This window comes from Haemaphysalis longicornis, unplaced genomic scaffold (genome assembly GCF_048455015.1).
Source record: "Haemaphysalis longicornis isolate Haplotype H1 unplaced genomic scaffold, Haemaphysalis longicornis Haplotype H1 scaffold_4, whole genome shotgun sequence".
Lineage (NCBI taxonomy): Eukaryota > Metazoa > Arthropoda > Arachnida > Ixodida > Ixodidae > Haemaphysalis > Haemaphysalis longicornis.
The window spans coordinates 209,293,275-209,365,363 of record NW_027526361.1 but is presented as its reverse complement, the minus strand read 5'-3'; the positions used below and the strand labels follow the sequence as shown (position 1 = coordinate 209,365,363).

Genomic DNA, 72,089 nt, shown 5'->3' with positions numbered 1-72,089 from the left:
CGCTTCCGGCCAGTCTGGTTGCAACAGGTTTATTGATATTGGAAAACCGGTCCGCAACCACCGCCGCATAAACAGCTGCTCTGCGTTGAAGCCTGTGGATCCGGGAGTGTCACGATACATCAGCAGGGCCATGTGACGGTTTGCCTTCTTTCGCCACAGCGTCACCGTACGCACCGCACGTTCCAAATCACCGTTCGACCTCGGGAAACCCGGGCTGCTTGTGCGATGCGTAAAGCCATAGCTTTCAGCAAACTCCGCAAAATTACGAGACGGAAATTGTGGCCCGTTATCACTTCGTACCACTTCGGGCACCTCGAAATGAGCCATGCCGCTCTTCCTGGCGGTGATAACTGCGCTACTTGAAGTTCCACGCAAGGACAATACTTCAAGCTAGCGGGAATAACGGTCAACCACACACAGTAAAGGTTTACGTTCGAAATTAAATAAGTTGGCACCCGTTTGCTGCCAAGCAAGCTGTGGGATAGGTGATTGAATAATAGGCTCAGCCCTTTGCTGCGTCACCATCGCGCACTGTTGATAGTTTTCCATCAGGTCTTTAATTCTGTGGCGGTTCCTGGCCACTACACGGACTCTGTAGTTCTTCCCTTGCAACGAGCTACCCCGAAGTGCGCCTGGTGTATATAAACTTCAATACTTCCTCCTGTAGCGCAGCTGTGACCACCGCTTGGGTACCTCAAGAGAACGGATTCAGCGACTGAAAACACTCCACGGAATTTACAGTAAGGCGCTAGGTATGAAGGTAGCCTCGCTTTAGCAGGCCAGCTGTACTCGCAGAACCTGACTAGAAGGGAACCCAGGCTATCCGATGCTTGATGGCACTGCATTACTTCAAAGCTAATAGGCAAGCTAGCGCTGACTGTGCTTACAACAGCTCGGGAGTAATATTCCACGGAATGGACCCCCACTCTTGCGGGACGGCGTAATGGGTTTTTGCACAACGTGTCAGCAGTTGCCAAAACTTGCCGGCTACATACAAAATCTTGAACTGATACCGCATCAGCTAAAGTCGTAGACGCTGTAATCTTGGTGGCAACAGGTCGACCTTCATTTCCTCTACCAAAGCCGTAAGTGGTTGATGATCTGTTTTTAAAAGAAACTGAATCCCCCTGACAAACTCCTGTAATCTTTGCCCCGCCCATGATACGGCCAACGCCTCCTTCTTGGTCTTTATGTATCTTTGCTCGGTCGCTGTAAGCGAAAGCGACGCAAAAGCTCTTCGTTCTCCGTTGGGTGTATCCTGATATAGAACTGCCCCAAGCGCAAAGGAGCTGGAATCTGCCGAAACAATCGTTTTCGCCCCGGGTGATAGCGAGCCATGCAGACTTCGGGTGCGAGCATCTCTTCGACTTTTTGGAAAGTAGCTTGTTGAGGTGACCCCAGATCCAAGCAGACTTTTGCACAACAGCTCCCTGATTGGAGGCACGACATTCGACAAACTGGGGAAGAACCTTGCGACATAATTCACCATGCCTAGAAACCTCGGGATAGCACTAACATTCACAGGCGGCAGCATTTTCAGCCCAGCCTTGCCTTGGCCGGATCCGGTGCGATACCTTCCGCTGAAACTACAACTCCAACCTAGGGTACGCTTTCCACCTCAAAGTGACACTTTCAGTTGATCAAGGTCAGACCCGCTTCCTTCATGCGACCTCCGCCAACCTCCGCAAACATTTTGTCGGGTTCCGGTTCCGGCTTAACACAAGCACATTGTCAGTCATGTTCACCACACCTTTCTGACCTACGAGGATGTAAGACATCTGGCGGTGGAGTACTCTGGCACGGAGCTTAAACCAAATGCGAGGGGAGACGGCAAAAACAGAACCGCTAAAACGGCGTGATAAGTTTTGTCACTCCTGTCTACTACAGCCAGTCGCACTAGGTGAAAACTGCTGTCGCGTAGAGCTATGAAGATACCTTGGCGTCAACGAGAACACCTAGTACTTGCTCACCTAAAGGGAGCCTATGCCGTTCCCTAAGAACCGCTTTCTTCAGTCGTGTCAGATCAACGCACACTCAGTAGTCTCCCGAAGACTTTTCCACAACCAGCAGATCTGCACACCACACTGTGGGCTTTGTGACGTTCTGTATAACTAGTCGTGCATCAATTTATTCAGCTCAGCCTAAGCAGCGTCAAGAAGAGGGATTGGAATGCGTCTAGGAACGTTCACGCAATATGGAATGGCTCCAACCTGCAAGCGGACGCCGTACGCCGCTCTGAGTTCACCCTGCCCGATAAATATTGGTTGTGCGACGGTGTTGTCCATTAACTGTTTCGCTTGATTTTCGTCAGCTGATTTGCCGACACCACCCGCAAATTGGACGACACAAAGCTTCTGAATAGCTGGAAACTCGAAAACGGTAGAGGCTGTCAGCGTCGCACGCAGAGGTTCTCTATGACATAGCTGTCCTTCCACTTCCATGTTCCCTGAAGATCCCCAAAGCAACAAGTGGCTGCCCCCCTGCGCCCATCAGCTTACATTCAGGTAGATGAATACGTGAAGAAATGCCGGAGAACGTGCTTCGTATCTTGTATACTTCCGCCCCGCTGTCCACCTTGATTCTGACGGGTGTCCCTTTCACCTCAATGTCGACAAACTTCACCTTCAGCTAGCGAAGCAAGCCTATTTCATTCAGCTCAACCGAAGCAACTGACGAACGGCACGTCGTTGCCGAATGGCCCATGTTGTGGCACTTGTTGCACGAAGCGCGTCTCGACGTGCAGTCGGTACGTGGATGCGCTGCCCACCCACAGAAGTGCCATATCCCGCCTGATGTCATAGCAGCAGAACCGCCTTTGGTGGCCGCAGATGCCGCTCAAGGTGGGCGGTTCCTCTTCCCCGACAGCATTTTCGCCGCGTCAGCACATACCGGCATAGACGGCGCACCGATTTCTGCCTCACGCACAATGCGTTCTCTTTCGGCATCCTTGTTTTGCCACACTTGTAATAGCGCTTCCTGTAGTGATAGCTTCCAGTTTTTACTAAGTTATCTGACAGCTTGCTATCCTGAAGACCAACAACGAACAGATCACGCACCAGGCTCTCTTTTATCTCTCGTGACGTATAGTTGCATCGCCGAAACATGCCCCAAAGAGCAGGGAGCAGTGTAAGACGCTTCTGCGGACTCGCCCGGCCGCTGCGATCGCCGGTGAAATCTCCCGCTCGCATACAGCTCGTTCGTCGCGTGGACGAAATATGAGTCCAACTTGCTGGTCACCCCTGGAAACCCTTCAACTTGTCTTAGTACAGGAAACAAGGAAGGGGTTTTCCGAGCTCTTAAGCCCATACAATACAGCAGGGTCAAAGATGTGCAAAGACGTTTGGCAAAGATGTGCTTTGTTTTTAGTTTTTTTTCGTTTTTTTCGTACCTGTTGCTTCTCCCACAGCTGCTGCTTATTCTGTGATTGCTGTTGTTAAATTCCCATTTAGCCTGTCCACCTTCGTGCTCTTTGTCCAGAAGCGCAGATTTATTTTGAAGAAGTATTTGAAACTTGTGAGGCCTATATAATCAATTGGATAAAGCAGTACTTGTCCAACCCAACTCAGTTTGTGGATGTAAATGGGCACTTCTTCGGGCGTTTACCAGTTACGTCTGGCGTGCCCCAGGGAAGCGTCTTAGGACCAATACTTTTTCTCATGTACGTAAACGATATCACTGCTGCTATATGTCCTGATGTTGAGATTAGATTGTTTGCAGATGATTGTTTGATTTTTAAAAAGGTGACATGCCAGGCCGATCAAATTTCTTTAAACTCCAGTCTAGCGAGAATACACGAATGGTGCACAACGTGGTCAATGTCTCTGAACTCTGAGAAAACTGTGCTTCTGCGCGTAACAAATAAAATGCAACCATTTTCCTTCACGTACAAAATTAATAACGATATCGTAACAGAAGCCACAGAATACAAATATTTAGGTGTAACAATCACGAACCAACTTACATGGTCTACGCACATTGAAAACATTTGTACAGCAGCCACTCGGAAACTTGGACTTCTCAGACATAAACTGCGTAATGCGCCATCCAATGCAAAACTTCTGGCCTATAGATCCTTTGTTTTTCCTAAAATTGAATACGCGAGCGTCGTGTGGGACCCCTACTATCAAAAAGATAAGCATAGACTCGATATAGTACAGAGACGGGCGGTTCGTTTTATATTTAACAAATGTAAGAGAAAAGATTCCCCGTCATCCCTTACGCTGGTAAATAAGATTCCTTCTCTGGAGCAGCGTAGGAAAATAGCCCGACCTAAATTTTTGTTTTTACTTTATCGCAACAAACTGAACGTAAATGCGCGCGCATATATTCAGCCTTTCTTGAGTCGCACATCCAGAAATCGGCATGCGCATAACATCCTTCCTTATCAAACTCGCACGAACCTTTTTAAATATTCATTTTTTCCTAGAACTATTGTTGATTGGAATTCGTTGTCTGAAAAAATTGTTTCATCGGAATCTGTAAGTGTTTTTGAGAGTGCACAGCTGACTGATCTGGAAACGCAGTCAACCAGTTAACGACCTTGTCACATTTCCTTTGTATTTTGTCTTTTTTGAAATGCTGATGTTTTATTGATGCCCTGTTATCTGTTGTTAGCAGTAAAGTATTCTGCACACCTTTCATTGTTTTCGGAGACCTCTATGGTGTCTTCTTCACGGGATGTGTATTGAACCCTTCTGTAAGGTGTGTTATTTTGTTCCTTGGCTGGGTTAAACCGTTTTCCATGTTTCTAGTTATGCCGATACGTCTATTCCTTCACTATTTGTTACTTAGGGTGCTTGTGCGCCATGTGGATACTGCCGTGCCACATATATTGTATATGTGCATCACCATGTTCCCACCTGCATGGTCCTCCGTGACCGCAGTATACTGTAAATAAATAAATAAATAAATCTCAGAATGAATTCTTGCACGATTTTTAGATTTGACGAGTTTCCTTCTTTCTTTTTTGAGATTCTACCTTAGCTTGCACCTAAAAATTCTAAGATGTTGCTGCAAATGTTAATCTAGCAGACAATCTGGGTTGTCACTTCACATGAAGTCAATTTCAATCTTTGTTTTATTATTGGGTCATTTCAATGTTACTTTTCTATTATTTCGTTTTTGGAAGAATTTTTTAATCAACATGAGGGCATTTCCCTCTGCAATATATACCACTTTATATCCTTGAGTCTTGCTATTGTCTATTCCAAAGGTTTTCTCTGACCTTTCGCCCATTAGCTTGTTACTGTCCATTTGTTGCAGTCTCTTTTGACAATCGTGAATTATGTTTTTGCCATCGTCATTGCTTATTTGACGATTTCGTAGAAGCTGTCTACGGCTGCATATTCAGAGCTTCATTTTCAGTACAGCGCGTAGGACTGTACTGACAACCTGTATCGCTTCTTTTGCTTGATCACAACAAGGGCGAATCTCACGCTAGTGATGAGAAACCTTTCCATGTTCCCTGCGATATGTCTGTGGAACAAAATTACTATCCTGTGTTTTTTCTACACGTGGGGCCTTTTGTTGCACAGATTGTGCCCACTAGTGAGCGTCATGAAGCATTATCCTCTTCTTTTAAACTCGGTTAGCCCTAGGCTACCTGAACCAATGTCGGAGAGGTCCTCTATAGTACCTTTAAGCTTCCCTCGCCAGATAAGCCACATGCGCTGATTGTTTCCAGGGTCAACTGGGTAGTTTATGATGCGCTAAATTCTCTACAGAAGGTGTATTTTGCTATACTTATAAATCCAACAAACAGCTACAACTTCTGGGAATGTAATGACGTAGTTTCGCTCACCAGGATGACGGCTTAAGGTGTTGCGCCACTTTTGCGGGTACAGGGGTTAGCCGGCTCGAATCCCCATATCAGACCTAACAGGTTTTTTCCAACAAAGGTTTGGTTGCAACCAATCCAGTCAACGTCAATTGTGGGCCAATTACAAGGGTTATTCTTCACTCATTCTTTATTACACCCGGAGATTTACTAGAAGAAAGGCAACGGTAGGCAGCCTCTACTGCAGATGTTTTATATTGCTACGTGCCACAATACGGAAACCGACGCAAGCCATCGAATGAGAATGGGCTGTTTGCAATAATAAAAAGACCCACTTGGGTAATTTTAAATGAGATGGGTCCGCACATCTTTTTCAGTTGCAGGAACTATAAAGCGTTGTCCTGTCGTTTGCTGCTTCATCTTGTGTTATTGTCCTCCGTTTAAGCGGACCGTCCTGGTCGGCGTCACAGCAAACTTACAGATGTGTTGAACATGCGTGATGAAAGGGTAATAATGAATGATAGGTTTTGGCGTGATGATATTGGTGATGATGAATAAGTTTTGGATATTGGTGTGCACGGACTCGCAATCCCCCCACATTGCCTGCGTACCGTAGACGGTGCAAATCTAGCGCCAGTGTGAGCACCCACTTCCACAGTTGACAAAGTGCGTTTCATCATAGCAGGATAAAGGCGAAACGAAACACGATAGAAGAGAAGGGTGTTTTTATAACATCAAAAAGGCTTCTGTTAGAAGCCTGTCTAGCATGCGATCAAAGACATTTTCTTTGAGGGGATGAAACCACATGCCCACATTCCAGTCAGCTCTGGTTTGGCAACTGCTACAATGGCTTCAGAAAGTCATGAGCTCAGACAAACAGTAAACATGGTGTACGAGTGAATATGGCGCGCCTAGGTTTCCGGGTTACGGAACGTTGCTTTTAAATCGCGAATGCAAACGTGGCGGCGGGGTTGTACACTTGATAAAAAAACGTTTCGGTAAACCCAATGCCAAAATTTCCCGCAGGAGCTGAATATTACAAGGTACTATCAGCCACCTGTGGTAGCAATCTGTTCACAGTGATATACCGACCACCGACAGGCAGCGCAAAAACGTTTCTTGCCTTTTGCGAAAATGTTATGTGTTTTGCCAATGATAACAAGCTGGAACTTGTAATTGGTGGGGATTTAAACATAAACATGCCAGAAGGAAATTGCGCATCCTATGAACTAGTGTTATTACTGGTACAATTTTACAAATGTAGTTACTCAACCTACCTGCATTACTCTAAAATCTGAAACACTGTTAGATATGTTCAACAAGGTAAATATAAATGGTAGCGAAGGTTCGGGCAAAAAGCGGTTCAGAACCTATTGCCAGCGACATCAGCATGGGGGCTTATGGGAGTGGCGATTGAAGCGCGACTAGGTGAGGAGGGAACAAACACTAGTAACAAAAAACCAAGTTTTGTCCAACAACAAAACAACAATTATATTTTACGAACTATATTTATTTCTGAATCACATTTATTTAGGCACAGTGTATAAATAATTTATGGAAATGCCGTTCATTCTCAAAAACCTTTTTTGTAGCGCCCTCTGAAGAATGGCACATGTCATTGCTTTGTGATGCAGTCCTTGTAGTGATCGGAAAGGCGCTCCTAAAGTTCGTCTGCTAGGAAACGCCCCTCGCGTGTTTTGGTGGTGCGCATTTGCATTCGTTTTTCCTTGTTAATTTGGTGTGAACTTAATTTTTGCTGTGCGTGGAGTTGCGAGGTGCGTTGTATCGTCGGTGAACACGTGTAGTACCGCGCCCGGCAGGCACGGTGAACTACGGGACGATGCTGCCAACGGTTGGAGCGGAGTGCTTCCGTCGGTACCTACGGAAACGATGTGCTGTACAAGTTGCAACAGCAACTCCCGTACACCTGGCGTTTTACTGCACCATTTTCCTCTCATTTCCACAGGTAACGCGAAACTATTGTACTGTTAATATGTGCACGGGGGTTGTGTAAGGGGACGTGGTGGTGCTTCGAAAAAAATGGGTCTAAAGCTTTGTTATGTCACAGTTATCTCTTGATTTCACCTCAGGCTGGCTCAGAGCAAGTTGTGTCAATTACTCTAGTACTTCTCGGCGTAGTACCACTCGAATTTAAACGAGTCGCTTTAATTGTCTATCTCAGTGTCTTCTCTATTGCATTACAACGCTTGTAGTGCTCGTTGCTTCCCGCACTTGTATGCGCAAGCATTATTTCCATCGCAGTACTGTGTTGTGCTGCTCCGTGCTGCGCTGCTGCCAGACCTTTCCTGCTATGTGCTTTTACATACTGCCGTCGCTTTCGTTTGCATTGATCCATTTTTCCTCTTTTTACTTATCTGTTGCGACACTTGCCTAATAATGCAACCAGGAAATTGCAGGCGTGAATGCTGAGTAAACTTCTGTAGAAACTCATGTCTACTTGATATGACGCCGGGACAGCTGCGGTGTGCTCGCTGCACTTTCGTGAAGCGGCATTACTGCGGACCGGTTTTCTGCGTCAAGATGCAGTGCCTAGTTCTTTTCTCTTCTTTCTAAGTAGTTCTGCTGTTGACGCTTTCATTGTTCATAACGCTATGTATTACGGGTAAAGTAAATTTTTCGGCGCGTAAGGAAAATTATAATGCATGTAGTGCCCACGAACATTTTGTACTTATTGTGCTCATTTTGTGCAGTGTGGTAAATTTGTTTTATGTTTATCCTGGTATAAAATTCAAATGTCTTGATTATAGCATGACTTTGCGTTATTGGTTCTCTTAGAACAGAAGTACACAAACTGAGCAAGCATTATATAACCTTGATCTATACTTAAGGCACGCACGCCTACCTGCGTATGTGCGACGCAATTAAACTTAGCAGTGGCGTTGGTAGAAATTGGTATCGGGGTAAGGAGTGGGCACGTTTTTTATATAAAAGGGGGGCCGGGGAGAGTGGTCAAGTGTCATTTTGGGCTCTGTATCCCAAGGCAGAAAAAAATTCCGGTCGAAGGGGGGGGGGTGTACGTTTGCCACCTGCTGCAATCAAAATAAACAACTGATTGCTTTGATGCAGCAGTGGAAGGCATGAATACAGAATAAAGGTTCAGAGAAGATGCAAGATGCTTTTATAAACACCGAGGCGAATCATACGACAGTATGCTAAAGTGCGTTTCTCTAGTCACGAGTATAAGCTGGCGTTGACTTGAAGCACGCACGCCAAGGGCTCGCCAACTTGCGTCAGATGGCAATGACATGAGCCCTCAGCGATCAGAGTCCTGCTAAGGCTATTTTGAAGTCAAATTTTCCCGCTAATGCCACCAAAATGACGTCACTTTCTGACCGGATCTTGCGTCACATCCTGTTTATTTTTTGTTCCGCCGGAAGTGTTCCCTCCTCACACAGATGGCGCTAAGCCCCATGAGCAGCTTAAGAGCCGCCATTTTCTGAACGTATGGGCTTCTATGGAAGCTTCGCTACCAGTTATATTTACCTTGTGTTCAATGCGCAAACTGACAAACATAATGTAAAAGCTGGAGTTGTTTCAACTAGTATAAGTGACCATTTCCCAATATACATGCTTAAGAAAACTAATTCCACATACAATAAAAAGCGCTCCCGGATACTGCCTTGGTTGACGACGTGAGTGTTACTGCCCTTCAGCAATTTAGGCAACAAATATCTTCGGCAAATTGGGCGGCAGTTCTGAATGCGCTAATGAGGCATTCGACATCTTTACTGCCATTTTTATACGAATCTGCAAAGGATGTTTTAAATTCAAAAAGTTTGAAAGGTCAAGAACGGCGGGTCTCAAGGGAGTGTCTGGCCATGATTCGTAATAATCTTCCTTCTACGCATAGTTTCTTAATAGCAGGAACCTTAATGACCTTGCGAATTTTGAAAGGTACAGAAATGGGTTAAATCGACAGCTCCATAAAGTTAAGCACACCTATTTTAATAACGTAATCAATGAATCGGGTAAAAGCCACCCAGAGGAAGTCTGGCGCATGTTAAACACCGTTCGGAACCGCCATAACGCTGTAAATGACGTAAAAGAAATCGCAAATATTAACACCGTCCTTCCAGGCTTAAAACTTGCTGAAGCCTTCAACACGTACTTTATATACCTTATAAATAGCTCACACAACAAGTCTATTTCTGATTTTTTAACTGTGGCGAATAAAAATACTGTTTTTCTAATTCCAACAACGCCGCACGAAATACACATACTTGTATCAACTATAAACAACATCAGTGCGCGGGATACTGGTGGTCTTATGATTAAAACACTCAACATTGTTCTAGATTGCCTTTTACCTGTCATGAACCATATCCTTAACCTCTCTTTGATCTCCGATGTGTTCCCAGAACAGATAAAAAGAGCCAAAGTAATAGTTATACACAAATCTGGCGACAAAAATAATTTTTCGAATTTTAGACCGACTTATACAATCCCAATATTTTCAAAAGCGTTAGAAAAGGTCATAACTTCAAGACTAATATCTTTCTGCGAAAAGCATTCTATATTATCCCCAAGTCACTTAGGCTTCCGTAAGAGAATGTCTACAGAGCTTGCCCTATTAACCCAAAAAGATATGATTAATAAATCATTTGAAAGCAAGAAACTAATTATGGGCATTTTTGTCGACTTCTCAAAAGCATTCGACTCGATGAACCACCACACCCTCTGGGAAAAATTGGAGTAATATGGATTTCCTGGTGTTGGACTTAAACTTTTCAATTTGTATCTAATGATAGAAGACAGTGTGTCAAAATTGCTACTTTCTTCTCTAGTTTCAAAAATTAGACTGCTGCAGTCTCTCAAGGGAGCACAGTTGGACAAATAGTATTTATTTTTACATTAACGCTATTATAAACATAACCGATCAGACTTCCTTTATAATTTACGCCGATGACACAAGCCTTTTTTACAAGCTTATAACCCCAAAGAAGCTGTGTTTTAGTGCAAATAATACACTACAAAACTAAACCGCTGGAGTACTGGTATTTTTCTTGCAAATTAATGCTATGAAAACAAAAGCTGGTGTATTTACGCCTTATCATAAACATGTTGACTATAATTTTATCCTGGATATGGGTAATAATAGAATTGAAGTAGCTTCGGAAGTCCAAACTTTAGGCGTTATTTTTAACCAGCACCTTACTATAGAAACCGCATGTAAAGCGGGTACTGAGAAGTCTGGCAAAGGTTTCTGGTATTGTGTGCAAATTTCGTCCTATTTTACTCATAAACATAAAACTGATCGTTTAGATGCTCTTTTCTCTTCCGATATCAATTTCTGTCATTTGGTTTGGGGCACAACATCGAATTATACTACAGACAGGATATTCTCTATTGAAACGAAAGCGCTTAGAATTGTTGCAAACGTGTCTTACCTTATATCATTACCCGATTATTTTAACTCCCTTAATATCGCACCTGTCCCACAATTATACAATTTAATTTGGCTGGCTAGTTATAAAAGAAAATTAAAAAGTAATAATACCGCATTTCTGTCAATATGCAACCTGAGAAAGGTTGCTAATACAGGATATACATTTCGAAATGACGCCACTTGATCGGTTCCTTTCTCTAGAACCAATCATGGGCGAGAAAACATTGATAACCGTATATCGCGACTACTAAATGACATCATTTTGGAAGGTTTTAACTTAGACAGAATGTTTCTATACGAATGAAAGCGTTATTTTATAAATTGCCATTCTTGAATGGTACATAAACATTGTGGTTAAAAGCGTAGGGACACGTTATAAATGCGTGTGCTCTAATTTTGGTGTGTTTTTGCTCTGTTTTTATTTCCAATTCATAGATTTATTTCACTGAGTAGTAGGCTTCTGTCACATTATTTCTCGTTGAACGTGATACGGTTCATATTTCGTACGTTATAGTGTTGTCTTATGTTTCAATTTTTGGGCTACTTGATTTTTCTTTTTTTGCATACTTGATTTCTTTCTTTCTCTGCTAAATTCTGTCAGTGCAATTTTTTTTTCGAAATATGTAAGTTAGCAGAGTTTTTTATTCCTGTGGTTGATGTTTTCTATCATTGCTGTATTCAGTTACCTTACACAGTCTGTTACTCTATTGTACAAGGTGTTTTTCATTCCATTAAGAGCTGCACTCTGCATAGCTCATGCCTTGTAAGAAGGGATGGAACCCCGTCAATCTGCATTAGCTTTCTGTCCCCTGTCCCGGCATATTTTTTGTGTTATATAAGAAACGCACTGAAACTGAAACTGAAACTGAAACTTTCAATCGGCGGTATTCGCAGCTAGTGGACGACGTGGGACTTGAAGCGGCCACGGCGCGGCTGCGTGCTCTGCAGCAACACCTTTGCGTTCTTTTCAAGTCCGTTCGCAAGTGCGTACGGTCGCTTCCCCTTTGACGTGCAGTGTTCGGGCTCTAACCGAACGACATACTCAAGCGTTTTAACTCGTTAAAAGTTATAATTGATGATTATGGTGATAGCGCCCTGATGTATCGATTACGTTACTTGTAAAAAACGCACCCGGAATAAGGAGGAACCGAACAGTTGTGAAAGATACGTCAGCGGTGGACAGGGGAGCAAGTGAGCGGTGCCGTAACAAGGAGGCTTTATGAGAATGAAAATGCGGGGAAGCCACGCACACTTTCGCTGAAACAGTGACGTTTACACACATTCTTTTACGATGAATGCAATCATTGCATCTTTCTAAGGTTGACTTTATTTGCTACGTCGCTGACCAGGTGTGTGAATGTTAGTAACAAAATTTTCTTCAACCAATTCATTGTTTATTATCTGCCAGACCATGGGTAACTGACTATCGTGTCTCAGACACTTTATTGGCATGACGTGATCTGCTCTTGCTCTCTGGTTGGACTGCTATCTGGTGTCATCGCCTATAACTGTTACCACCATTCTTTGCCTCGCGTCATGTCTTCAATCCCTATTACATCACGGATCAAACCCTTGGCACCACGCTATGGCACTGATATTTGCCAGTTCTCTTTTTTGGTTCCAGAAACATGCGAACAGCACGTGATGGATGCATTAACGCTTTTATTTGTACGTTCTAACTTTGACTCGAAGCTCGATACGAGGAAAGCAGCGCGCATTCTTGTTCCAAGACAGAAAGATAACAGTGCACCTGGGTGCACACTGCAGCCACGGAGAAACAGGGCGTACAGCAACAATTTTGCTTGAAGCGCCACGTGCAGGACTTATTCCGACTTCTACAGAGTGTCGCATATTCTTTATATTTTGTCCAAGCACAAACGCCCATTAGCCCTTGAAGAAAGAATATTTTCCTGCGCAAGCGGATTCGCACGTTTTTTGTTAAGTCAACCCATACAAGTGCCAAGGTTCCAAAGACGACAACACAATTTAAATTATTCTAACCGGTAAAACAAAAGAAAGCCCAAGAAAACCATTCTTAGTAGTCGGTAACACCCCTCTCCTAGTGATTTTGCTCAAAATTTCGACCTTCATTGCCAGGTAAAGTGTACAAGAAGGGTTGCCAGAATAGTTGGAAATTATCGCTAAAATCAAAGTTTGAAGCGACGCCGAAAAATTCGCTCACACAGAGTTGTACGGAATAAGAAAGCTTAGGCCCGACGTGAGTACTTTGGCAGGAGTATGAACAGGAATTCCGCTTCACCAACTGGAGGGTATCTCCGGTTCGATTGTGCGGATATAGGTACAAAACACGCGATTCGTTTAGCACTTACAATTTCAAACTATATGAAAAAGTAACGGTTTCTTCAATGCCTTTGCTTCGCAACAAGTAAAAAGTATGCACGCAAATTTTTTTTCTAAATTACCTAATCTAAATGCACCTCGTCACACAATGAAATCTGCAGAAATCCGCGCTGGTGTGTATACAACAACTCGTAAAGCCTATAATTTGTTGAAAACCATTGCGAAATAATTGTTTAAGGGATCCAGCTGTGGCGAAAAATGCGGCAGCTGAGACCTGAACTTACACTGCGTTCCGCCTTTTATTGGATTATAGAGTATTTCCCTGTCTACAGCGTGGAACGGGAAACAGAAAATTTGAGTATTCTATACGCCGTCCATAGCTTCCAAGTGAATCGCGCAACCTATTCTCAAACCAAACGATGCCTTATCCCGGAGTTTTACGTCGGTATCCGTAAAATAAACCAGTGTATTCCTCCACAAGCTGCTGCTACCACAACACAGAGAAAGACTGTTGAGCTATGCTGCGCACAGTGGGTGCTACCATAACCTGTTAACTCCTTTGGTCGGTCTAGAGCCCAGACTCCTAGGATGCCACCAGGCCATGAAATACTGCTATGCAAAGACCTCCATCCTGGGCGCCTTCAAAAATCTATTTAAACGGGTTTCATCACGGATTTAAAGCTCCGTACTTGTACATGTAAATTGCTGCAGATATGATATGTGCAAATACTGCAATCATCGTATGTCATCTGTACCGCATCGCATCTGTAATCACATCTGTACCACTCTATCTAGTACGCACTCCACATGTTCTTGTTTTTTGTACGCAAAATTTGAGACTTCTACAAGTTTACTGGATTCCAGACGATGAAATGAACCATAACTCTCTGATTTTACCAGATGTGTCCTTCGTACATGCCATAACAAAATCGCAGCGACCTTGCGGATTCACGGCTTACCGAGGGTCAGTGATTTCGTCACAAGTGAGGAACTCGCCGTTAAATTGCTAAAAGGAATGGACCATAATAAGCGCGTTCTCGATAACTCAAGTTTTAACGCTACCCAGTTTCTATTTACCCCATTCCTTTGGGTTCTTATAACCTCCTTTAAATAGATGTGAATTCCATTCGTGAATTGATTTGCACCAGTATTTACAACAGTGTCGAAAAAACTGGACGAAGAGTGTACCTAGCATAGCGGCAGGCCTTTAGGTATGAAAAAATAACCTTACTATCCTCAACAATAGAATCAGTCAGAGCGGCGCAGGTCCCCCAAATGCACAAGAAGCATACCCGTAATGCAGACGCCGTAGCTGAAATGCAATTGAACGCCGATACCATCTCTTGAAGCTGCGTCCTAAGGGTTCAAAGGCTTATTGCAAGGTGAAGGAGCGGTAACAGTACCAGTGGCTGGGATACTCGGAATTGCACACGCTTCAGGGCTGCGATAGTGGTGACTGTCCTATCCATTCTTTCTTCAAAAGGGAATCCATTGCTACCCCACAAAGATCTGAACTTTTTCTTATCGTTCTGGTGGTGGTGGTTTATTTCAGAGTACTGTGATAAGAAATCTTTTTGCGGTATTGTAGGGGCTTGATGTTCCAAAAGCCCAAAGAGAGGTAGTTGAAAAGGTGCATACCTATTCCCTCACATAAAAACCACACAAAGTTTGCTTTGGAATGTATGTTAAACAAGTTACGTTAGTAGCTGTATTCAATAGCGCTACTAGGCCAATTTGCATATAAAATTGTGCCCCCAAAACAAATATATTTACTGCTGAATGGTATCATTTTAAACTGTTGTTCCAATATTTATTTAGTTATTGATTTATTTATTTGTTTGTTTATTTATCTGTTTTTGTAAGTATTTATTTATTCCTGATAGCTCTAAAGGCCCACATGGAAAGGTAACAATTAAGCGACTACATATGCAAAGCTAACACGTATTCTCATAGCATTACAAAAGTAATCAAGAAATATAAAATAAAGCGGAAACGTTCAAACTGAAAGCGCTATGAAATACGCACTAAAACAATATTCTAAAAATCACTGTTTCCATTTGTTATAAGTGTTTAAAATATAAAAGTAATCAAAAGAACATTGGAACTTTTATGTAGTAATACCGAGAAAAGTTGAAAAGAATGCAAACCAAATATAATTATGTCTAACAGGAGCAGAGTGTAGAATCTGCGAACACAAAAATACAGAGTAAACGTTTTGGTGATTTCCTGGAGCAAGCAAAAATATCCAAAAAAGAGGAAGGAGAAATTGTAATGGCGTACGTTTCATGTGGGAATAAAAAAGGTTGTTTCTTTATGAAGTGACACTAACAAATCGCAAATTACGTTATAACAAAACCTGGATAGCAAAGTGCTTCCGGTCAAAAAAACTATGTTTAATATAAGCAAGTGCCTCAGAATTGCTACGCTACATAAATATATATAATAAAGAAGCCTGAAATGACCAAGTGTAAATAAATCATGTTTAAATTTTGTGCATTTTGAGCGGAAAATAAACAGAATACTGCGGCTCCTACTTTAATGGAAATGCAAATTTATTAAGGGGCTGCAAAAGGACATCGGCTTCCGTTTCGACATTGAGTTGCGCGTGTGCACATTTACTACATCTCAACAAATCATCATGAGCAAAGCAAGTGGGTAAGCGTCGTGCACAGCAACCGGTAACTAGTTTGATAACTCACCATTTCCTGAATCTTTTGAAACAAAACAAGAAATTAGCAAAGCTTAGCAGACAATGTTATTTGTTTATAAAAACAGCACTACTGGCCTTCCATTACACGCACTGTTTTCCTATTGGTGAAAATTTTCCAACACCTCAATACAACGTCTCACCAACTTGGGCAAGTACTGTCTAGAGTATTTGTCATTTAAGGTTATGCCAAGTGATGATTTGTAGAGTTGGTGATTCATGTTGAACTACAGCGCAATAAAAAACACAAAGGCGGCAGCAAGCAACCGGGCAAAGAAAGCGTACTTTATTCCTCTCAATGTCGTCCATGTCGTTTGGCTTGCGCTGTCGCTCTACATGTGGTTTTGTATTCTAAGCTTACAATTTATTCAATTCATGCTGCATCCTTTTCCTGCGAAGCCAAAGTACCCGTAAATATATTGACCTTAAGTTTGCTAAAATTTATTTCCTATCCCGCGGTTCCGGACGTGAAAAATAAATATAGTGAAAACAATGTATTTACGCAAACATTTTATTATCAATAAGTAAATATAGAAATTCAGAAGAATATAAAAACTTGACATATTTGCAGAACCACAGAAAAACTGTTATCTTCCACTCAGTTCAACAAGACAAAAAAAAGGCATGATACCAACGTGAGAACCAATGCCTTTTATACAAAATTTTTCAAAGAGAAAAATTGTATAAAACGTCTTTTAACAGCGGCTTTCCGCATATAACATCGGACGACATCACTAAAAGTGCTACCAAATAATATATATCAAGAACCGGTTATGATATACGCTCATATAATTTCATACGAAAAATCATTCGATTTACAGTCCACCTCTGATGTTGGATGTCTGGGGTTGGTTGTATGGTTGTATATGGAACTTGCGTTTTTTAGATGCGGAGCGTCTCTAGCTCGGGGGGTATGTCCCTCCGGCGTTGTTGTCCGGCGGCGTCCGCACTCCTACTCCGCCTGCGCTACTCTCCTCCGTTCTTCTCTCCAACAGCTGTGCGTAACTCTCTCTCGCTCGCTCAACTCATTGCCAGCAAAGGCAAAGTGTACAACCCTGCCAACGACGACGTTACCGTGTCCAAGTTGATTGAGCAGCATTACGGTGAGCTGCTGCTACTGCGAGAACAACAACGAGCAGCCGAAGAAGAAGTGGAAGACGAAGGACCACGCGTAATGGCGGTAGACAAAAAAGATGATTGGGACGATGTCGACGCCGACTTGATTCCATGTCAGAACTTGATACGCTTGATGCAAGAGACGAGTCCGTGTGCGGCTGTGCGTAATCGTCAGGCCATTTTTGACATTACGGATATTATCAACGCTGATTAGATGGGAGCATCGCGGGGGTTCACCTAAATTTCCCCCAAACCCAAATACTAAACACAAACGGAAAGGCAATAGAAACCCTACCACGCTCCGCATCTAATCAGCGTTCCCCTCTCGGGAAGATAGGTGTAATTTTTCCCTGTCATTACAACGGCATCTGGTATTGCGTCCTGATGATTGAGCTTTGCTCCTGAGAAACCACTTGATAATTCTGAAATGTTCTATATTCGGGCCTTCAAGAGCAGCGACATCGAAATATTGCGCATGTGACCGCCATTCTTGCCGCCGTATGAATAAATTAAACAAAAATGGATCACGAAAAAAGAACACAATTTCGGCTTTGTGGCAACGCTTACTCCGCCTCTGAGCTGGGCTTGACCATGGACGGTTGCTTGACAAAACCAGTTGAATTATCCGATGTCATCAAACAAGGGTCCTTGAGTGGAAATTTATTAAACACATATAAGGAACGTTTTATGCTTCGACAACTACGACTCCAGGAGAACGAAGTACGCCCCCGTTATTGCTACCTACTTACACAAAGAAATAAGGGAAACATGTACCTGCTTTTAATATATTGCCGCGAACCATATACAGGTTTGTTTATTTATTGTTTGTTTTTAATGCCCGGCCGCGCCCGGATCTGTTATCTATGTCCCATGCGAGGCGCGTGTTCCATTCTTTATTTTTACGCCGCACGGGCTATCTCATTCAGATAAGCAGAGTGTTTCGCCCTAACGCCGCTGGCCAGGAATAATCTTCCATGATCTACAATGTTCTGGATGTGTATCGACGGCTCCAGATACTCTCGAGCCGAAAGATAAAAGCCTGCACAGCAGACGCCGCGGCATTCGATCCTGCGACGCTCGCCGACGCACGTACGTCACTTTTAAGTGCGATGCACTTTATAAGCGACCCCGAACCTTCCGCCGTCCGCATTGCTCCTCCTCCTCTCCCCTAGCAACGGCGCGAGGAGCGGAGAGGAGCGTCCGTAGCAACGGCGCAGCGACGTCACACCCCACGTGACCCGCGCGCGCTCCGCCTCCCGCGCCGTGGCTGCGCGCGCCCGCGCCGGCTCCCGCACCGCTCCTCGCGCCATGACGTCACACTCCCACGTGACCGCGCGCTGGCGTCTTTGCGTCTGCTCCCCCTCTCCTCGCGCCGTGACGTCACATGCTCTGCAGCTGGCGCGCCTCTCCCCCCGTTGGGTTTGCACTCACCCTCGGCACGCGCCTCTACCCTCGCCTGACAGCTCCCCCTCGCCGGTACTGCGCCTCTCAAGGCGATGGCAGAATTACTACGCCGTGTACTCTCGGCGCAAGAAATGCATTCGCACTTCCTCACGATTCCCTTCGGGAAGGTGGGGGCAATTTTTTTTGAAGCTGCTTCGCCACCTCTGTATTCTTTTGAGATGTTAGGGGAGCACAAGTTCGCTCCAATAAACTTGTTTCTTTTTCAAAACAACTGCGTCGTCCTTGGCTTTGTGACATCTGGTGAGGTGCGGGGTACACACCCTTCACGCCCACTACAACGTGTGGAAGCCGCCAAGCCAGTGAAACAAGAGCCAGCCTCCGCCTGGAAGATTTACCACCCGAGTTCGGTCTGCTACCGGAGAAAGCGAAGAAGAAAGACGTCGCCACCAGCACCATGACCAACCAAGCCTATCCTCCCGTCGTTGTGCAGCAGCCACGGGAACCGCCATCATTCTAAGGAGCCCCCACAGAAGACCCAGAACAATAGTTGGAGAAACTGGAGCGCATCCGGAAATTCAAGAGGTGGGACGACACAGAAACGTTGCGGCATGTTTTCTTTTACTTAGAAAACTCGGCTCGCACTTGGTTCGAGAACCACGACAGCTCCTTGACAAACTGGGCTCAGTTCAACAGCGAGTCCACTAAGACCTTCACTACTGTCGTGCGGAAAGTACTATCCGCTCTTTTGTTGGAAACGCGCACGCAACACCCCAACGAAGGAGTCTTGATCTTCGTTGGGGAGATGAAGCAGCTATTTCGACGTGCGGACCCCGAAATGACGGAAGAAAAGAAGTTGCGCTTCTTAATGCGCGGTGTGAAGGAGAAACTGTTTGCTGGACGTGTCCGAAATCCGCTCAAAACCGTCGCCGAATTCGGTGCCGAAGCCAGCACCATTGAGAAAGCGCTCGAAATGCGTGCTAAGCAGTATGACCGGAACTTTGTTGGCATGGCCAATGTGACTTGTGTCGACAGCATGCGCATTCCCGCAGATAGCCTACGCGAGACTATCCGCGAACTAGTGACGGAGGAGCTGCGGAAACTGCTCCCAACGCCACCGCAACCACAAGTCGCTTCCCTTGCGGAAGTCATTAGAGAAGAAGTGCAGCAAGCGCTGGGAACTTTAACGTCACCAGCAGCACCTCGCGAGCCGTAATCCATGACCTACGCTGCTGCTGTCCGTCGCTCTCGACCACCTGCGCCCTATCGTCACGAGGCTCCGTACCGTCGTCCTCTGTCGCCGGCCCGACGACTTGCGGAGCAACCCCCCGCCCCAAGGAAGACCAACGTGTAGCGAACGTCTGACAATAGTCCGCTGTGCTACCACTGCGGAGAGGCTGACCACATCTACCGACGCTGCCCCTACAAGAGGCTCGGTTTGCGAGCCTTTTCCGTCAACGCCCCATGCCCCCGACCCGGCCCACGCCCTACTGAGATCGAAGACTACCTGTCCAACACCAACCGAGGACCAAACCGATTAAACCTTTCACCGTCGCCCTACCCGTACCGGTCGTCAAACCGCCGCAGCACTGCTGACTTCTCACGTGGAAGGTTGCCCAGCCCACGCGGGGGAAACTAAAGGCGGCAACTTCTGGAGGTGAAGTTGCACAATGGCGGAAAAACAAAAACCCTCAAACGACGAAACGATTCGTCGAAGACTGCGACTTACGACATGCCCTCATCCCGACGACCCGACCTAACCCTGACGTGACTCCTGAACACGACGACAACCACACGGCGCGACGCGTACTTGACATGACGGAACCTGCCGCTGAGACTATGACAACGACGACGCACAGTACCCTACAGTCAACCCGCACAAGCCGAGATGCGACGCCCCGACGCACACGGAACTCGAGGAAGGCAGCGTCCGACATCGAGTTGTCCATCGACGGCTTTGACGTAGTTTGCCCTCATTAAAACGGGAGCCGACTACTCGGTGATAAGCGGGCCATTCGCATCTAAACTGAAGAAAGTTACGACAAGATGGGGCGGTCCGCATATACGCACAGCAGGAGACCATCTCGTAACGCCAAGTGGAACGTGCACATCCCGCGTCACCATGGACAGCATCACGTACCCGGCTGCGTTCGTAATTTTACCTAACTGCTCCCGCGACGTAATACTCGGAATGTACTTTTTGACGGACAACGGCGCAATAATTGATCTGCAGACCAAGTCGATAAATGTTTTCCCTGGTCACTCCATGACGCCGCCACTGAACCCCGATCACCGTGCTGCTGTAAGGATCGCCGACGATCACGTCACCCTGCCACCACGCGTAAGCTTGATGATCGCCGTCCACTGTGAGGATGCTGCTCCTGACATCGACGCTATCGTAGTTGGTGACCAAAGGTTGCTTCTCAATCGCGGTGTCTCCGTCGCAAGAGGCATTGCGCGCTTTGAGCAATGCAAATCCCATGTTTTGGTCACCAATTTCACCGAGGAGTACTAGCATCTAAACAAGGGCGCTGCAATTGCGTTCCTCGAAGAAACGCAAGAAGCAAGTCAAGTGATCGCGGTCGCTAACTTTGAATGCGCACGCGCACACGCTTCCAAGCCGCCGCAACCTTTCGACGTGAACCCGGCGCTGCCGCAAGAAAATCGGGGCAGATTACTGGATTTGCTCCTTCGCTACAGCGAGTGTTTTTCGGCAAACTCAAAATTACGTCAGACACCCCTAGCGAAGCACCAAATTATAACCGAAGAATGAGCCCGACCTACCCGACGGTCACCGTACCGCGTCTCTTCACACGAGCGCGAAACCACCCGGACTCAAGTCGACGACAAGCTCAGCGACGACATAATACAGCCATCGAAAAGTCCGTGGGCTGCGCCGGTCGTGCTCGTGAAGAAAAAAGACGGCACATTAAAGTTCTGCATTGACTACCGGTGACTGAACAAAATCACCAAAAAGGACGTGTACCCCCTCCCACGAATCGACGACGCCCTCGACCACCTCTGCCATGCGAAGTATTTCTCATCGATGGATCTGAAGACCGGCTACTGGTAAATCGAAGTGGACGAAACAGACCGAGAGAAGACAGCATTTATAACCCCGGATGGCATATACGAGTTCAAGGTGATGCCTTTCGGGCTGTGCACGGCGCCAGCAACGTTTCAACGAGTAATGGACACTGTGCTAGATGGCCTGAAGTGGCACACTTGCCTCGTATCCCCTCGACGACGTTGTCGTATTCGCCCGGACTTTCGGCGAACACCTCGCAAGGTTGGAGTCTGTACTCGAGGCCATTCGTACGTCGGGGTTAACGCTGAAGCCTGAAAAGTGCCGTTTCGTGTACGAGGAGCTCAAGTTCTTGTGCCACGTCGTCAAAGCCGCGGGAGTCCTACCTGACCCAGAAAAAACTTCAGCCGTTGCGAACTTCCAAAGGCCGAAAGACAAGAAGGGCGTGCGAAGATTTCTCGGACTGTGCGCATACTACCGGCGCTTCGTTGCAAACTTATCACGCATTGTAGAGGCGCTCATGCGCTTGACGAAAGATAGCACCCCTTTCAGCTGAGAAGACGACCAAGAAAACGCATTCTGCAAGCTGCAAAAACACCTGCAAAGCCCGCCCGTGCTCGCTCATTTCGACGAAAACGCCGAAACGGAAATACACACGGACGCCAGTGATATAGGCTTGGGTGCCCTCCTTGTCCAAAAACAAAGCGGGTGGGAAAAGGTAATCTCCTATGCCAGCCGTTGTCTGCCGAAGAACGAGAACTACTACTCTGCCTCTGAGAAAGAGTGCCTGGCAATTATATGGGCGATTTCAAACTTTCGCCCATACGTGTTTGGAAGACCATTAAATTTTGTGACATACCACCACGCGCTGTGGTGGCTCGCCAATTTGAAGGACCCCTCTGGCCGTCTTGGGCGGTGGAGCTTGCGCCTGCAGGAGTTCAATGTTACAGCCGTCTATAAATCCGGCAGGAAACACTCCGACGCCGACTGCCTGTCCTGCGCTACTTTCGACCCACCACCACAAGACTCCGATGAAGACAGCGCGTTCTTCGGGGTTGTTACGGAGAGCGACCTAGCCGCGCAGAAGCGTGCCGACCCCGACTGGCGGGTAATGATCGACTACCTCGAAGGACGAAATGTCGCCGTGCCTAGAGCGTTCAAGCGGAACGTACCAGCATTCAGCCTCAAAAACTCCATCCTCGTGAAGAAGAATTTCAGCCCCGGAACGAGAACGAATTATCTACTTGTCATCCCCGCAGACCTTCGTGAAGAAATTTTGGAAGCGTCCCATTACGACCCGTCTTCCGGACATCTCGACACAGCTCGCAATATTGCAAACATTAAGGGGGAATACTTCTGGTCCCGCCTTACATCCGACGTCAGGCACTATGTTCGGAGTTGCCGTGACTGCCAGCAACGAAAAACGCCGCCGACAAGACCCGCCGGACTTCTGTAACCGATCGCCGTCCCGTCGAGGCCCTTGCAACAGATTGGAATGGACCTGCTAGGCCCGTTTCCTATGTCACGATCGGAGAACAAGTGGATTGTCGTAGCGACAGACTACATGACGCGCTACGCAGAGACCGCTTCGCTTCCAAGAGGGACTGCACAAAAAGTCACCAATTTCTTCATAAACCAAGTTGTGCTGCGACATGGAGCCCCTGAAGTCCTGATCACGGACCGCGGAATGGCCTTTACCGCGGAGCTGATGCAAGGAATCTTACGCTACAGCAACACGGATCACCGAAGAACGACGGCGTACCACCCCCAAACGAACGGACTAACCGAACGTCTGAACAAGACGATTGCGGATATGCGGTCCATGTACGTCGACGTTGAACATAATACTTGGGACGAAGTCATCTCGTATGTCACGTTTGCGTACAATACAGCGACGCATGAAACTACGCAGATGACACCGTTCGAGCTTGTCTACGGAAGACCAGCGACTACGATGCTTGACGCCATGCTTCCGCATGTAGAAGACGACAGCCTCAACGCCGACGTGAAAGGATACCTTCAATGTGCGGAGGAGGCCCGCCAGCTCGCTTGATTTCGTATAAGGGACCAGCAGTATGGTGGATGCCGGTACAACCTCCGACGCCGATACGCCGAGTACCAACCAGGGGACCGTGTGTGGGTTCATCCGATGACGCGGACTCAGTGAGAAGCTTCGGCGACGGTATTTCGGACCCTACCAGATCCTACGACGTGTTGGCCAATTAACCTACGAAGTGATCCCCAGCGGTAAGTCCGGCATATCACGACGACGCACGCTACCCGAAGTCGTCCACGTGGTTCGCCTCAAACCGTATTTCATAAGATGAACTTTTTTGTTGTTGTTTGGTTGTTGGTGTTTGTTCGAACTGCCGCTTTATTTTAGCATCGGGTCGATGCACTCTTAGAGGGGGGGTAATCCCGGAACCATATACGGGTTTGTTTATTTATTGTTTGTTTTTAATGCCTGCCCGCGCCCGGATGTGTTATCTGTGTCCCATGTGAAGCGCGTGTTCCATTCTTTATTTTTATTCCGCACGGGCTATCTCATTCAGATAAGCAGAGTGTTTCGCCCTAACGCCGCTGACCCAGAATAATCTTCTGTGATCTACAATGTTCTGGATGTGAATCGACGGTTTCAGAAACTCTCGCGCCGAAAGATAAAAGCCTGCACAGCAGACGCCGCAGCATTCGATTCTGCGACGCTCGCCGACGCACGTACGTCACTTTGTTGACCTCTGCTTCGCCGCCTCTGTATTCTTTCGAGTTGTTAGGGGAGCACAAGTCCGCTCCAATAAACTGGTTTCTTTTCCAAAACAACTGCGTCGTCCTTGGCTTCGTGGCAATATCACATGTAGTGGTAATATTGTTGATATTCTTAAAACTATATTTCACGTCATTAACACATTTGGCTAAGTTGTGGCAGAATAGGGAGGAAAGGAAGTCATCAAAAAGTACGGCAAAATAGCTTTCACGGCAAAAAATATAGACAGTTGTATTTCCTACCAAGAATGATGTTCTAAGCAGAAAAATGTGTAACTCAGAAACAGATGCCGTAAAGTATATTGACGGAGTTGTTAGTAGCGGGGAGGGCTTCGCGGCTATATACGCTGCCTTTGCACAAGCTGTTGTAAAAAATATTGATTTTTGCTGTTCCCCAATACAATACAAAATTTCTGGAAACAAACTGGAACTTTTTGTGGAACAAAATGTGCAGAAAACAGTATAACATAGTGTTCCATGCTATGTTATGGCTTTTTAAAGATCTTTCTTTAGATTCCCCAATTATTTCTTCCGTTTGCAAAATGCCTACTCGGGGTATTGGCATTTAGCACCCTAGACTCGGGGCTGCTATAAATCGGGGGAGGAATTGAGAAGCATGCTTACCACACTGGAAAAACAGAGTTGAACGTTGGGCCTGAAAATATTATGCAGTAAACTAAAGTAATGATCAATCACCTCTGGACAGCACAGCGGTTTGTGATAGGTGGCGAGGCCGTGGATGTAGTAAGCGAATATATCTACTTAGGCCAAGTTGTGACCTCGGAACCCAACCATGAGGCAGAGATAATTCGAAGGATGAGAATAGGGTGGAGTGCACAGGGCAGGCATTGTTAGGTAATGAATGGCAGCCTATGATTTCCCCTGAAGAACAACGTGTATGACAGCTTTATCTTACCAGTACTTGCCAGCGGGGGGAGGCGCACTCAGAGGGCTCAACTTCAATTGAGAACGACTCAGCGCTCTGTAGAACGGAAGATGATAGGTGTAACCGTAAGGGACAAGAAGAGAGAGGAGGGGGTCAGAGAACAAACGCGTGTTAAGGACATATTAGTTGAAATTAGGAAGAAGAAATTGACCTGGGCAGGGCATGTAATGCGAAGGCAAGACAACCGTTGGTCAATAATGGTAACAGAGTGAGTGGGTCTCTACAGAAGGCCAGCGTTGCAGTGGTCGGCGGAAAGTTAGATGGGCAGATTAGATCAAGAAATTAGCGGGGATAAATTGGTCGCAGATAGCAGAGGACCAGGGTGATGGAAGAATAATGGGAGAGGGGTTGGGACTTAGATAGGCTGCGGCTGCTGATGTTGATCATGACTCTAGAAAAAAAACACGTTTGAAAATGGAACTTAAAAATAAACCTATACTAAAATAAACCTGAAACTCGCACCTCCAATATGTTACCACCACGTGAAATGTGAAGTGCTGCGAAACCCGTGGATATCTGACCTGGATACCTGAAAATTTAAAGCGCAACAAATTTTCACTATGTACTACCAACTAGCTCGAACCCTCACGCTTGATACCTGAGGGGATCATTTTTCACACTTCTGCAAACCTTTCTGCATTCGCCCGTGCAGCCGAAAGCTGAGCCCCGCAACCGCCAGGCCAATGGGCCGAAGTCGTCTGTAGGAATAGGCGTGCTTTCCGAACGCAAGCGCTTACGCCGAAGTCATCGCAGCAGGAGACCAACAGGGATCGACCACTTTTTCTCCAAAGCCAAGCCCTGTCATGGCCTCCGCGATTTGCGGTGAGGTCGAAGGAGTCGAAATTTCCCGAGTTGGTCACCCGAGCTCAAGGGTGGCGATTGCCTGTGAGAAAACAACTCAAGCAGAACAACTTATTCCGGAACCCAAGACAGGTTCACAAATGACCAAGCGTACGGAGAGCGGCTGATGGCTGCTTGAACTCAACTTCAAGCTCCTCCAGGCAGCCGGAATGCCGGAACTACCACGTGAGAACATCAAAATCATCATGCGTACCAAGTGGTGGTCTCGACGTCAGCGAGGCTTCCACCTACGGAATCAGCCACGTCACAGCCGCGAGCATCAAAAGAGAAGTAGCCAAACATCACATCGTCTGCATCCTAAAAACACCAAGACATCGTAATTGTCAGCACACCCAAACGAGCCAACGCCGATCGCTGCGCAGTGGTCAACAAGATCATCACTCACAGCGTTGAACACGAGGTAAGCGGCAACGAGTCGGCCCCCCATTGCGCAGTCAAGGAGGTCATGCCAGGCGTTCCCTTCAATGACATAGCTGAAGGTATCAGCGATTACATCGTCCACAAGTATAATCCTACGGCACTACAGTCCAACTGCATCGGAAGAACCGTGTCGGTCATAAGTGCTATCAACGGTTCCAAGGTTCCAAACTACATTAAGTACGGCAACGTCTTGGTGGAGTGCTCTCTCTACCGAAAGAAAACAGGCATATGCTACGTATGCGTCCGACTCGGCCATCGGCACAACGGCTGCCTCACTCCTAAGACCCGCATTTGCCACGGCTGCGACACACACAAAACCCAACGAAAATTGGAAGTGTTCCAGTCTCAAATGTAGCCTCTGCAGACGTTCCCATCTCACCACTCTTAAAAGCTAGTGGTAGAGGTTGCGCTTGATCCCGACCTCTACCTAGAGTGGCTGCACCCCTTTAGCTCCAGTGAGAAAGTGCGCCGAATGCACCCGCTTCTGCCTCGTCCCCATTCCTGGTTACCTGCCACCAGTGCGACCCCCCGTCTTTTGTGGCCTTCGGGGCGAAGATGTCGAGGACCGGCTGGAAAGGAACAACAGGGTCAGTTAGTTTAACAGGTGGGACGATGGGTTCAAGCTTCAAAATGTCGGATTCTACCTGTTTCAAGTACCTTAAACTGGGTATTTAAATAAAATGGAAAGGCTGCCTGATTGGACTACTTTCACCGATGAGATTCGCCAGGTTTTTGGCGTTTCTTCCGCTCGCTCGGATGTAGCGAAGAAGAAACTGGAAACCCACATGCAGCATCCCAATGAGATGTACGCGTCGTATATCGAGGACGTCCTCGCTCTTTGAGGTCGGGTTACCCAGATATGTCGGAAGCGGACGAAGTCAAGCATGTCCTCAAGGGTACCGCTGAGTTTGCCTTCACTGCCCTAGCGCTGCAAAATCCATCCAGCGTCAATGACGTAAGGGCCGCGTGTCAGCGCTTTGACCAGCTTCACGCGATTCTCCTACAGCCGACTACAGGACCTGCTCGTCCTGCGCCAGAGCCGGAGTTGCGAGCTTTAATATGTAGCATCATCCGCGATGAGCTCCAGCGACAAAGCTGCCTAAGCTCCTGCGCTCACGGTTACCCCTGCTTCCAGCCAGGAACTGACTTGCGAGAAGTCATCAAAGAAGCGTTGGCATCAATGACTGGCGGTCCTCGCAACGGTCTCCCAGTTGCTCCCATCGGCGCTTCTTATCCGGACGCGCTGCAACGACCACCGGTTGCGCCAGTTGAACTTTCGTCACCGCCGTCCATTCTCGGCTAGGTAGCAGCCGTCTCGCCCCGACGTCCCGTTCAGAGTGTGTATCCGACCTGGTGGCCACGTCTTGACGTTCTTACCAACGAACGCCCGGTGTACTTCTACTGTGGAATAAGAGGCCACATCGCGTGCTTCTGCCGACGCTGCCTGCAGGATGAACGGCGAGGTTTCGCACCTTACAAACCTGATGTCCGGTTTACCTACGCACCTGGAGGACCTGTCTATTCTCCTGGACAAGGTTCCTTGTCTCTCCAGGACGCACTCGACCATTCGCGCAGTGGCCGTGACTCGAGGCGTCGTTCTCCCTCGTCTTACCGTCGTTTCGTTTCACCCATTCACCCTGTCTCTCGTTTCCCCGACCTCCAACCCGAACACTAGGCGGTGCAGTTCGTGGTGGGGAAACCGCATCGTTTGGACTGATTGAAACTCCACCAGAGCGCACTTCAAGAGGGTTATCTGTGGAAATTGTATGTATTTGCGTGCAAGCTTCAGTGGACACCGGAGCAAGCCTTTCTGTTATGAATTTTATTTTGTGTTCTCGTCTACGCAAAGTGAAGACGCCTTACTTTGGCCCTTTGTTATTTCTTGCAAAGAGACATCTTATGCAGCCCGCAAGCTGCACTGCACGAGTGTTCATCGGGAAAAATCGTCATCGTATCCAATTCGCGGTCCGGTCACAGGGCGATCATTAACTAATTTTCCGTTGACACTTTCTCTACTCAGCTACCGCCGTCATATCCGGTCATCACCCAGCCGTTCAAATGAGCGATACCGAGTTTAGAACTGCTGCGACCTTACGACGTCAGGCTTCGATTCTGCATGCTGACCACGTCCTGCCGCCCAGTAGCGAAGACGTCCTGACGGTTTCATCGGGAAGCATTTTTGAAGGTGACGTGATTCTTCTCCAGGGAGCCGCTAGATTCGCCGCGGAATCGCCATGTCTACGTGCCTCCTTCGCTTTTCACGGGCCTTCCAGCTCTAGCAGCACACAACATCACCGGTGAGCAAATATTGCTACGCAAGGGGACTGCCGCGGCTTCTGTATTTTACAGCGAGCCACTTTCTATCTGGTTTAACAGCGTTACACGCTCGCGCATGCGGGATTCAGCACCCTCAGCGTTTCTGCCTAGTATCGCTGCCACAGTTAGCCCAGACCTCACGGCAGCACAGACAGAAGAATTGCTGTCCGTTCTGAAAAAGCACAGCGCATCATTCGACGTTGCTTCCAACACACTCAACCGTAGTACATCTGTCGCCGCGCATCGGATTGAAACAGACGGCTGAGACATTGTACGCCGTCGTCCGTACCGAGTATCTTCGCACGAACGCAAAATTATAGAAGAACAAGTTTCTGACTTGCTGAAGCGCGATGTCATATGCCCTTCATCAAGTTCATGGTCATCGCCGGTTGTGCTTGTGCAGAAGAAGGATGGTTCCATTCGGTTTTGCGTTGACTACCGGGCACTAAATAAGATAACTCGAAAGGAGGTTTATCCGATGCCTCGAATCGATGACGCGTTGGACTGTCTCCAAGGGGTAGAAGTCTTTTCTAGTCCCGACTTACGCTCTGGATATTGGCCGATCCAGATGCACGAAGATGATAAAGAAGACACTGCCTTCGCTACTCCAGATGGCCTCTACAAATTCAACGTGATGGCCTTTGCTCTGTGTAATACCCCTGCCACATTTGAGTGAAAGATAAACACTGTGCTCCGCGGTCTCAAAGATAAGCACTGTGCTCCGCGGTCTCAAATGGAAAAGCTGTCTTTGCTATCTGGATGAGAACGTTGTTTTTTATACTACGTTTGAGCGACATCCGCAAAGTCTAGACCAAGTACTTAGATGCTTCGCCAATGCAGGACCGCAGCTGAATACCAAAAAGTGTACTTTTGCCAGCAACTCAATAAAAGTATTGGGACACCTCTTCAGCTTAAACCAATTCCAACCCCACCCCGAGAAAATTTCCGCCGTTCTAAAGTTTTCCTTACCTTTACACCACAATGATCTCCGGACCTTCCTCGGGATAGCATCCTATTTTCGCCGTCTCATACAAAATTTTGCGACAGTTGCTTCTCCCCTGCATCACCTCCTGTGTTCTAGCATCGCTTTTGTTTGGAATCAGGAATAGGAATGGGCTTTCCAGTCCCGAAAGACGCAATAACATCCAGTTCAGTGCTTGCTCATTTTGATGATGCTGCGCCAACCATTCTGCACACGGACTCCAGTGGCCAAGGCATCGGTGCGGTCTTGCTACAGCTCGACTCTCACCAGAGGGAGCGAGTTGTCGCCTATGCCAGCCGGTCCCTCCGCTAAGCAGAGCAGAACTACACCATAACTGAGCAGGAGGGCCTCGCTGTTCTGTGGGCCATTCAAAAGTTCCGGCCATACTAATACGGCCGACACTTCACAGTCGTCACGGACCACCACGCCCTATGCTGGTTGTCCTTCTCAAGAACCTTTCCGAATACCTGGGTCATTGGATTCTTCGTCTCTAGCAGTATGATTTTGCTGTCGCCTACAAGTCGGGAAAGAAACACATAGACGAGGACGCTCTTTCATGGTGCTCGCTGCCTCAATCATCCACATCTGCCTCCCTAGCATACTAAGCTGCTGTCTCGGTCACACCCGTTCTTCCTGCAGTGGGTTACATTCCAGACCACCTGGCGGCAATCCAGCTAACCGACCCTTATTGTCGTACCATAATGAACAAGATGGACGGCTCCGCCCCACCTCCCAACAGCCGTATGCGTCCGCAGCTAAAGAATTTCCGGCTTGTAGATGGAATTCTTCATCGTGGCAGCCATAATCCTGAAGGCAGCGGTTGGGTCCCTTTGGTACCTCAGCCACTACGAAAAGCATTCTTAGAGGCATTTCATGATGAAGCCACAGCAGGACATCTTGGTTATGCTAAAACCTACGACCGCATTCGCAGTCGCTACTTCTGGCCTGGTCTCTCCACAGAAGTGGCCAAGTGTGTTTCCTCTTGCGTCAAATACTAACACCGGAAACGCAGTACGTCTCCCGCACCAGGTACGCTACAACTGCTTCCATGCCCGTTGCTGCCATTCCAATCATTGGGCATTGATCTCTGTGTACCGCTGCCATGCACACCAGCCGGCTACCACTAGATTGTGGCTGCGGTTGATCAATTAACCCCGGAACGTTGAGACGTCACCCCTGCGATCATGCTGCGCCCAATAAATCGCATATTTCTTTCTGCAGAGCATTATGTTGCGGCCCGGTGCACCTCGCGTGCTTTAGAGCGACCGAATAAAGGCCTTTTTATTGCAAATTCTTGCAGAAGTGCTTCGAGCTGCCGAAATTGTTCATAAAACGAGTATCACCTACCACTCTCAGACTAACAGTCTCACCGAACGATTTCATAAAACTCTTTCCGACATGATGTCAAAGTACATTAGGCCGGACCATACCAACTGGGTCTACGTTCTGCCTTTTGTAACATTCGTCTATAATTCGTCGGTTCAGCGCACCACCCGCTACTCACTTTACTTCCTCGTTTTCGGCCGTTCCTCTTCCTTCGTTACGGACCATGCTTTGCTCTCAGCTCCCGTTTCTCCCGCAAGTCTATTTTCTGACCAGTTCATCTCCCGGATCAATAAATGCCGTCAGCTAGCCCACATAAACACTGAAGCCCACATGAAGAACGGAAAACACAGTATTATGCCACTCACCGCGACGTTCATTTCCGCCCGGGCGTTCAAGTGTTACTCTGGACGCCAATTCGCTCACCTGGCTTGTGAGAGACGTTTTTGCACTGGCATATTTTCCTCTTCGTCGTCACTGACGAAACGTCTCAGGTAAACTATAGAGTGTCGCCGTAAACTGTTTCCACCGACCGTCGCAGACCTTGAAGTGAAATTGTGCACATTTCTTGCACGAAGAGCTTCATCGACAGTGCATCTTAAATCCACGCGGCCAGGACACCGCTTCCAACTACGGGGGGGGGGAGAGGAAATGCCAGCGCTTACTTGTGCACCTGTGAACTGCCCCACACCGTGACCGTCAACCTCTCCCCTGTCCATAACCAATACAATAATCATTTGTAGATAATCATCATCACACGTCGCTTGGTTGTGGAATCGTGATATGGACAGTAAAGGACCGAACCGTTCGCTCGGCTGCCTCCCTGAGAGAAGCGTCCTGTCTCCTTACAGTATTCATATTCTTTAGGTTTTCATGGCAATAATACATGATTCAAAGATTCAAATCTGTTTTTTAAGTGCAAGAATAGCCCGATTCGGAATTTCATTCCCTGTTTATTTTCTTATATCCTGTCCCTAATATTTATTAAGTAGAACTTGCTGTGTTCACCTGCATTTTTTGAAAGCCGTACTGATGCAGTGAAATGACCTATTACACCTTCAAATATTTTAGAAAATACAGTCACCACAGAGATATGCCTGTATTTGGACGACTGATCATCTTTGTGACTTGATTTTAATCGCGCTAGTTTTCATTTTTTATGAAAAACTTCAGTCGATAATGTCAAATAATTATTACGAGCTAAAACTTCACCAATTTTAGTGCCAATGCGTTAAACAGGTAGGGGGACGATACCATCGATGCCAGATGCAACGTTGTTTTTAAGTTTAGGTATAAAATTTCGCGCCTTGTTCGCGTTTGTTCAACTTGAAAAAGACATAGTTTGGATGTTGTGACGGTCCGAGTACAGCGCTACATTTATCTTCATCGATCTCCGCAATGCCCGCCCTGCTATGATGAAATGCTTATTCTTATTCATTGCGATTGAAATTTCGGCTGATTCTACCCGTCTATCGTTCAGGCTACCAACATGCATCTGCGTACACATATTGCGGCCCATTAGCACATTCACAGGCTCACATATCTTTTGTGAATCGTTGGGTATATCCTCAAAGAGGCTTGTATTAACAGCTTGTTCTACTGTTTGTTTCCATTATTGTTGAATTTAAATTGAGGTTAGGGTCAGGCTCGCACAAAAGGGTGATACAATGTTTAATTCGTTTAAGAAGTTGTTTAAATATTCAGAGCTTTCACACCTTTCCGCAATTTCTTTGTTGTGCCACTGGTTGAAACGCTAAGTCGTAGCACACCAGTATGTACCTCAAAAGTAGGCCATAAGCTTTGTTTGAGTCGTTTTTAGCGAAAAGTTTATTCCAGTCGGAAACTCGGACAAGGTTTCTAAATTGCTCCAGTCCACAACTGGTTATTCTACAGTGAAAAATGGTTTCACAGATTTTGCCACCTGCAGTATATTTTGTGTGTGCAAAACAAAGCACCGGTAAGTGATCACTAAGAAGAACTGAAAGCACGCCAGCCTGAATATCATGGATGTTGATATTTGAAATACAGATATCTAGCTAGGCAGCACTACCAGAAGATACCCTGGTCGATAGTTCTCCGAGGTTTGTGTATGCATGGCATGGCAATACGTTTTTTTTATTGCCACAGACCACTTATCCGCTGAACTCATGTATCTATTATTACGCACTACAATATTGCAAGAGTTGTTATTACTGCTACCAAACTTAAGGAGTCGTTCAAGAAAAAATGCCCCCGCATTTCCCCGAGGGGGAGAATGTGAAAGTGCGAATGCACGGTGGTCGGCCCGCTTGCGGCGCTTGCGCTCGGCCCCCGCAGCCCACCGCCTCGCCGCCTTCTCTTCCATCTCTTCCATCGGGTTTGTAGTATCACGTGTACACCACGCAGTTATCAAGCCGCTATAACGCCGCTGAGTCGCCAACGCACGCCGCTGACGACGTAGTTTGAATGCGTTAAAGATATAAAGCGCGTTACTAACACTGATATCAGCGTCGCGTCCGTGGCTTAGTCGGTAAAGCGTCGCGCTGCGGTCGCAAAGTCCTCGGATCGAAACCTGGCGCCGGATGCTGTTTTTTTTATATATATAGAGAGGAGGACTACGGGGCCGCCGCCGCCGCCGCCGGCGGTGGATGGTTTGGGGTCGCTTATAAGTGCATTCGCACTTAAAACACGGGGCCATTACCTTTGAGGACAGAGCTTCAGACAGGGTGAACGGGATAGCACGAGCAGGGTAGTACGGGACAGTGTGGTACCGCTGCTTGGCTGCACACGGGAAGGCCGCGTGCTGCTTAAGGGGTGGACTGGTTGTATTCCAGCGCCGCGATCGACGCAGATGCTCCGAAACTTGGTGTTCGCTGCCCGTCCGGAGCCACAAATTACCACTTTTTTAGCGTGCGCTACACGAAAACAATGGTTCGTGCGAGTGACGGTCATCTCGTTGAATTGCATCGCAAGCGTCTGTTGTAATGAACGTTCGTTGCATTACTACCTTTAGCATTCCGGCCGTGTTTGCCATCAGCCGCAAAGGCTTCGCACAACATCCGACAGATGGCGACGAGTGTACTGGCCAGTATGAAGACGCATTGAAACATCCCCCTCGCGAGGGGCACGATCAAATGCAGAGAATTTCCGGGGGCGCACGACGTTAAGTAGTTTGCGTTACGTTAATGCTGCTGCACTTGTGGCAACTGCTGACGAGAGAGCGCTCGTCAGCAGTCATTTGATTGAGTCAAGGATATAAGGCGCGTCCGTAGCCTCCAATTCTGTGTTGGCTTTGTGGCGCAGTGGTTAGAGCACAATGTACATTGCGTTCCGCCCGCAGGGTCGAGGGATCGAAACCTGGCGCCAGATAGTATTTCTTTTTTTTATATAGTAGTGAGGGGTGCGGTGCGGACTACGGACGCCAACGCGGGTGACATCGTGAGTTACTGAATTGCTCTGCATTTAAAAATACTAATTTTACTTGTCCCCTTTTGACTCTCTATAAACAACTGGTGCTGTATTTTTTCGGAAATGAATTTTTAAGCACTCAACATCCTTTTTACTAGTACAAAAGAGGTGAATGACCGTATTCGCTACAGATTTTTTAGGGTAACTTGTAACTCCACCCCCCTCCTGTTGTGTCTGAAAACGTGTTTTGATGGGTATCTGTTAAAAAATGGAATCGCAATATTTTCACCCAACGAGGTTTCTAAAAACACACCAGATCTAGACCAGGCTTACGACATTCAAAGAAGATATTACTGTCATCTAGCTTGTTTCGCTTGCTCGTGGCACTGATATGCAGCAAAGCTAGTTGACGACAACCGCTAAACGCTTCAAAAAAAAGGCGCATCTCCCCGCGAGGACGACTCGAGTAAATGCGTCGCATAGGGGGTGGGTGTATTGCGTTAAAGTTTAGTGTTTGGGGGGTTGGTGCTATCACATGTACACCACGCAGCTATCACGCCGCTAGCACGCCACTGAGTCGCCAACGCACGCCGCTGACGACGTAGTTTGAATAAGTCAAGGATATAAGGCGCGTTCGTAGCCTTTGATTCTATGTCGGTTTTGTGGCACAGTGGGTAGAGCACCATGTACCTTGCGTTCCGTCAGCAGGGTCGTAGGATCGAAACAAGGAGCCGGTAACGGTTCTTTCTTTTTATAGTGTAGGGGGAGGCTGGCTGCTGCGGACGCCGACGCACGGGGGACATCGTGAGTTATATAAATGCTCTGCATTTAAAACTGTCAATGTCAGTATGATTTACCGCTTTCTATGGGTGCCGTAATGAGAGGTGATTTGTCAAGGCGCATTTAATATTGCTGTCGGTAGTTGCCTGACCAGAGTCCCAAACGTCCTTTTAGGTTATTTCTCGCGTTTTACTGCAAAGCAGTTTCTGTCTCACCCCCCCCCCCCCCCCCAATTTTCATTTCGGTGTCATCGATTTACTCGCCGTCGCTCCGGGCTCCTCCTCGTAACCACTGACACCTCTTCCACAACTACTTTCCCGTCGCCCCCACCAATGCCACTTTGGTGAGTTGCGCAGACGGCAGGTAACGGCAGTAGTGCGCTTATGTGGTGATTGCGAAAATAAACCCAAGCACCGATGGGCTTAAAAATGCACTGTCAATCGATTACTACACTACCTAACCTGAAATATGTGCGCAGCGCGGGCTGCAGTCCTCTCGTTCAGGGCGCATTTTCGCTGCGTCACGTGGTCAGCGAACATACGGCGCCGTGCGCTACTCTGCTGCTACCCCGCAGTGCGCCGGCGCCACCGGCCAGCATACTGCAAATCGTGTTTGAACCTCCCGCGCAAATGCTACGTGGTTCACATTCGACCCGCACAATGAAGCAGCATTGCAAGTTGTTGCATATCGTGTTTGAACCTACCGTGCCAATGTCACCCGGGTTGGATTAGTGGAGAATGGAACATTGTCGGGGGAACATGTCAGAGGGAGGGCACTATCTGGTGGTGACGCAAGATACGTGTGAGGGAAAGGCAGTGAGAGAGATGACGTCGCAGCCACACGTGTGATATTCCACCTCATCCTTCGCTAGACGTTCATCTCTGTTTTCGTTCTTTCGTCACTGCTGCGTTCGCTCACTCGGTTACGCGGACATAAACAGACGCCGCTCCCGCGAAGCTCAGGTAACGCCTGCCAAAGGGCTGCCCCCTAAAACAACCGAAACCGGCCGTCGCCGTTTGCGTTGTAATTAAACTTCGCCAAATTGTTGCGAACCCCTCACGGTTGATGAGAAACTTGCCCAGTTGGAACAGCGGCGTAAGTTTTGAGCTTGGAAGACCTTCCGAGCGACATTTTCGCCGGTGTCTTTTATGCTTCAGTATGTACCACCACCGGTACTCGGTTTATGCGTGCACGGTTTGCGTGTGTAAAAAGGGGGCGTGCACGCACCGCACGACTTTATGCCGCTGCCGATAAAATGCCAGTTGTGCTGGTTGGAGGTTTAAATGCCGCAATTACACGGCTCAATGCCCTTAGTCGGCTGTCCTGCTTTTTACAGAGCATCTGACAGAGCCAGTAGGATGCCTACAAGGGGAAAGGAAAACGTACAGCCACATTTTCGTACGCGAGAATAGAGCTTAAACACTTCCAGGTTTGACATCGTCATGGAACGGATGCATGCCATTCCTGTGGAGGAAAAGCAACAATTGAAGCCGTGGCCCTAACACAAGAAATAATGGTTGCAAAAACAGCAGAAAGCTGCTGCCGCAGCCGTTAACGCCTGAAGTTTAGCTCGTTGAGTAGCGTCGAATCCCTCCCAGATGAACAGCCACTTGCGGGCTTGGAACGCCGGCGTGAGCAAATATCACTTTCTCAGAGGGCTTTCAGGGAATACTTTCGACTGCATCTGTTACTTATAACCACGGACACATGACCGGTTGCCACTTTAGCGCAGGTTTGTAGGGGAGAATTTTGGCGGTTAGAAGGAGGGGCGGTCCCGAGCAGCTATGGGTTTTATGCCCGTAATTATGGGTGGCACGTCTGTTGTGCTGGTGCGAGGTTTAAACGCGGACGTTAAACGACCCGATCGGACCTGTCCGGAGTCCCTAGTGGTAGAGCGGATTGGGTTTGTGTGTTACACAAACACTAAGATGCTTACGGCGCGGGAGGGACACAGTCAGCTACAGATTATCTGCAAGAAAAAAGCTTGGATCCTTCAGAGGTTCTTTCAGCAAATTGTCTAGGAAATGTGCTAAATCACAAATTGCATCAAACGTGTTTTGTTTCGTGCACTAGGTGGACTGCGTCCAGCATTCCAAGTCAGCCTTCTTCACAGAGTCGAGGGCAATACTTTTTTTCCTTCTTTCGCTCTGTCCATTTCCATCGTTCAATGTTGGAAGCTATAGTCACAGCAGTAATAGAACGCACATATATGCACAGATGGAAGCTCTTGTATGGCAGTTCAAAAATTCTTTACTAGGAGGCTACTCACATATTGTCAAGATTACTTCAGCCTCCTCCATGACAAGCCAGGCGTAAGTCGGGCAGAGGCGGGAGGAGAAGGCATGGCACGTGTTAATATCCTCGCCGCAGTCGTAGTTGTGCTTCTTGCACACCCAGCAAGCGGGGGGCCTGTTGCAGCTTCCGTAGTGGTGGCTGTAGGAGCAACTATAGCATTTGCGTCTGGTCTACAGTTGCCGTAGACTGAAAAACTGGTGCAGCGTGGGAGGAATATGAAAAAAGCGATAAGGTGTCCACGAAATATTCAGATGGGTTTTACCCAGCAAGGCAATACGTATTTTTTTCTTGATTGGCAGGATGGCTGTCTTTCTGTCTGGCTGTCCCAGTTTTCTGCTTTCTCTTTCTCGGAAAGAAACACTTCTTCAGAAACCTCTGCAGTGTACCACGCCTGATCTGATCGTTGTTAGCTCATTGTGCCTTCGTTTTTATTTTTGTGAGGTGTTTTTTCCTATCTGGTACGCCTTTTCCTTGCTTTTTCCTTTTGTTCGTGTCATCTTTCATACAGCTTAATCCGCCCAGTACTGATTTTTTGTACGTTCCAAGTTAACAGCCAAAATTGGCAGTTCCCTTTCGTTTGGAAGCCTTGTTTTACAATAATTCGGCTTCTGTTTACCCTCAAAGTAACTTAAATTATGTTTTAAAACGTGTCTTCAAAATCCGGTAATTTTGGTGCATTTGATATTTTTCGTCTGTAAACACTGGGCTCCTGTCCGTCATAAATGGCTATCTACATACAGGGGCCAAGTTCTAACCTGGTTTGCGCGGCTTTCTTTGTTCGATTTGCGATTACTACGAGCAGTTGCCTAGGTGTTGTGTGGAACTTTTTCGAGCTACAGGTAATTCCGAGCACTGTTTTGATTTTACACTGCGTGAGTGTGCGTTGAGACTGCGGAACTTGAGCAGGTGTCGGCCAGCTGAAGAAAAATGACTCGTGTTCGCTAACGGGAGCAGCATTGGGTGACAGTGGTCCTGGATTAACTTCAGATTTTCACGGTTCGGGTGCATGCAGGCTGTTTTAACTGTTTTGGTGCCGCAAATAAAGGCGAATGGTTCCTGGGTCCGTTTTGTTAAGTTGATCGGTTTGTGCGGGCTTGAAGTCAATTATATCCAGGGGCCTCCAGGTGTTGTTGAGGCTGGTTGTGTGGTCAATTGTACCGCACACACTTGGGAAAGCTACAAAAAAAGAACGTTTTCTGCTTTCGGGGACGAGCGCAGGTTCTCTATCATCCGCCAGGCGGGTATTTTACTAGACCTTCCTTCCTCGCGACGTGATGCGAACGGATGAGCTGGAAAGCAGTGACACCCCTCGGAAAATCACGGAAGGTTCATCACGACGCACTCACGAAGGCCCGAGCACCCATGCAGTGTGCAGAAAGGTACAAAAAGTTGCGGGAGCACGCAGCAATTATTCTTCACCGCCGCAATTTTATGAAGTCCCCCGCTGCCCACTGTGCTGAGGATGGCCGGTGAGAGCCGTGACTGTTAACACAGCAAGGGCTGGCGAATACGGCGTTTCTTTCGAGCGTCCTGCAGTCGTACCGGCTGCATTAGTTGATAAGCTGGAGAGGGTAGCACACTCGTCCACACCAAAACCCCCGCGAGTACAGCCCTGTTAGGCTGCCTGTGCAGGTAGCGCACAGCCGTACTCTTCGTCAGGCCTACTGGAGCCGCAGTCACTCCGGGAATACGAAGTCGGCAAACTTTGAAGAAAAAAAAAACTCACTTACGAGGTACTCTGCAGTATCCCTAGGTGCCACTCGTAGAAAATAATCAGCTCCATGTATTCTTGAAGGTGTGTGGTGGATTATTCCCGTTTCCGGCATGAAAAAACAGCAGCTTGTACGCGGCCTGTCCGACTCTTTCGGCCTCCTGGTGGCGCCGAAAAAAAGTGGCTTTCTGCGCGCATCAGCAAAAGGTATGTTTTCAGTTCTTAAAACTGAGCTTTATAGTCCTCCCTAAAGCCGTCGTACGCCAATGCCCTCACGGTGGTGAAGAATATACGTGAGTGAAAGAAACAAACGCTTCCCTTAGCCGAAATGAAAACTGCCCCCTGACGTTATGAAGCCGGCGTCTATCCGATCGCTCCATTCGGACAGGGTCGAAGCGAACGGAGGTGCGATTATCGCCATACACACATCGCAAACGTTATTCCTACAATGTCAAGCCCCTCGAATTGGATTGGATATTTTACGTCAACGGGAACAGTTGACGAAGCAAAGGGTGGGTATTGGGAACGTGACGGAATAGCCACCGAGGATTACACAAAAACTAAAAATTTTTCCAAAATACAGCCAACAAATATATTGAATACAATAAATTAAGCGTCTCCCAGTCGAAAATGACAACAGGAAAATTACTGTAGTATGTCGTTTGTCGTATTTTTGCGTGTCGTACAGTCGTACCGTCGTAGTCTTGTCGTACAGTCGTCGTGTTGTGTCGTCATTCTGACATTTGTCGTGTGTAGTATTCCTTTAGCAATTTTGTTTTTTTATCGTGTGTTGTAGTCCTGTAGTACGTCATAGTCCTGTAGTAAACCTGTAGTGATCCTGTAGTATGTCGTGGCCCTGTAGTGATCCTGTAGTATGTCGTAGTCCTGTAGTAATCCTGTAGTATGTCACAGTTCTGATGCTCTACTGCGAGAATCATGCCTGTCTTGTCGAAGTCCTGATGCTGTGTTATGTAATCCTGGCGTCTTGCAGTCCTGACCTGTCGCACAATGCATTCATAACAATTCTGTTGCAGCAAATATCAGTATTATTGAATCCAGCCATGCACTGTATTTGGGCTGTCCACTGTAAGTAAACAGTTAAGACAGCCCAAATAAGCCATGAGCCCATCCACAGGCAAACTGAGGAGAATACAAAAATTTTATTTTAGTTTCCTTCATGCACACACAGCTCCAGGCTCGAAAAAAGTACAAGTACCATTAGAATTGGCTTGCCGAAGGCCAAAAGGGCACCGTCCCTAACTACAAGCATTATGGATGATCCGCGCCATTCTAACGCTGCAAAGTTGTCTGAAGCTGCAAAAACCTTATAGTAAATACACTACATTCCCAGGAAAAAGCCACCAATAGCTACAGGCTGTCACTAATGAATTGTACAGCTGCAGAAAGCCACAGAAAGACACAAAAAAACTATCAATGCACACCTCATGAAGCACAAAAACGACATTGCAAATTACATCCACCATTAAAAATGCCGCCATTTCTCACAATGACTGTTTAGTATTAAAACGGTAGAGACACTGGCTCTGGCGTTCACACCAGCCAAATTGGCCAACAAGCCCATGTACCTCCTATCGGCGCAGATCAGCGAAATTCTGCGCAAGATATCTAGCCAGAAGCTTGTGGCGCTTGTGCATTTCAGCTTGCTCGCAGACCTTCACTTGGAGGTAATGCCAGAAGAAACCTGCATCGATAGAACAAAAAAAAAAGAAGATTGATGCAAGACAATGACAGGCAGCACAAAAAAACTGAAAATCATACTGCTAATACTGTGTCCTTAAACTGCACCATTTTATAAAAGCTAAACACGCCTCTGCATGCTGAGCAATAAGAAGTGCTCTCTATTGCTGATAAAGTGCTTTTCACATTACTGTGCCTATTCAAAAACGTTCAATTTAAACGATTCCTTGCAAGCCCCTTTCCACAGCATTCCTGGCATTTCTGGAACAAGTCAAGCCATTGGGACTTAGCTCAGAAAATGTCCTTTCAAAATCAGTTTTGTTTTCATTTTTCAACAAAAAACGTGACATTTGACATGCATTTGCATCACATGGGTACAGAAAGGGGAGTGGTCTTTGTGCGTCACTGCTACTAAAGAACAATGCATGCCAACCGTAGGTACTCTGCATCAGCGTTTGGGTTTTTATTATCAGGGCATGAAGGCTGAATCAGATGATAATTTTTAAACGTCAGGTTTGCAGTCACACAGTAATAACCCCTGAAATCGGCTTAAAATATCAAGCAGTGCCCGTTTGCAAAGTTACTTCACGATTTTAGGCAGTTTAGGCAGTCTTATTGCCTTTGCGCACATTGTTCTTAGTTGTGTTGTAGTTCTACTTACCACAGGACCATTCAAACAGTTAACAACAGTTTCGGTTTTGTTTCTGCATCGCGAAATTCATATTTAGTGTTACTCTGCAGTTACTCAACTTTAAGCCTACCTGCCATGGCGCCTTGAGCATCCGCTAAACATCCTCACAAAAAAAAAGCATGCCACTCCTGATTTCCCCCCCACCCTAAAACGTTTTCTGCAATAAGAACTACTGATGCAAGTCAAAAGATAACACCCAGTCACCAGATATCAGTTCCGACAAAAAGAGCACTTCAAACCGGCTTTACACACCCCCAGCTGTCCGCCTGCCAGTTTCGTTTCCATACAAGGGTATCTCCAGAGGTCTAGTGCTGCTCCTTAATTGAAATGTCTATTTGGATGGAGTCTCCAATACCTTTTGTACTGTTTCATTTTAAAAATGTCAGGTGCGCTGCAATGCATGAGGCTCATAGTGCTGATCTTTATTATCGCACAACAGCTACTTGGGCAAAGTTTGCGGGGCACGATTTTAGCGCATTGCACGCACACCGCATTTCTGTAAGCAAGGCTACAATAGCGAGTCAGAAGGTGATGATAAACCGCAAGTTTATGTTTTTAGCGATAACTGACAGTGAACGTCAACAAGCATCAACCACGGAGTTTTGTTTTCAACTCCATGCATGTTTTTCCGCATCGCGTGCTTGTCCCGAATACTGTGCTGGCTGTAAATGCAAAGTCAGTCACTGACAAAATGTTTTTACGTCACACGGGGGCACATTGGTGCCTCTGATAATGTTAAATCGCCAGATTTCTTCCAGGGAACCACCCAAAATTGCCCATGTTGAAACGCAGGTTGGACTTCACCGCATGGCATGGGCACCACGCGTGGTAATTTTTTAAATATTAAATAGTTCTTACAAATGATTTTGCAGAAAACATTTTTTTTCGTGGAGCCCTAAAAATCGGTCAATTTTCCAGCGCCAACGAGAGTTAAAATACTACAGCGTGACATCATACTCATAAAACTTTCCCCAAAGAGTATAAGCCAGCTCATAAATCTAAGTGAAGTTAAGCAACGATTAAATTTCAGCAAATTAAACACATTAAAAAGAAAAAGTGCCGATACTCCCCAATGCAAAATTTGCGCGCAGCGTGAACTGCAGTCTTCTCAGTCGAGGTGCATAGTTGCCGTGTCAATTTAGACAATCAAACTATCAATGCAGACAATCAAAAATGCCTCGATTTCAGTAACTGACCATTTTGGATTAAAAGGACCCTGCAACACTCTTTAAACAGTGCCAGTAAACCTGCACAATGTTTAGATTACACTGCCAGGAATACCTGAGCCAAATATTACAAGTCCATGCGAAGCGGTGAGCACACAAATCGTGAAAGACGGGGAAAAACCAACCGCGCACTCTTCACTCTTGGAATGGCCTAAATGACGTCATTGCGGCCATGCTGTTCAGTTGGCTGTCGCTCGTCAACTTTGCGACTCATTTCTCACATTTCTTGTGAGGATTCACCGTTATTGGCGCTGTGTACCAATCTATTCTATGCATAAACCTGCACGCGCAGTTTGGTATTTCTTTTGCTGAGTGCGCACGGAGTTTGAGTGAAAAACTCAATACTCTCCTTTCAACAAGATCACTAGCCAACAATTGCTTATTGCTTCAAAAACGCTCTACCAGCCTGAGCGCGCGCTTGGAAGCAGGCAGCCATGCCTGCTTTTTTGTGGCCCCAAACCAGAATTGACTCCTGCCCCTCCCCCACGTTGCAGAGAATAGGCATTCCCCAGCCTATGATATGTACCTTGGACATACCTATATGTCCAAGGACGCCGAAGAGAACGCTGCAAGCCGCCCCCCTCTCCAGGAGAGAGCACACAGCTTTCGTTGCGTTGTCCGCAGTCGAGTTGAGAGAGAACAACTATGCGCGATTTCTAATCGTGCATAGTTTCGGTGACAGTAAAGGGCTTTTCATAATTCTTGGAAGGGCGATTTCTAGGACAATAGACTTTGCCCCAAACTACATTCCGAGTAGTCGATGGCAAGTGCTGCAGGGTCCCTTTAAAACAGTAGAGACACTGGCCTAGGTTTCCAGCAACCAAATTAGTAAACATGTACCTTCTTATAAGTGCAGATCCACGGACCCTCGTGCTAGATATCTCGCTAGCAGCATGTGTCGCTTGCTCATGTCCCCTGGTTCGCAGCCCTTCATCTGCAGGTAGTGCCAGAAGGGATCTGCATCAATAGAACAAAACAATACATGTAATGCAAGACAATGGCAAACAACGTAAAAAGACTGCAAATTAGACTGCCAAAACTGTGTTTTTAACCTCTGCCATTTCATAGAACTAAACACAATGGCTCCACATAGATGAGCTGCGAAGCCGGGCGCAGTCGACGAAGTGCACGAAACAAACCACGTTTGTTCATAATATGCAAGGCAGCATACTTACCAGTCGTTTTACTGAATTAAACTTGGACGGACTCGAGCTTTATTCTAGCAAACAAACATTGGGCTGTCTGTTTCTCTTACTGTGTGCGTAGCACACAACCAAATTTGCTCGACCAGTGAAAACACCAGACAGGTCGCATTTGGTTGTTCGACGTCCATGTGTAAGACTCCACATATACGAGGGTGTGAAACCTATAGTTTTGCATGCACGACCTACCCTCCTTCTTCTGGTCCCCGCATGTGCACGCGTAAACCAGCAACCGCTTATATGTGTGTGCTTAGCAAAAACGACAAGAGCAAGCGGCACCCAGAAAATGGCTTCACTGTAATAAAACCCGAAGGGGGGCGGGGGGGGGGGGGTTTAAACACAGACTGCTTCGCAGTAAAACGGATGCTCCCCGTGCTGAAAAAGTGGTGCTTTTCTCATTTATATTGTGACGGGACCACTGGACAATGCCCCATGGCGGATTAGCTCGGCATCGAAGACGACGTGGAAGAGGGCTCGAGCAGACTGAGCGGACTCGGCCATGGCAGCTTGTAAATACTGTAAATAGATCGTTCCACCCCATTTCATCGTTCGTCTCATCTGTGTCCTGCCGTCGCGTAACATTTTGGTGGAGCGTGCGGGGTACAGTCCCATCCCGGCCCCGAGCTTCACCTCGCCTCGACTCATGAAGCGATCTCACCCTGGCTCTTGGAAAGCGTCGGCCCGCCCCAGCCCCGGTGAGCCATGGACGCGACCATTCCCCAGCCCCGTGTCCCCTGCCCATGCCCCGCCGAGACCAGACGAACTGACCAGCCACGACCAGATGTAGAGCCGACGACGTTCCCCCGCCCAGATCTCCGGCGCTTCTCCGAGGGCTTTGGATGCTGCCTCGAATGTCGGCGGTGGTTACAGCTGTTCCGGGGCCGGTGCTTATCACGACCATCACCATCATATGCGGCGGCCAGGACTTCACTGTATATACTCATCCCATCTCGTCCTCACCGCAGCTATCAACGTCAAAAATTTCCGGCTGTGCGTCGACATCATCAAACTCGCACTGGTTGCTACCGACGGATTCTCCGCGACGGTAAAAGCCTTGCCCCGAAGAAAAATGGAGATACTGGTGGCCGTCGCGTAACAATATTACTGCAGAGCATAACATTACACTCATAAAACTTCTCTCCAAAAGTATATGCCAGCTTGTAAAACTTTCAGCTAAAGGGGCTATGCAGACAAAACACGAGTTTGGTTCATTCGAAAGATTGCCACATTACAATCATAGTGACACCACTTTTAATGAACGCTTCACCCGAATAAGCTATATAATTAGGGAAAAAGGGAATGGTCATGCAACCCACTAGCTCATTTGCCGCAACAGAACCTAGATATCCTATGTGCCCAGCTGTGCGATTGGCTGAGGCCGGCAAAAGCAAACACAAATTAGGTACGGCTTGCAAGCTTTCCAAATAAGCTATTTGCGCATAGATGCAATGCATATTCATTTTACAGCAGTACGAATGGTGCGAGAACAATAAAAGTACAAAATACACATAAGCATAGAAATATTGATGAGCACTGCTGTTGGTACTGGGCACACTGCTTGTTGTAGCTGCACAGCAGTCCGCCGCTTTGGAGTTGTCTTACGTGACCCTGTTTGTCGAGCATACCCCATGTTTTACAAAACGATTACTTTCTACAGTAGCAAAAACAAGCCAAGTTCTGAGACTAACAGAAAGAAAGCGTTAAACACCTACTTTCTTCACAGCCAGCGCCGTAGAGGGCTCGTGCTGGTAGTGCCGCCAGGCTCGTGCTGGCGCAGCTGGTGTCGGTTGCTGGTGGTTCTGCAGGGCTCATGCTGGCAGGGAGCTGCAGGCCATGTCCACTCTTTTCACTCCCTGGAGAGGTGCCTGAGTCACATGAAAAAGTGTTGCACTCTTAAAAAAATACGCAGTACAGGCAATCAGTTTTAATAAAGGCTGTGGCTAGTGTTCCGTCCAGACCGAACAATATACAAGTGCTAAAGTTCCGTCCAGACGGAACGGGGCGCTGCGGGTTATCCTTCCGTCCACACGGAATACAACTGAGAGCTTAGCGTTCCGTCCAGACGGAGCCGGCGTGAAATTTGTACAGTTCCGTCTGGACGAAAGCAAAACCGGCTGATTAGATGCCCTGCTCCACCTTCAGATGTGGTGTAGGGGTTGCTCCTCGGATAATGGCAGTATTGTACCGGGTTCGATTCGCCCCGGACATGCTTGGTTTTTCTTTTTTTTGCGTGGTTGCGCCAGCGTTATGCAACAGCTAACTTCTTGCCCACTTTACAATTGAGGCGGTGAGAGCAGTCGGTCTTGATTTCGCACTCAACCAGCTGCTCCGGTAGCGCTCAATAGAGCCAAGGCCGACGTGTCCATCGCCAGAGTTCCGATCACCTCTAGTTCGTAATGGTGATTACTAATTAACGGTTCTTCTGGATAGTCAATGAGCGGAAGCGGTTCATTCAGCTGGGTAAATATCAAGAACGACTGGCATCGCTGCTTGTTGTGAAGCGGGCTTTTTTTTTTTTTTTGACGCCCGCGTCTTCTAGCTGCCTCACTCAGAAAATGACGCGCGTCGCGCGCGGCAGTGGGAGGAGCCTGCGACTTGCGCCATTGGGGAGGCACGCGCCTCATGGCGGCAGTTTCGAAGCGCTCGACTCAGCCGGCTGGCTCCACCAGCATAGACCGCCAGAGATTTTAGGCCACCACCCCAGCAGATACTGCATGGGCGCTTTCACTAGCTGTGCGGATGATGTTTTGTAGTACCGTTTTCGCCCAAAATTATAAGCTCCTTTACCGCTCAAACAACTTCGTGTGTGTCTTGAGCGGCATTTTGAGCGGTCGCTCGTGCTCCCGACACCATAGAGTTTCCCTACACCACTTCTCGGCCGAAGCCGCCGCCATGTTCCTGCCACTGGCCGCACCGGTCGCAGCGTACCGGTGGTTCCGCTGCAGCTGCAGCGCGCCTGTGGCGTGCGCGGCGCATTTTCGCGGGCAGAAAATGCTCCGTCGGATCGCCTTTCTTGAGTTTTGTAGATTTTTACCCTACCGGTCAAACCACTTCTGCTCATTGACTAGCTACAGTCACCGTTACGAATCACCGAATCACCATTACGAACTAGAGGTGATCGGATCTCTGGCGATGGACACGTCGGCCTTGGCTCTATTGAGCGGTTGCGGAGCAGCCGGTTGAGTGCGAAATCAAGACCGACTGCTCTCCCCGCGTCAATTGTAAAGTGGGCAAGAAGTTAACTGTTGCAAAACGCTGGCTCAACCACGCAAAGAAAGAAAAAAAAACAAGCATGTCCGGGGGGAATCGAACCCGGTACAATACTGCCATTATCCGAAGCGCAACGCCTTCACCAAATCTGAAGACGAAGCCCGTCGTCTAATCAGCCGGTTTTCCTTTCATCTGGATGGAACTGTACAAATTTCACGCCGGCGAACGCTAAGCTCTCAGACGTATTCCGTCTGGACAGAAGCATAACCCGCAGCGCCCCGTTCCGTCTCGACGGAACTTTAGCACTTGTATATCGTTCCGCCTGGACGGAACGCTAGCCACAGCCTTTAATAAATTGCTCCGCTTTTAAGGAATTTAAACGTTGGTCAATACCATTCTCAGCACGCCGGACAAAATCGCAAACAAGTCATTCTACATAGTTGCAGATTGTCCTTTTATGAGACTAACAAGTCACTTTTAGGGTTGGGGCTGTATGAAAAATATAGAGCAATAAGTTGTGTTGCCCACTCATAGTCACATTGTTAGCAAGTCTGCTACAAAACATAAAGCAGCATTGCCGTGTTCCTGCACTTTCACTAGAATTGCAGTTTTATGATTTTTTTTTTCTAGGCCTTCTCTTCCAAACAATCTCATTGTCAAAATCTTTTACAGCGAGTAAAGCACTTTAACGGGCAGTAATTTATGCAGTGCCTGCAAAAAGGCCATGCCTAGCAACTAGATAAACCAATAGCTCAAAATCTTCGTATAGAAGCCACGTGACAAGGTCGTGCTGCAGGGCAGTTTAGTTTTCACCCACGCAAAGAAAGGAACCTGTTCAATCAGGCTGTAGGCTCCTTAGATGGTAAAGCCGCATGTTTGAGGAAGTGAAACCTTCCTGCAACAGTTGACATTACAGCCAACTAAGCATGATAGCAACTGCAGTATCTGGTACGTTGCTTAGCTCATAATAGTGATAAGAAGCCATGCACAGAGATGGAGCATTGTTTACGCACTGGTGAAAAGAACTTGCCGGCCACTCCATGTTGAGTGATCGCAGCCCCCGCATCTTGGCCTCCAATTGCACGACCCTCTTCCTTAAAACTGCTACAGTGTCTTGGTCCCTTGCGGCAGCTCGAAGAATGATGTCGACCTTCGCTGATCTTTTCTCTGCCTTCGCAGTTTTTTTGTCTGCCTGCAATGAGAGGTCAAGAGATAACATGCCATACTTGTTCCGAGCCTCGTCCACCATAATGACACCTCTTTAGAGCAACAAGCACACTTCAGTGTCATTTTACACGTGTTTAATGATAGTTATGAGGTCAACTTTCATGCAAATATTGACTTCTCTTAATAAACATACCTGAAAGCGGTGGCTATTCTAGCGCCTTGGCATTTATGTGTGTCATGTTCGATAAGAGCATTTACAAATAACATTACTGCAGTGGCTGCTGGCAAGACGGCATTCACAGAAAAACCACGATTTCGAAGCTCGTACAGTCGGTAAAAGGCTTGTCTATAACGCGCGAGCGGCGTGCTCTAGACTGCGCGCGAGACACTTAGTGAGAACACCTGGTTTGACACCGGTAGAATGTGAGCATGCGCGACCCGCATCAGCGGATGGTTCTTTCCCTCGTCGCTGTGCCCGTCGCCTTGAATTCCGTACCTTCTTTCGTCGTGAGAAGCGCTGCCTGCACTGCCGGGCCGGGAAACAATAGCGGAAATGAGCGATTGGTAGTAGAGCGTTGGCTGCGTTTAACTACGTGCAACGCTTTTTTTGCGGCGCCCTACACAATTTAGACAGGAGTGTTTTCCTGTATGCGAGACAACGAACGACAATAGCAGAAAACGCATCGCTGCCGATGTTTTATAGTAACTAGATATCGGGCCGTGATCACTTGCACAGTGCATTGAGTATTGTGGCGTGAGCCCGTCAGCAGTGACATGGAAAACCGAGCCCTGAAACCGGACAGTGGCGCTGAAGGGACTCATGCAGCTATTTGCGGCACGATAACGCAATGAACAGCTGTGCGCCAAGGTTAATGCAGACGAAAAACTCGCACAACGAGCGTTAAGGCGGGTAATCTCCGGTTTTGTTTCCCGGCCCGGCAGCGCAGGCACACAGCTCTTATTACGGTAAAAGAAGGCGTGGAAGCCAAGGCGACGGGTGCAGCGAGGAGGGACACAGCCATCGCGCTGATACAGGCCTCGCATGCACACATTCTACCTATCTTAAACCAGGCGTTATCACTACGTGTCTCCCGCGCACTCCGGAGCACGCCGCTCGCGCGTTAAAGCCTTTTGCCGACTGTACGTGAGAATGTGGCTTGGCGACTACTCGACGCCGACACGAACAATGCAGATGAATTCCTAACCCAACTAACTGGTAGCCAGCACAGTCCTGAATAGAGCGTGTTACGTGGAAAATGTGCAAGGTGGTAATACGAGCCATTTTCTTCGGCGTCGGCGCCATTTACAGTGAAGCGGATCTCCGCGCCTTCCGACGGCTCAGCCGGCACGCGGATATTCATTCCTTACTTTCTGCGGTTAGTGGCAGATGTAAAACTGCTAAAAAGCGCTCAGACACTGTTATGCACAATTTAAGGGTAAGAACACTTACCGGTCATGTGAACGATGGTGCCGTCGAATAATCTCCCCGCGTCTCGCTGTCGCCGAGCCAAAACACTTCCCACGCCACGCTCGTAGTCGTCGACGTCCACCACAAAAAAATTACGCTCGTCTGTAGGCCCAACGACTTCTCTTCTACCTTGCAAAACATACTGAACGAAAACGTTACATGGTTACGCTTTGTTACACGGTCACACTACGTGCATACGACAACGATCGACCAGCGCAAGAAAAGAAACGCTGCGTAAGGTGTGTTGCCATGTGTGTTGCAAGTGAGGGCTGCGGCTACGGCTGGCTACGGCTTCAGTCGGCCTATATAGGCGGCGTTGGTTGATGCCAGAAGATGAAGCCGATGAAGCGATACATGAAAACTCAATCATTTTGGTTGTAATAATGAACATAATTTATTTACGGGTTACAAACGACTTGATAAAAATTAGCACAGTATTAAGTAGTGATAGCAGCTTCCAACTTCAGCACGGTTCTTTCATGTGTTATCACTGTCAGTCACAGTCACACATCATTTTTTGCACCGTGTTTCTGCACTGTGCTCGGCTACATAGTATGTGCGCTGATTCTCTTTTCTTTTTGCAGTGGTCGGGGCAGCTTTAAGGCCCAACCACATGCAGAGCACTTTCGGCGTTTTCTCGCGTCGACGTCGTCGCCAGAAATGCACGGCTACGCGAGCTGACGCCCGAGCGACGCCGATGTCTACGCTCGCCAGATATCGCGAGAGAGCATCGGAAAGCGGGCGACAGCGTCCGTTTTCGCGTGGTTTGGGGTCATTCCTTTCAGCAGAAAACAATCGATTTATTTTTAACTTGCGGGAATCGGTTGCCTTGAGGCAAATTGCAAACTATTTTTGTTCGCAGCGCTTATTCATTTGTGGCTTGTTCGGCTTTCAACGGGGAGATTGGGGATCTGCGATTTAAATAATTGAGCTCTGGCTACATCGCATCCAGTATAAGCATAATGTGGCTTGTCTGCAAGATCGGTGCGTGACGAGCAAGCGTTATCAACGCCAGAATTCTAGCGGCGCATTTCCTTCCATTCGTAGCTCCCGTGGCTTGCGCTGACGGGGGATGTGCGATAGCTTTTCTTGACTCAAATGAGGAACCTGTGGTTATATCGCTCGTAGCACTAGCATTATCGTCCTCGGCTCCAAGATCGGTGCGCAAGAAACAAGCGTTACCACTGCGCAAGTCTCTCAAACACGACCAAAACAAAGCACACCAGACACTATTTGTGGGCAGCGTCGTTTGGTACACCGAATTCTCTGTGCCTCCCTGTCTCCTTGTGTGGTCGAGGGGTTGGGTGTCGGACTTCTGTTTTGATGTCCGTGGTTCGAATATTGAAAAAGCCTTTTTTTTCTACTTTTTGCGGCGAGGGTTTCATCAGGGTTTTTTTTTACGGGGTACAGTCAGGGTGCCAGAGTACCTTGCCTTTTAACCTACAAATGACGTTCGACGGTAACCTCAGTATCAAGGCAGCGCTGAAATTTGTTTTGCTTACACTTTGAATTCATGCACCTGCAGTCGGTACATAACATGCAGGTTAAATCAAGAAGCAACTAAATCAGTTTTGCGAGGTGCGTCTTCGTTTATCATCCTATCTTATTTTGTTCAGATTTGACCACGATGACTCGAGATACATTGCTAACATACCTTATATAGCAATGAATAAATATGCCAAGTGATTTTCTTTTTTGCTAAAGCTAAAGTCTTGATAATTGCAGTTCAATAATCGATAATAACTGCTCATAAACGACTTCAACAGGATGGCAATTGGCGTCCAGCAACGCCCGCTGACGCAGCTACTGGCGCGCGACTTCGCCGGTCTCATGCAGTTGCTCGCCCTCTCCTGAGGGCCCGCGCGTTGACGCCGAACGACGCCGACGATCGCGCGACGCGTGATTTCGCGTCCATGTGGTTTATTGTGCTTTATTGTATCTGCTTTATTGATTCTCTTTTAGTTTTGTCATTGGTGCTTCACCTGTTCGCCTGCTGCCACGATGTGGGTAGGTGTGGAGTTTCGGTTTCAGCTTTTTTTCTCACGTACAATTTGGTTTTTATGGAAAGACACTTCTTGGGCGTTCGCACCTTTTTATTTTTAGGGGCGAAGCTCCTTAAGGCGTGGGTCTGTCCATCCTCGACGTATATATGTAGCCACCTCTAGTTTAGTTCTTGGATTGTTTACTAGATGGCGTGGCTACCTCTAGTTTAGTTCTTGGATTGTTTACTAGATGGCGGTACTTGTATATGATGAAAAGATGCGCTTGGATTGTTTACTAGATGGCGTGGCTACCTCTAGTTTAGTTCTTGGATTGTTTACTAGATGGCGGCGAGCGTTGTAATTAAATCCGTTCGCTGTTGGCGCGCGCTCGGAGTCGCCCGATGGATAAGGCTGCAGAGCGGCGAGCGCGCAAGGCGGCCGCCGCCAAGATCCTGCCGTACGAGAGCGGGAGGCCGAAGCGTGTCGTCTGGCTGCGCGACGACGCCGCCAAGATCCCAGCGTTCAAGAACGAGAGGCCCAAGCGTCACGGCAACGGCGCGAGGACCCTGCCGTACGCGAAGCGGCACGGCTGCGGCGCGAAGAGGATCTCCAAAACGTCAGAGAACGGGAAGCGGTGAGAAAGCGCGCGTATCCGCAGGCAGACCCCGATGCAGTGACAGCTCGTGAGGCGTCTGCAAAACGCATCAGGTGAGCTCAGCCCCAAGGTGCCGACGCGCGGTTTAAGCGAGACTTTTTAGACGTTACGTTCGGACACAGATGTAGTGGGCGAACTTTCACTGAAGAGTCACGGTTTTACCGATGATTTCCCCTCAGGAGCTTCGCCCACTCATCATCATTCACCCCGTGGATATGCTGTGAATTTTTTTTATTGGCTGTGAGTTGCGGTGTCGGGTTTAGGGCGATATTGTGTGTTTTATTTTGTTAGTCGTCGTGTTACAGCGAGCAAAATAGTAAACTCAATTCTGCTCCTGTGTCCCCGGTGTTAAAATTGTAAGTTTCATTTCGTCGTTGATTGTGTGAGCAGGAAAGGGGTAAAAATATTCTCTTTCATCGCAAGAAATAAACACATAACAGCTTTGCAACTGCAGTTGCAAAGCTGTCCTCACGACAGAATTATCTTGTTCGACTGTTGGCTGTTGTGTAGACAGATTCATGTATCGCGACATATTTTGCCACGGCAGCTGCATCTGTAGTGACGACAAGAATCTGTCGTCACGACAGCCGGCTTTGCTACTACAGCTTTTTTGTCGTGGTCGTGTTGCAACTACAGACGTCACGACAGCATTTATGCCTCTGTAGTTACTACCTGGTGAGGTTCAGATAACAGCAGACCTCTTGAAGGATGGCGGAGAAATTGTACTTGAAAAACTGGCAAACCTGTATACGCAATGCCTAATGACCGCAGTGTTACCGCAATATTGGAAGAACGCGAACATCATCCTAATCCATAAGAAAGGCGAGATGAACGACTTGAAAAATTACAGGCCGATCAGCTTACTGTCAGTCGTCTACAAGGTATTTACCAAGGTAATCGCTAACCGAATCTCTGCAACCTTAGATTTCAGTCAACCTAAAGAACAAGCAGGGTTCCGTAAAGGTTATTCAACAATGGACCATATTCACACGATCAATCAGGTGATAGAGAAGTGCGCTGAGTATACTGAACCCCTATATATAGCCTTCATAGATTATAAGAAAGCATTTGACTCTGTCGAAACCCTAGCAGTCATTCAGGCATTACGGAACCAGGGGGTAGATGAGCATTATGTAAGAATACTAGAGGATATCTACAGTGGGTCTACAGCTACCATCATCCTCCATAGGGAGAGCAGTAAAATACCTATAAGGAAGGGTGTCAGACAGGGAGACACAATCTCTCCAATGTTATTCACAGCATGTTACAAGAAGTATTCAGAACGTTGGATTGGGAACAGGTGGGAGTAAGGGTTAATGGAGAATACCTCAGTAACCTCAGATTTGCTGATGGCGTTGCCTTGCTAAGTAACTCGGGGGACGAATTGCAAAGCATGCTTTCCGCACTGGGCGAACAGAGTAGAACCGTGGGCCTGAAAATTAATATGCAGAAAACTAAAGTAATGATCAATAACCTCGGGACAGCACAGCAGTTTGAGATAGGTGGCGAGGCAGTGGAACTGGTAAGCGAATATATATACTTAGGCCAAGTTGTGACCCCAGATCCCAACCATGAGGCAGAGATAATTAGAAGGATCAGAATGGGGTGGGGTGCATATGGCAGACATTCTCTGATAATGAATAGCAGCCTACCATTGTCGCTGAAGAAGAAAGTGTATGACAGCTGCATCTTACCGGTACTCACCTACGGGGCAGAAACTTGGAGGCTCACTAAGAGGGTTCAACTTAAATTGAGAACGACTCAGCGGGCAATGGAGCGGAAAATGATAGGTGTAGCATTGGGGGACAAGAAGAGAGCGGAGTGGGTAAGAGAGCAAACTGGTGTTAAAGACATATTAGTAGAAATTAAGAAGAAGAAATGGACGTGGGCAGGGCATGTATTGCGAAGGCAAGATAACCGCTGGTCATTAAGGGTAACAGAGTGGATCCCTAGAGAAGGCAAGCGTTGCAGGGGGCGGCAGAAAGTAAGATGGGCAGATGATATCAAGAAGTTTGCGGGGATAAATTGGTCACAGTTGGCACAGGACCGAGGTAATTGGAGAATAATGGGAGAGGCCTTTGCCCTGCAGTGGGCGTAGATAGGCTGGTAATGATGATGATGATGATGAGTTACTACAAGATTCTGTCGTCACGACAGCCAGCTTTGCCACTGCAGCATTTTTGTCGTAGTCTTGTAGTAACTACAGACGTCACGACAGCTGGCTATGTCACGACAGCATGATGGCTGTCGTGACGACAGGTAGTTCTGTTGTGACTACAGGAATGTTTGTCGTTGAGAAGATTGACTCTGTCATTACGACAGAAATGTGTGTCGTAACAACAGAAAGCTTTGTCGTAACGACAGGAATTCTGTCGTAACTACAAAAATTGTGTCGTGCGACAGAAATTCTTGTTGGGTTTCTGTCGTATTCCTGTTGACATTTTCGACTGGGCTGTTGTAGGATACAAAACAAGAAGAGAAATACAGCACAGGTGCAGAAGCAATTCATAATAATTGCGAATGTGACTGATTATCCAACTTAGATACTACAGCAATTAAGCGCATGTACATTTAAGCGCATGCACACCATTGCATTCTTGCAAGTACACGAACAGCTTATAACTCTCTTCTGTTTAGGAACCCCGATTTTCATATAACCAGAACCCTAGCAGTTTCGTTTTTTTTCTGGTGGGGCCTCAAATAGCCGGGAAGTGCCCAGCAGCACCCCTGAATCAGCTCAGTCCGGTCTGCCTTAAACACAGTATCCCCACGGTTGTTACCCCAAAAATAGCGTGAAGGACCTGTTTTCTAAACCAGACCAGTACCAGATCGAACAATTCCTGTTATAACCTCCTGAGGGGTGTACGCGAGACTCATTTAAACCAGTATTATCTCTCGACAAGACCCTTTTGGTAAACAAACAAACAAACGAACATTTATTGAAAGGAATGGCTCAAGGCCGCATGGGGAAGATGAAGGAAGGGAGATGAAGACCTCAATAGTGTCCCAACATGGAGGAGTCAAGAACGAACCGCAACAGTGCGGATAAAATCTATTTTATGCTGCCCTTCGGACGGATGCAATCCTCGTAAGCGAGTACCCAGGCAGGCCGATGGGTCTGACGTGGCCCTACGAGTCCTATGCGGTCCATACAAGGTGATGATGCTGCTCCTCATTGTTCTGGTCGAAGCGTGCCTCCACCTGGTCAAGACGTCATCAGTTAAAGCGTATCCGGAGCACGCACGCTGAAGGAAGACATGTGCAGCGCGGGAGAGCCCAGGAGACACCGGGTACGGGTTAGGCACTGTTGAAAGTGTCTCCTGACGGCGGCGCTGTTTGCGGCAGCGGCGTTCGCAATCGGGATCGAAGCAGATCTCACCAGTGAGGGAGCCGTCAAGCTGCGGGCGGAAATTCTGACAAGCCTCGCTCGCCACCTGATGGGCCCACTCACAACCGAAAGCTGTTGCGTGGGCGGATGTTAGGCGAACGGTCACAGTAATGCCAGTGCGCAGCCGCAACGTTGCAAAGGAACATTTATTGTTATGAGCCACAGAGTGCAGTCTGGGTGGACCACTCATACGGCCTATTCTTTTGGTCAATGTGATCCTCAAACGTGTCCGGTGTGAACCGTTATACTACCACGGATGTCTATCATGTCCGGTAGAAACCGGGTGTTTGGGGCACAGGATTTTTAAACACTGGGTTTGCGCAGAGGCAACGAGTATCACGTGGGAACGAGAAGCATAAAACCTGCGCGGGGAATACCTATAAATCTAGGCACTAGTTAACTCTCCAACCGGAATTAAAAAAACCACGGCGAGCAGCAGAGCACAGTAATGAGAGTGGTGACGCGGGTGACGTTGATATGGAGGGGTGAACATCACCCTTACCCATTAGGTCTCCACTTCTTGATTTTGAAAGCCCATCCAAACCGAACGCCCCTATTGTTAATGGGAAATAATGCCTTCATGTCTGGAAACATCGCTGCATTCATCGCAGTAGTACAGAACGTGCTGTAAGCGTCGCCACTTTTTGTGAGGTATTACATTGTGGGTGAGAGACTAACGCTTTTTATCTCCTCCGCCCCCCCCCAGAATAAATGAGGCACCATGCCTCCACTTCCCATCACCGAACAAAACGTTTTTTAGAGGATAGAGGATATGAGATGGCGATGTGATCTCCTCCGAGATATCACAAAAAAGATTGCGTCCGTCAAACGCCGACAGATTTTCTACGGCAGTTGTGAAACACCCTTCTTCCAGCGACACGTCGCAAGTGCGACAGGCGCAATATGCGCTATACCTCTTCTTGGAATAAAGAATCATATTTTTTGATAAAAATCGTATTATGTGCTCACAGAGCATCAGCTATTTTTAACGCCTGGTGTCAAAACTACTTGCCCATTGTTCAATTTTTCGTATTGTGCTGGTGTTGCCGCTTTCATCCGATGTTTTAACGACACAAATTCTTAACCACTTGAATTATTCTAACTTAGTGAGCGGGTTATGTTTCCCAAAACTGCAGCTATGATTAAATTTTGTTTCTATAATATTACGAGCATTTACCACTTATTGCAAAATGTAGTGGTGTCAGCATGTTCTGTATTTTGCGTCACTATCATCGTCATCCACATTGTTTCACAATCATCATCAGCGGTGGAATAAAAATCAATACAGAGATAGAGCACGACAGTGTGGTGGTGGTGGTTCCAGTTCAATGGCGCGTACCCTACTCAGGGGGATTGGCCAGGAAATGGGCGCCTTACCGAAAGAAATTAGGTAATTTTTGAAGGGAAAAAAAATTTTTAATATTAGGGTGGATTAGCAGTAGATGAGTAGAGAAATAAAAGTAAGGAGATTAGAGAAAGAAAGAAAAAAAGGTAACAACGAACACCATTTAATGAAAATTGGAAGTAAGAAACACGAAGAAAGTGGTCATCGCTATTCAGTTGGGGCTGGTCTTGCGCACCCTTTATAATTGTAGTCGGCCCCGCAGCTCACCAAATTCATGGCCCGTTCTTACAAAGAAATGATAATTACGGTAAAAGTTAAATTGTGTAATTGTACAATTTTAAGGAAGATAAGCAACTGTAGATGTAAAGGGTTCAAATTCTCTCTCACGTCGTTGCAAAAAGAAGTCTTTCAAAATACTTCCAAAATATAAATTCTAAATATTGCTACGTAACCTTCAAATTCATGTTGTATGTGGTAACCTTACAAACACCAGTGCAATATATATTTTCGCGTGGCAAAAAATACAGACCTCTTCAGAGAACATATTCTTACTCGGGCAATTTCGCACCTCTAAACTCAATAAAATACAGAAGGTGCGAATGATAAGTAAAAAAACATGACACGCACAGACATGTGTTGGCGAAGGAATGCCTCAGCGTGTGATCTACTAGCGGTTATCATTCCGCGCTCTATTTTCCAGAGTCGTAAAATAATTAAAAAACAACAAGCCTTCAAATCAATGACCACAGCGCGTAAACGTCTTCATTTCAAATAAGATAGCTTGTGCTGCTTACTCAAGAAAGGGAGACTAATACGCATTTTTGTTGGAAATATACATAACACACTCGGTTATGGCCAGGCGCTGTCAAAAAAAAAAACATGAATAACCGAACCTAATGGCTAGGTTAGTGGCAACTACCTGTCATCGACCGGGATTTAAAATAAAACTGGAGTGCAAGCAATAAAACGTCCCTCATCTGGCGTAGTAAGTCTTTCACACTAAACAGGTAGAGTACTTGCGGTCATGTGTGCCACCGTCATCTGCCGAGTCACCGACGAGACCACCAGATACATTTGATTCACTGCATCCTGTTGGGTCCGAAATTGGGGAGCTAGCCACAACACGGTATGACCTAAGGTACGGGAGTCCTGGGTCCACCAGTGTCTGGTTTGTTGTATGAACTGCAGAAAGCTGGCGGGCTTCCTTCCCCGCTGTACGCCTCACTGCATGTCAGCGTTTAAATCATCGTCTCCTACATGCGCCAGTGTAAGCTTGACAATCATAGTTAGCCCTACATTTTAGGCAAGCTTTAACCCTGGCATCTCTGTGATTTTGTGAATGCCTCTGTTGTAAGCAGACGTGTCATTATGGTTGCCTTCGTACCACATATTTTTCTAGACCACATATACGTGAGAACAAACCTATCGCGCCTAGACAGAATATCCCCAATCATCCTGTTCATGGGTTCCTATTGGCCCGGCGTGGTCCTCCATTTAAACGTGTTGCCTTATCACTGAAAGACGGCGACGCGTGATTAGCACTTCCGCGGTACGTGATTACCACATAATGGAGGCACTGCAGCAGCACCATTTTGGAGATGGAGAATACCCCAACTTCTCCTGCACCCTGCTCCAGCGCCCAGTATGGTATAGTCTGTAGATAAAAAACATTCTCTTGTTCTCGGCTAGGGACTTAGGAAACGGGCCTAGAATGTCCATTCTGACGTGTTAAAGGGACCTCGGTAGGGGTGTGGCGATCAGTTGCAGAAAGCCGGCGAATCAGGTTAGCCGGCTTTGTCGGCGTTTTTGTCACTGTCAGTCCAGGCATCTCCAGATGCAGTCGGAAACATCGGATGAAAAGGCGAGGACAGTAGTACTTCAACTTGAGTTCTCTTACTGTGCTTGCTGTACCGAGAAGCCGTCTGGTCGACAGGTCATTGTGGCACGCTTTCATTTTTTTGTCGCAAAAGTCTGCGGGGAGGAAAAATACATTTTGTCATTCCATAGCAGACGTTTTCCTATGAAGGTGTTTTTGCGGTTCAACGCGATCAGTTTTACTTGAAGGCCCTTTGCGCAACGAAGGTGCGTGTATCGAAGTAGTCAGTTAGTCAGTCATGACGAGGAACAAGGAGAAGGCCGCTTCTGGGAGCCTCCGTAGCTCTAAGTATAGATTGCGGAAAGCACGCCGCCGGCAAAGAAGGCCTGTGGTGGTGCATAGCCGGTGCGCCACATGTGAAGTCGACGTCAGAATGTTATCGGTCAGGTTTGTAGACGATCACTAGGTAGAGTATATGCAGGCGCAAGCTGCACCACTCGAGACGTCCACAGAGGAACTTTAAACTGGTTAACCATTCCAGCGCATGTTCATCCGGCAAAAACGTCAGCAAAACTTCGGCAAAAACGTCAGCAAAAACGTCGGCAAAAAACTCATACTTCTGCTGCAAATACAACAAATGCTGCAGAATTGCACATGTGGGAGCTCGGTTTTTATCAACATGTGTGGAAGATGTGTGGCATGATACAGGGCGAAGATGCCATGGTGCTATAAAATCTGTTACAAAGGTTTGGATTGTATCTAAAAAGAAGAAAGCAAGCTCTGACGCTTCCTCTCTAACTCTGTAAGAGAAGGGCGCAGAGAGCGATGGTCGATTTAAAAGGAGTTCAATCATCGATCTATCATCAGAAACTGATTTAAAAGGGTGGTGAGGCATGAATGAAACTTTAAAAGCATAAAGGAGATCTGTGCATGCCCTCTGACGTTGTAGGTTCCATTTGCTGCACTCCACATAGCGGCTTTCAACTGAACTAGTTCGGAAGGCACCACACGCCAGGCGGAGCCCTAGATGAAGCACAGGATCCAGAATTCTGAGGGATGTTTTAGTGGGTGACCCATAGACAACGCTACCATAGTCCAATGGTGAACCTATCAAGCTGGTAAAAACACGTAAAAGAAGTTGTTTGTCAATCAACCTTCAATATATTAATTGTTTATAAGCATTTATGTTGTAGTTGTTTTATGTGTGGGATGAATGTGAGCTTTTCGTCAAAGAATATACCTAAAAACTTGTAATCCTTTTTGACAAAAATCGCGACACCATTGATTTGAATGTCTGAATCCGGCCGGATGCCACGCCTCCTTGAAAACAAAACACAAGTGCACTTCCCTGGATTAAATTTAAAACGCCACAACCTCAAGTTGCTTGCCTGACTGACGTTACCCGGGAAGAAGTACAGCAGGCTTTGAAATCTTCTATGCCACCCTAAGCACCCCGCGACCCCGAGGCTATGGCATCTATTTATGGACTGTTAGTCGACAAAGCCCTGCTCCAAAATGTCGTCAAGAAATCCCGCCGTACTGCCACCCAATATGCTCGCCCGAACCCCTGTAATCCGAAACCAGGTGCCAAGGAAGACCGAGGTGTGGCGAACACCCTATAATCGCCCGCTGTGTTACCAATGCGGAGAGGCCGACCACATCTACCGCCACTGCCCTTACAAGAGGCTAGGTTTGCGAGGATTCTCCATCGACGCACCTCGCCCTCTCCCTGGCCAACCACCCCGTGAGATCACCGAGTATCTCTCTCAAACAAGCCGTGGCCCAGCCCGTTTCAACCGTTCGCCGTCGGCCTACCCGCACCAATCGCCGAACCACAGTAGCAATACTGACTTTGCCCGTGGAAGGTCTTTCAGCCCACGCGGGGGAAACTAAAAGCAGCAACTTCTGGAGGTAAAGTTGCTCGACGGCGGAGAAATGAAAACCCTCCAACGGCGCAACGACTCACCGAAGACCAATCACGACATGTGCTCAGCCCGACGACCCGATCCAACCCGGAAGTGACTACCGAAGACGACGACAACAACATGACGCGACGTATAATCGAAATGACAGAGCCTGCCGCTGAGAAGACGACGACAATGACGACGTGTAGTGCCCGAACGCCAACACGCACAAGCCGAGATGTGATGCCCCGACGCACCCGGAACTCGAGAAAGGCGGCATCCGACGTCAAGGTGTCCATCGACGGCTTTGATATAGTCGCCCTCGTAGACACGGGAGCCGACTACTCAGTAATGAGCGGACTATTTTCGTCTAAGCTGAAGAAAGCTATGACCAGATGGGATGGTCCGCACATACGCACAGCAGGAGGCCACCTCTTGACGCCAAGTGGAACGTTCACATCCCGCGTCACCATAGACGGGATGACGTACCCTGAAGCATTCGTTATCTTGCCTAAGTGCTCCAGCGACATAATTCTTGGAATGGATATTTGGACGGAGAATGGTGCAATATTTGATCTACATGGCAAGTCTATTACATTTTACAACGATCGCTTCATGACGCCAGAACCGAACCCAGAACACCGTGCAGCTGTAAGGATCGCCGTTGATCACGTCACCCTGCCACCCCGCGCAAGCTTGATGATCACCGTCTACAGAGAAGGTGCTGTTCCTGACGTCGACGCTATCGTGCAGAGTGACCAAAGGTTGGTTCTCGACCGCGGTTTGTCTGTCGCAAGAGGCATTGTGCGGCTTAAGAAACGCAGATCGCAAGTTTTGGTCACGAATTTCACAGAGGAGTACCTGCATTTAAACAAGGGCGCTGCAATTGCGTTCCTCGAAGAAATGCAACAAGCAATTGACGTGATCGCGGTCGCCAACTTTGAAGGCGCACCTGAAGATGCCTTGAATCTTCCGCATCCTTTCAACGTGAATCCGGCGCTACCGCAGGAAGAAAGGAACAAGTCATTGGGTTTGGTTCGTTGCTACAGCGAGTGTTTTTCGTCGAACTCAAAGTTACGTCAGACCCCTTTGGCGAAGCACATGATAATAACCGAAGAAGGAACCCGACCTACCTGACAGTCACTGTACCGCGTCTCTTCACACAAGCGCGAAGCCATCCGGACTCAAGTAGACGACATGCTCAGCGACGACATAATACATCCATCAAAAAGTCCGTGGGCTGCGCTGGTCGTACTCGTGAACATTTTTGGTGGAATACAGAAGCGCTCAAAAAAACAAGGACGAAGGAAGAAGTAGACAGCACGGCGCTTTGCTGTCTTCCTTCTTCATTCTAATTCAGGCGTTCAAACTGAAAGACCTGGGTTTGCACGTAACAGAAGATTTCTCAGCTAGGGTTCGCTCCATCCGTAAGAACCTATGGGATGCATCCACCTGTTTTCGAAATAATGGTTCCACTGTAAAATTGAGGTTTGACCACGTATTCATCGATGAAGTTCGGCATGACTGGGATGAGGCGTCTAATTGTATGAAAAAATGGCGTGGAAAACCTCGTGAGCAGCAGAGGTCTTCTGCTAATGATGCTACCTTACTTAGCAACAGTGCTCCTTCGTCGTCTACCCTGGTCACACCGCCTGAATGACTGAATAAACTTTCAATAATGAACATTAATGCCAGAAGTATCATAAACAAGTTTCCTAGTTTCTTGTCAGTCGTTTCTTCGTATGAGCATCATGTCATTGGAATCACAGAGACCTGGTTGAGTGAGGACGTACATGATTCAGAATTCACTCCTCCAGGCTACATTGCTGTTCGGGGAGACCGGGAGCATGGGAGAGGTGGCGGTGTCGCCTTGCTATTCCGTGCAGATCTAAAATTTTCAGTATTACCTGCACCTGTTCAGACAGAGTCACTTTTTTGTAAACTGTACCTAGATGGCCGAACTTTCGTGATTGCTGTGTTTTATCGTCCGCCGGGATTTTCAGTTGAGTTATTGCATAATGTTCTCCAGCACATTTATGATCACAGTCTGTTTTCTTCTGAATTTATTTTTATGGGTGATTTCAACGCTCCTGGTATACGCTGGCCAGCCTTAACGTACTCTGCTCGCGATTCATGTGTTAGCAGAGAAATCATTAACTTTTCTTTGGCTTTCGACCTTACTCAAATTGTCCGCGATTTCACTAGAGAGCAAGCCATTTTGGACTTGGTATTCCTCAGTTCTAGTATCATTGAGAGAGGCTACAAATATGAGATAATTGACGGTATTTCAGATCACAGGGCAGCTATCGTTTATTTAAACTCCTCAGTTTCAAAAGCACGCTTCTCGTTCACCACATTTCCGGATATTAGCAATGCTAACGATGTTTCAATTACTGACTATTTGTCAGATAATTTCGACGCGTTCAATGAGCTCGCCTCAACCAGTGAGGTAGATTTACTGGTTGATCGTTTTGAACACATTGTTAAAGGTTCGATTTATTTTTCGGCGCTACGACCGTTATTTTTCGCCGTCATCAACACTGTCTTCATTGAATTTGACACCACTCTCAGATCGCAGGCGCGTTGATGCGCTAAAATTTATGCATTGCATCATAAATGTCTCCTGTCGGCTTTCTCAAAATACCCTAATAAGTTACGCCGAACCACGTACGACTAGAAGCCAATCAAAATTAAACCTGGTCCCCTACTTCGCCCGCACCAACACTTTCAAATATAGTTTTTTTCCACTTGCCGTAGAACAATGGAACTTGTTGCCCTATTCCACCCGCTGTCTTCCTTTGACTGAATTCCTGTCCGCGCTTTCCTCGTCCTAATACGTATTAAAGTGTTCATGCCAGTGCTCGTGTTCCATTACAATACATATATGGGGTATTTGCTTTTTTCTTTTTTTTCTGTGATTTCTGAGTACTTTTTCCTTTTGTACTTTTTCCTTTGGTCATCTCCCCTCCCTCTTTTTGTTGTCATGTGCCTCGGTCTGTTGGTAGTTAGCTCTGGATGTATGCTTTCTGTACCCCCCCCTCCTGCTATAGCCCCATGGGGCTGCAGTATGTACAGATAAAATAAATAAATAAATACTTCTTCCTTCGTCCTTGTTTTTTTTAGCGCTTCTGTATTCCACCAAAATGAACACATACCAACTAGCCGAACTTTCCCTTCTTCTGAGTACTCGTGAAAAAAAGACAGCACCTTAAGGTTCGGCGTTGAGTACCGGAGACTGAAAAAAATCACCATAAAGGACGTAAACCCCTGCCCCGAATCGACGACGCCCTCGACCACCTCTGCCGCGCGAAGTACTTCTCGTCGATGGATCTGAAGGCTGGTTACTGGCAAATCGAAGTGGACGAAAGAGACCATCGGAAGACAACATTTATAACCCCGGACGGTCTATACAAGTTGAAGGTATCCTTTGGGGCTGTGCATGGCGCCCGCAACATTTCAAAGAGTCATGGACACTGTTGTAGATGGCCTCAAGTGGCACACCTGCCTCATATACCTTGACGACGTTGTGGTATTCGCCCGAACTTTCGATGGACACCTCGCAAGGTGGAAGCCTGTACTCGAGGCTGTTCGCTCGTCGGGGTTCACTCTGAAGCCCGAAAAGTGCCGCCTCACTTACGAGGAACTCAAGTTTTTGGGACACGTCGTCAACGCAGCAGGAGTACTTCTTGACTCGGCGAAAACATCAGCCATAGGGAACTTCCCAAGACCGAAAGACAAAAAATTCCCTCGCACTTCCCCGAGGGGGAGAGTGGGTAAGTGGAAATGCACGAGTTGAATTTTCGCGAATCGGTAATGTTCGCGAAAGAGAGATCACACACACACACACACACACAACTACAAAGAAAGAAAGATGCATTTATTCACAGACACCTATTTGTGTTGTCCTTGTACTTGATTGCTAGAGCGGATCTCAGCTTTGAAATTTCGTGTCAGTACTCCTTTAAGCGGGTGCATTAGCCCTTCTCACGCCCGATTCCTGGCCAATCCACCACGTGGGTATTTGCCATGCACAGACACCTATTTGTGTTGTCGTTGTACTTGATTGCTAGAGCGGATCTCACCTTTGAAATTTCGTGTCAGTACTCCTTTAAGCGGGTGCATTAGCCTTCTCACGCCCGATTCATGGCCAATCCCCCACGTGGGTATGTGCCAAGTAAGTGGGAATGCACGGGTGATGCGTTCGCCCTAAGTGGGTATGTGCTAAAGAAATTAGGAACTCTTCTTGGCCAATCGCCCTAAGTGGGTATGTGGTGCGGATTGACGGACGGCGGTGGACGCGTGATTCAGGGTCGCTTAAGAAGTGCATTCGCACTTAAAAGAGCGTGCGAAGATTTTTCGGACTATGTGCATACTACCGGCGCTTCGTCGCAAGCTTCGCACGAATTGTAGAGCCACTCACGCACTTGACAAAAAATAGCACCCCTTTTGCCTGGGAAAACCACCAAGCAAAGGCATTCTGAGAGCTGCAACAACGCCTGCAAAAACCGCCCGTACTCGCTAATTTCGACGAAAACACCGAAACGGAAATGCACACGGACGCCAGCGATATAGGTTTAGGGCCGTCCTCGTCCAAAACCAAAGCGGTGCGAAAAATAATTACCTATGTAAGCCCCGGTCTGTCGAAGGAGGAAAAAACTACTCTGCCTCCGAAAAGTGTGGCTTGCTATCATACGGGCCATTTCAAATATTTTGCCCATGCGTGTATGGTAGACCATTCAAGGTTGTGACAGACCACCATGCTCTGTGTTGGCTCGCCAATTTGAAGGACCTCTCTGGACGTCTTGGGCGGCGGCGCTTGCGCATGCAGGAGTCCGATGTTACAACAGTCTACGAATCCGAGAGGAAACACTCTGACGCCGACTGGCTGTCTCGCGCCCCCGTCGACCCACCACCACAAGACACCTATGAAGACAGCGCGTTCTTCAAAGTCGTGACAGCGAGCGACCTAGCCGCCCAATAGCGGGCCGACCCCTGGCATACGCGTCATGATCGACTACCTCGAAGGGCACAACGTCGCCGTGCCTAGGGCGTTCAAGTGGAACTTCCCAGCATTCAGTCTCAAAAACTCCGTCCTCGTGGAGAGGAATTTCAGCCCCGGAAGAAGAACAAATTTTCTACTTGTCATCACCGCAGACCTTCAGTGACGAAATTATGTAAGCGTGCCACGACGACCCGTCTTCTGGACATCTCGTAACATCTCGCACTATTGCAAAAATCAAGTAACGGCCTTTACGGCGGAGCTTCTGCAAAAAATCTTGCGCTACAACAAAACGGATGACCGAAGAACGATGGCGTACCACCCCCAAACGGACGGACTTACGGAATCTCTGAACAATACGATCGCGGATATGCTGTCATTGTACGTCGAAGTTGAACGTAAGACTTGGGACGAAGTCCTCCCGTATGTCGCGTTTGTATACAACACGGCAACCCAGAAAACTGCTCAGATGACACCGTTCGAGCTTGTCTACAGAAGACGGCCGACTGCGATGCTCGACGACATGCTTCCGCACAGAGAAGACGACGACGTCAACGGCGACGTCCAAAAATACCTTCAACGTGGCGAGGAGGCCCGCCAGCTCGCTAGAGTTCGTAATACGAACCAGCAGCTGGTGGATGCCGGCCGCTACAACCTCCAATGCCGAGACGCCGAGTACCACCCTGGTAATCGTGTGTGGGTGTGGACTCCCATCCGACGACGTAGACTCACTGACAAGCTTCTGCGACGGATTTTCGGACCATACCAGATTCTACGGCGTGTTGGCCCACTTACTAACGAGGTGGTTTCCGATGGTGGTTCCCGCACCCGACCCTCAGTCGTCCACGGGGTTCACCTCAAACCTTACTTAGCAAGATGATGTACTTGTTTTGTGGTTATGTTTGTTTTTTGTTTATACTTTTATTTTATTTTAGCATCAGGTCGATGTACTCTTATACCCGCCGCGGTGGCTCAGTGGCTAAGGCGTTGTGCTGCTGAGCACAAGGTCGCGGGTTCGATTCCCGGCCGCGGCGGCCGTTTTTCTGATAGAGGGGAAAAGCAAAAACGCCCGTGTGTACGAGATTTCGGCGTACGTTAAAGATCCCCAGGTGGTCAAAATTAATCCGGAGCCCTCCACTACGGCGCGCCTCACCGCCTGCGTTGCGTCGGCGCGTTAAACCCGACAATCAATGAATCAATGTACTGTTAGATTGCGAGTAAAGCCGCAAAGCGTGCATTGGGTTTGTGTATTTGTGTTTTGATTTTACTGCACGGCGGCGACGGTCTGTGTTACTTGTGTGCCAAGGGAAGAGAGTTTTCCATTCTGTTTTTCTGGGCCGCATGTGCGATCTCTTCTGATAGGGAGAGCGTTCTGAACTAGCGTGTACAGCCTAAAATGATCTTCAAGGATCTAGGTTTGCATCGACGTTTCGAGAAGCACGCGCGCCGAAAGATAAAAAGATTGCAGAGCAGACGCGGGGTATTCGATTCGACGACACTGGCCTGCGCAAGTCACTTTTTTGACCGCTGCTTGGCCGCCTCTGTATTCTTTTGAGTTGGTAGGGGAGCACAAGTTCGCTCCAATAAACTTGTTTCTCCTTCAAGACAACTGTGTCGTCCATGGTTTCGTGAGAATATAGCCGCCAAAGTAATCGATAAACATTTTTTGTTTTTTTATCGCTGATTCTAGTAAATATTCTAAACTGAACAATACGTTGGTACTGGAAGAGACTTTACTGAAAACTAGTTTCAGTATCGCTAAAAATTACCATCGCTTCATAAAGTTATTAATACGAGCGGGTTTGCAGTGAGCACTAGTCCAACCCGCATATCAGACACATAGTAAACACTAACTGACATTTTGTAAGAAATTACTTACTATCCAATTATGATTGCCCATATTACGAAACCATTGTCTGTTTACGCGTTCCTGATTGCCGTAACCAATAAAAACAAAAATAGCACATGTGAAGGTATCTGTTTCTATCAAACTATCAAACGACCGCTAGAAATACCGTAGCCCTGAAATACGAAAAATATTTTGGATAATACGTGTCTTAAAACTGGGTATATGAGAACTTGATATTTCTTGAGACAGAAACGTGTTTTCTCAATTCAAGCACCTTTTTAATGGGCTTCATGTTATGATTCACAGCGCCGAATCGCAGCACTACTGTACTGTAATTGCCAATGAAACAGTACCGCGTTACTTTACGTAAGAGCAGGGCTGGGCTATGTCGCTGTCGAAGGGCTCCAAAAACCAATTGTATCTGTTGCAGTGGGGAAAGGATTCTTACAGCAGTTAAGCAAATTGGTTTATTACGTTTCTTTGCTACTGAGCGTGAAATACGCCGTATTGGCTGAATAGAATCGAAGAATGAGCATCTCAAAACGAGGCATTTTCCGGTACAATGATTGACATGCAGCTCTGTCCGCAACCCTCGCTCTAAAGTTAGCAGTCTATGTGACGTCGATGCTATAAAAATTGTCCTTATGATTTATGGTGCTGAGGTCATAACAGTAATGAGTGTCGGTTTCAAAACCCGTCTTGGACCAAAAGTTGTTTTTCTCTGACCGAAAGATTTAAAATCGTGGGGTCAGAGGCTAGCGTTTGTTTTAGTTCACTAGCCTCCATTGTACCACATCTTCCCTGTGGTTCCACACGGCTTCTAAATAAAACCACGATCCACCCTTCAGATCCGTAGCAATATCTACATTTATATGTAAATAGAAATATATCTGTATATATATATATTTTATTGTAAATGTACGAAAGAAAGTATATATATATATATATATATATATATATATATATATATATATATATATATATATATATATATATATATATATATATATATATATATATATATACTTTCTTTCGTACATTTAAAATAAATGTTAAATTCATTAACCGGAGTAACAAAACGAGCCTAACCACACCCCTATGCCTCCTTTGGCGTAGTAGACTGCCGACCGATCTTCATGCATTTCCTCAACGAGACCCTCATTTCCCTACTATATCATTCTGCCAAAGCCTAGCGAGGGTCTCGGTTCTGGCAGCCTTGAAGCCTAGGTAGCATAAGTGGGCTTACCGACAGTTATCCGCTCATGACAGGCTGTGGACGTTGGTATCACGTCCCGGGGGCTGAAAAGAAGGTCCCCTTCTCCCTGTGTAGTCGGAGTGGCGCTGGCTACCACCCTCAAGGGCAGATACACTTTAGTAAATATGAATAGCCCAGAATGTGAAGGAGAACACAGTCGCCCATATAGTCGAATTTGAAAGGCACTCGAGATCTAATCGAAATGCGTGGATTCGGTCGCTACTCCGAGCGCGTGTTTTTCTTTCTTTCTTCTACCGTATAATTAAAATAAATGTTAACACCATTAACTGTAGTAACAAAAAGAGCCTAACCAAACCCCTATGCCTCCTTTGGCGTTGTAGACTGCCGACCGATAATTCTGCATTTTCCCAACGAGCCCCTCATTTCCTTACTATATTATTCTGCAAAAGTCTAGCGAGGGTCTCGGTTCCGGCAGCCTTGATGCATAGGTAGCATAACAGGGCTTCCCGCCAGTCACCCGCTCATGACAGTCAGTAGACGTTCGAGTCAGGTCCCGGGGGTTGAAAAGAAGGTCCCCTTCTCCCCGTGTAGTCAGAGTGGCTTCGGGATAACCTTGATAATAGCATGCATGGAAAGAGCAGCAGCAGCAAGATTCGCGGGACGCGTTTGCAGATAAGGAACAAACTCGGTAGCGATTTCTTCTTTCTTTCTTTTGTCTATTTCATTCTGGCTAACTCAGAGGCAGCCTGTTTGAGGGCGTTGCTTTACAATGCGTGCGTAAGCGTCGTCACGTGGCATTTTTTATATTTCGCGGGTTTCCTTTATCAGTCAGAATAAATGAGTACGCAATTAGTTCGTCGCTGAACATAGCGCAGTTAGATGCCCCTCGTGGTTACCTACAAGTTCCTCTTTAACACTTTCGTGATTAGGACAGTATTTCTCGTATATATATATATATATATATATATATATATATATATATATATATATATATATATATATATATATATATATATATATATATATATATATATATATATATATATATATATATATATATATATATATATATATATATATATATGTATATGTATATATATATATATATATATATATATATATATATATATATATATATATACATATATATACACACAAAGTAGAAGTACGCTCTTCGGAGACTTTATTTCCAACGTTTCAACCTGAGACAGGTCTTCCTCAGGAAGACCTGTCTCAGGTCGAAACGTTGGAAATACAGTCTCCGAAGAGCGTACTTCTACTTTGTGCGTATTCCTGCAGCAACTAAAGACTCCAGTTCAGGACTAAAATATATATATATATATATATATATATATATATATATATATATATATATATATATATATATATATATATATATATATATATAGAAATATATATGCATATATATATATATATATATATATATATATATCTATATATATATATATATATATATATATATATATATATATATATATATAGAAATATATATGCATATATATATATATATATATATATATCTATATATATATATATATATATATATATATATATATATATATATATATATATATATATATATATATATATATATATACACAGCAAGAACAATAACAAACAATGTTTACTTACGTTTGCCTTCATCTGAGAAAAGTTACATGATTTTGCTGTCGCAAACATTTTGAACACATTTCTTATATAGGTTTGCATAAAACTGTAAGAAAGAGCGGAAAATGTTTCGGAAATGGAGAGTGTGCATACAGTCAGGCCACGCCTATGTTACAGCATCAACAAAAAAAAGGGGGGGGGAGGGAGCGAGAGAGAGAAAAAGGGGTCGTGTTAACAATGCAGCGTTCAAGGTTGCACCTTGACGGGTCAACTTATGCAGCGCGAGCTGCAAGTTCAGACAATGGGGGAAACTGGACAACCGCGGTTTGAAAAGGAAGGGAAGAGTATACAGTAAGGTATTCAGTGGCTGGGGAGACTGGTTCGGAGGGAAGCGAAGATGGGTGTGCCCCCCGCGGATGAAGAGAATAGATAGGGGGCACAAAAGAGCATTTCACAGAAGCTAGCAATTGAACAAAAAATAGGTAGGGTCACAAAAGGTTAAACATGAATAGATCACAAAGAGTTAAACATTTTGAAGTGGTGGTTGGAACGAGGCCTCCTTCCCTAGGACAAATGGCATTGTTGAGCCGCATTAGGCTAATAAGGCTGCTGTATTAGGAGAGTTTATGCGAATTCTGATGGCAAACTCGAGGCTAGGAATAATGAACATAGTTATAAAAATTATGAAGCCGCTAATTTTCATCGAGGGATAAGCACGTTAGTTTTCCATAACTTTCGTTAATTCCAAGTGTGGCTGACCCAAACTTATAAATGAGATAAGATTCCCGAACCTCGCGGTCGTGGTGCGTTTTGAAGGTGGATTCAAAAATCGTTGCTTTAAGATGTTCAAATGCATGCCCGGGACTGTTCACATGTCTTGACAGGGGCAAATAAGGGTAGCTTTTTGCATGAGAGCGGTGATTATTGAACCGTATTGGGAAGGGCGTTTCAGTTTGGCCCATATATTGTTGCCTACAAACAGTGCACTCTAGAAGATATACGACATTAGCGGAGTCACAGTTAAAGTTACCTTTTATATTTACGTAGTAGTCTGAAGCCGTGCTGGTGGCGCGCTGTGTAGTGGTCATGTGTGGGCATACTTTACAGCGGGGTTTATTGCAGGGCATGCA

At 46.8% G+C, this 72,089-nt stretch overlaps 1 long non-coding RNA gene across 1 annotated transcript; it reads right to left on the bottom strand.

Annotated features, from left to right (window-relative positions):
• Positions 1-40,715: 40,715 nt before the first annotated feature.
• Positions 40,716-50,420, bottom strand: LOC144180756 (uncharacterized). Its single transcript, XR_013324541.1, has 5 exons — positions 50,159-50,420; positions 48,555-48,733; positions 46,044-46,196; positions 43,970-44,086; positions 40,716-41,216 (listed from the first exon to the last, which is right to left on the bottom strand). It is a non-coding gene; the product is annotated as an uncharacterized LOC144180756 (long non-coding RNA).
• Between the last annotated feature and the right edge of the window lie 21,669 nt (positions 50,421-72,089).